General features: G+C 60.2%; 10 protein-coding genes across 10 annotated transcripts; all 10 read right to left on the minus strand.

The window, feature by feature from the left end:
• Positions 1 to 257: 257 nt before the first annotated feature.
• On the minus strand, positions 258 to 1758 carry LOC132593970 (metallothionein-1E-like). The gene is made up of 3 exons (XM_060289264.1): positions 1731 to 1758; positions 1081 to 1152; positions 258 to 370 (listed from the first exon to the last, which is right to left on the minus strand). Exons 1-3 carry the CDS (start codon positions 1756 to 1758, stop codon positions 258 to 260), a joined length of 213 nt encoding a protein of 70 aa, XP_060145247.1.
• A 3859-nt stretch (positions 1759 to 5617) lies between these two features.
• LOC132593971 (metallothionein-1E-like) lies at positions 5618 to 7118 on the minus strand. Its single transcript, XM_060289265.1, has 3 exons — positions 7091 to 7118; positions 6441 to 6512; positions 5618 to 5730 (listed from the first exon to the last, which is right to left on the minus strand). Exons 1-3 carry the CDS (start codon positions 7116 to 7118, stop codon positions 5618 to 5620), a joined length of 213 nt encoding a protein of 70 aa, XP_060145248.1.
• A 3934-nt stretch (positions 7119 to 11052) lies between these two features.
• On the minus strand, positions 11053 to 12553 carry LOC132593953 (metallothionein-1E-like). The gene is made up of 3 exons (XM_060289077.1): positions 12526 to 12553; positions 11876 to 11947; positions 11053 to 11165 (listed from the first exon to the last, which is right to left on the minus strand). Exons 1-3 carry the CDS (start codon positions 12551 to 12553, stop codon positions 11053 to 11055), a joined length of 213 nt encoding a protein of 70 aa, XP_060145060.1.
• Positions 12554 to 16468: 3915 nt separating this feature from the next.
• LOC132593954 (metallothionein-1E-like) lies at positions 16469 to 17969 on the minus strand. The gene is made up of 3 exons (XM_060289078.1): positions 17942 to 17969; positions 17292 to 17363; positions 16469 to 16581 (listed from the first exon to the last, which is right to left on the minus strand). Exons 1-3 carry the CDS (start codon positions 17967 to 17969, stop codon positions 16469 to 16471), a joined length of 213 nt encoding a protein of 70 aa, XP_060145061.1.
• A 3917-nt stretch (positions 17970 to 21886) lies between these two features.
• On the minus strand, positions 21887 to 23387 carry LOC132593952 (metallothionein-1E-like). The gene is made up of 3 exons (XM_060289066.1): positions 23360 to 23387; positions 22710 to 22781; positions 21887 to 21999 (listed from the first exon to the last, which is right to left on the minus strand). The coding sequence occupies exons 1-3, from the start codon at positions 23385 to 23387 to the stop codon at positions 21887 to 21889; spliced, it is 213 nt and encodes a 70-aa protein (XP_060145049.1).
• A 3863-nt stretch (positions 23388 to 27250) lies between these two features.
• LOC132593956 (metallothionein-1E-like) lies at positions 27251 to 28751 on the minus strand. The gene is made up of 3 exons (XM_060289089.1): positions 28724 to 28751; positions 28074 to 28145; positions 27251 to 27363 (listed from the first exon to the last, which is right to left on the minus strand). Exons 1-3 carry the CDS (start codon positions 28749 to 28751, stop codon positions 27251 to 27253), a joined length of 213 nt encoding a protein of 70 aa, XP_060145072.1.
• A 3859-nt stretch (positions 28752 to 32610) lies between these two features.
• Positions 32611 to 34111, minus strand: LOC132593972 (metallothionein-1E-like). The gene is made up of 3 exons (XM_060289280.1): positions 34084 to 34111; positions 33434 to 33505; positions 32611 to 32723 (listed from the first exon to the last, which is right to left on the minus strand). The coding sequence occupies exons 1-3, from the start codon at positions 34109 to 34111 to the stop codon at positions 32611 to 32613; spliced, it is 213 nt and encodes a 70-aa protein (XP_060145263.1).
• A 3863-nt stretch (positions 34112 to 37974) lies between these two features.
• On the minus strand, positions 37975 to 39475 carry LOC132593977 (metallothionein-1E-like). The gene is made up of 3 exons (XM_060289340.1): positions 39448 to 39475; positions 38798 to 38869; positions 37975 to 38087 (listed from the first exon to the last, which is right to left on the minus strand). The coding sequence occupies exons 1-3, from the start codon at positions 39473 to 39475 to the stop codon at positions 37975 to 37977; spliced, it is 213 nt and encodes a 70-aa protein (XP_060145323.1).
• A 3864-nt stretch (positions 39476 to 43339) lies between these two features.
• On the minus strand, positions 43340 to 44840 carry LOC132594029 (metallothionein-1E-like). Its single transcript, XM_060289561.1, has 3 exons — positions 44813 to 44840; positions 44163 to 44234; positions 43340 to 43452 (listed from the first exon to the last, which is right to left on the minus strand). Exons 1-3 carry the CDS (start codon positions 44838 to 44840, stop codon positions 43340 to 43342), a joined length of 213 nt encoding a protein of 70 aa, XP_060145544.1.
• Positions 44841 to 54043: 9203 nt separating this feature from the next.
• Positions 54044 to 55544, minus strand: LOC132594032 (metallothionein-1E-like). Its single transcript, XM_060289574.1, has 3 exons — positions 55517 to 55544; positions 54867 to 54938; positions 54044 to 54156 (listed from the first exon to the last, which is right to left on the minus strand). Exons 1-3 carry the CDS (start codon positions 55542 to 55544, stop codon positions 54044 to 54046), a joined length of 213 nt encoding a protein of 70 aa, XP_060145557.1.
• Positions 55545 to 64058: the final 8514 nt, after the last annotated feature.

The following is a 64058-nucleotide window of genomic DNA, read 5'->3' on the forward strand; positions in this document are numbered from 1 at the left end:
GGGGGTACTCTTTGGTCCAGAGCCGAGGTCTCTGCACGTCCAGTCCAGTTCCCCACGCCAGCCCTGATGGGCACGGAGTCTCTTTGTCCAAGACACACCAAGGAAGACAGAGCCAGAATAAAGTCAACAGCTTTTATTACAAGTCACAGATTTCATAGAAAAAGGAATGTAGCGTCAGGTCCGGTTGTATGAAAAACGGTAAAATGCAGGTTTGTCCTGGTTGCTCTGTGGACACCCGGGGCAGGCTCTCCGCGACATCAGGCACAGCAGCTGCACTTGTCCGAGGCCCCTTTGCAGACGCAGCCCTGGGCACACTTGGCGCAGCCCTGGGCACACTTGGCGCAGCCCACGGGGCAGCAGGAGCAGCAGCCTGGGGAGGCAAGGGCAGCGTGCAGTCGGACCACGCGTTGTCCGGAACCACCCTTCCCAGCAGCAGGCCTGGCCCCAGCCGCCCTCGGGCCCAGACCCTGAGTTTACGATGGTGTCCTCTGTCCTGAGGTAATTGCTCTCAGACACTAGGTTCAGGTTGCCCGGCCCATCTGTGCCCAGGACAGGGCACAGCGCCTTGGAGAGACAGTGAGCAGGGCCTCTGGGGACAGGAGAAAGCCAGCCCCCAGCACCACCAGTGATGTGAGCCAAGTCCTCAGGATCAAAGTGGAGGCAAAGCCCGCACAGAGCAGCTCCCGCTCGGGATAGGGAAGCTCTGGGCTGCTTCGACAGGGAGGGGCTGCACCAGGTCCGAGAAGCCACGCACGGCCACTGGTTCCTGTCCCTAAAGTGCTTCAGTCCCTGAGAGGAGTCGGAAGCGGGACTCAGGAGGCAGGAGGACTAGTTCTAGTGACAGGTCTGAGGTTGTTTGTCGGTGACCCGTCTGGGCCTCAGTCTCCCTGTTCTCTAGTGCGCGCCTGGGTCTCGGTCATGCCGAAGGTGATTCCAGCTCTGACTGTGAATCCCTTCCTGGTGAGGGGGGTGCCGGGAAGTCTGGTCCCTGTCCTGCTCCTGCCTGCCTGCTGAGCTCTGGGCCCCCTCCTCGCACTCAGCCCAGACCCCGCATTCCCAGAGAAGGCCCCGCACACTCACTCTTCTTGCAGGAGGCGCATCTGCAGGCTTTGCAGGTGCAGGTGCAGGATCCAGTGCAGCCGCAGGAGCCGCCTGCCGGGAAGGGAAAGGAGGCCAGCAGTGAGCAGGGACGGGGATGCAGGAGCCACAGCAGACGGTCAGCAATGCCTCCCTGAGCCCTCCTCCTCTGTCAGGACCCAGCCCTGGGAGCTCGTGTCCACTCGGGCGGATAGAGAAGCCCCAGCTCCTCTCTTCTGGTCCAAGGAGAGTAAGTCCCCTCCTGATGGGACTCCACAGGGAAGGTCCCGGGCTCCAGACGCAGCCCAGGCCGACTGGGGCCGGGGGCCGGGGCCCATGGCCTGAACCCTAAAGAGGCAGCGTCCCCTCCTCCCATCAAATCGTGGCAGGTCCGAGACCGCCTCCAAACGCTGGGTCCCGGTCTAGCAATCCCCTGACCTGCCGGGTGACCTCAAGAAGGACAGCCTGGAGCCTCCGTGCCCTCAGTGTCAACGGAGAGGCAAAGGGAGACTGACGTGCCCTCAGGAGCCTGGCTACCAAGAAAGCCCTGGACCCGTGACAGGAGTCCTCCTGAGCTCAAACTCAAAGCCCTCCCTTCTCGTCCTGTGCCTGGGAAGGGGGCATCCTAAGGCTCAAAGGCAGGGCTCCCTTACCAGTGGGGCAGGAGCACTTGGGGTCCATCTGGAGGAGGAGTGAGGCCCGAGGTCCAAAGCAAGGGGCGAAGCCGCTTCACGGGTCCGGTGGGGGCCGTGTGGGAGCGAGGAGCCCGGGGGCTCAGTTATAGGCCGAGGAGGCGGCCCGGGCGCAGAGGCCCCGCCCCCGCCTTGCACCCGCCCCGCGGCTCCGCGCCCGCGCCGCCCGCGCCGCCCGTGCCGCCCGCAGCGCCCTGGGCCGGGCTGTGAGCAACAGGCGGGGCCGAGCGCACGATTCCACGTCGGTGCCGGCTGGAGCGGAGGAACCGGGTGCCGTGCGGTAAGCGGTGTCCCAGCCCCCTGGCCGCCCCTTCCCAATGTGCCCGACGGGAGCAGCCACCGTGTTGGCGGCTTGTGCAGGAATCCGGCTCCCGCGTCCGCCGGTCTTCCCCGCCCCAGGCCCCAGGCCCCGCGCCGCCGGCCTCCGGGTCGCCGTTTCCTGCAGCCTGAGAACAGCCCCCGCCTCCCGCTCGTGTCCCTGGCTTGGCTGGAGCCGGGGAGCGGTGTCAGAGAGCGCAGGCGGATGTGACCCTCACCACCGTTTGGCCGACCCCATGCGTCCCCGGGCGTTGCCAGCCCCGGTCCCCACCACGGTCCTTTGGAAGCGTTTTTCCGGTACCGCCTCCTGTAACCGCAGCGCGGTGAACATTGCCTTCAGCCGCGAGGCGTCACTTGTGTTTTCCTTTCCTGGAGGGATCCTGGCTCATTTGTCCGGGGGCTTCTTTGCCTAAACTTTCCAGGGGCGCTCCTCACTGTAGCCGGTCCACCCCCACGCCAGGGTGGAGGTTCCCTCATCATGGGATGCTTCCCCAGGGGCGGCATCATTGTAGGTGATAGGCAGACCTGGCGGTAAATAACAAAGCGAGACAAGTGGATAGAGTTCCCTTTGAGTAGTCCTGACAGTTACTCACCATGGAGTCCATGCCAAGCCTTGTTAGTCACTTTTGCTCTTTGAGTTGTCACACCAACCGGGAAGGGAGACAGCAGTCAGGAGCCCGCTTCCCAAAGTCCAAAGTCCCTACAGTACAGGGAGGCTACTGAGGCAGGCACACAGGGCTGGGGAGTGGTGCCCTGCTTCTGTGTTTTTGTCGCTTCGCAGCTGAAAGAGGGTGTCAGTGAGCAAGCTCCCCTTTGGCCCAGAGCTGTGTCCTCGGCCCGTCTCTACCATGTCCAGCTCAATCCTGGGGGCGACCAAGGTGACACAGTAGGAATGTATTTATGATTTTGTGGCTACCTTCTGACTCTCTCCTTCAGTAGCGTTCGAGAGGTTTCTTTTGGTATAACGTATTTCAGAAAATCACTGAAAAGAAAATGGTAAGGAAATCCTGATGCAGGTGACAGCAGAAGTGGCAGGACCCTTCTGTGTCTGTGAGGAGGACACCGACTGTGCTCCTCACGGCTTTCTATCTGTAGTGTCGACGGCTCTTTGCGTGAAGGCAGGATAACCCTCTCGGGGGTACTGGTCCCACGCTCACAGGGTCGATGGGGACGGCCCAGAGCACAGAGCGAAACACACCGTCCTTGCTTGCGTGTCTGGAAGGAGAACAGTGTCTCCTAGGCTGATGATAACAAATAAATCAATAGATAAATAAATGAATGGGTGATGTGATCGATTGCTCACTGAGTGCCCAGTATATTCTGACCTTCTTGGCATGTATTCAGTTCTTTAATCCCGAGAGCCAGACACTATTATTTTCCCTTTAGAGCAGAGCAGACGGAGCCACAGAGAGGTTATGTCCCATGGCTGTACGTGGCACAGATGGGACTGGCCCTCCTGCAGGCTGACTGCAGCCCCGCGCCCAACCGGACACCATGTCATCCCACGAAGGGTGAGAACACTGAACACCTGGCACAGAGGCAGCAGTGGGAGAGCCCTGAGCCGGCAGCCAGAACCCTCCGCACAGCTCTGTGACCTCTCTGGGCTTCGGCCTCCCACCTCTGCAGCCAGGAGCACAGCTGGACTGTCTCCGAAGACCCTGCAGCCCTGAAAAAGGAGAGGCCGGACTCAGCCTCCAGTGATGTCATAACCGGCACCGTGTGGCCGGGAGGTGAGACAGCTGCAGTGTAGGTTTAGTCCTCTGAGTATAGGCTGTGTGCCCTTGGGTAAGTTGCTTAACCTCTCTGGAACTGGCACCATCACTCCAGACCATGCAGGTTCACCGAGTCTGTCCAAACGCTGTGGCGGTGACTCGTTCCACGGGGCTTGTTGGAGGACATCCCCACGCCCTCTGGCCCTGGATAAGCAAGGTTCCTATCCATCTCTGCCCTCACCATGAGCTTGCTTGCAAACCAGGGAGCCTTTCTCCAGGAGCTTGTCGGGAGCTCAAGGATTCTCTGTGCACAGATGTCAGTGTGGAGAGAGCGATCGTACGGGACACCTTGCGGGAAGCCCGAGCTGGGAGCCAGGCCACTATCTCGCTTATTCCCCCTCATTGACTTGCCAGGTCAGGAAGTGGCACGGTGGCTGTGAACCTGAGTGCCTGACGCCGACGCCCACGCACGCAGCACGGGCCGGCTCCCGAAATGCCCTGTGCACTCGGGGCACCTGTGGCCCATCTTGGTCCTGACTTCTGAGCCACGTGTCTCCTCTTTCTCTCGGAGTGCCCATCAAATAGGAGTTCCCTCCCCAGACCGCCAGGGGGCCCAACACCTGAAATAGACTACCCGTTCCCTCAGCACACACTTGTTGCTAATAAACCCCACCAGGCCTCCCCCCCCCCCCCGCCACGCACTGCAGCACCACCATCACTCTGCAGAGGAACACGTGAAGTCCTTCTTCTGAAACCAGGTCTCAGGGAAACAGCCGGGAAATTCCCACCAAATCCAAATCACTTTCTTTCGGGGTGTCAGGGAGCCACGGGCTGGTTTTTGAGGGAAGGGAAGATGTCAGCCTGACCTAGGGAGGTACTTGCGAAGATTCAGAGCCAAGCCCCTGCAGGGAGCTGTCACGGGTGGCGAGTGTCCTGTCCGTAGCCCTGGGCAAGCCAAGACTGAGGTTCCCTGTGGGGAGGCAGGGGGCAGAGCTGCTCCAGGCGTGTGTGGTCCACACAGTGGGGCATCTGTGAAGTGTTCCCAGGACTCGGGCACACTTTCAACGTACGTGCAGCATATGAGAGCGTCCAGTTTCCAGAATTGCTCCTCCACGTGTGAAGGTGGTTTTACGTGTTGAAGGGAAAACTGGGTGTCACATATCGTGTCCTTTGACGTGTTTTCTTCGCGATCCGTTTTCCCGACCAGGGTGAAAACTGTGGCAGAAAATACAAAGAGGTCTTTCCAGGGTGTTTTAGACGCAAGCCCCGTGCAGAAGTCACACGAGAGGGGTGTGGGATTCCACCCCCTCTGGGTACTTTTCTAGGCTCTCATCACCGAGCGCTGAGTTTGGCAGGGGCCCCCAGAGAAGGAAAATGAGAAATGGGCAACTTTCTCTGCAATCCGTCCTCCTAAGGGGAATAGAGGGAGTGTGTCCTCTGTGTGTCCAATGCCCTATGTCATCTGGCGAGGGTATCCTTTGGAGCTGAGAAACGGAAGCTCAAATTAACCTAAGCGGCTAAGACGCTCAGTGTGTGTGTTTTGGGGGTGTGGGGTGTGTGTGGGGGTACTCTTTGGTCCAGAGCCGAGGTCTCTGCACGTCCAGTCCAGTTCCCCACGCCAGCCCTGATGGGCACGGAGTCTCTTTGTCCAAGACACACCAAGGAAGACAGAGCCAGAATAAAGTCAACAGCTTTTATTACAAGTCACAGATTTCATAGAAAAAGGAATGTAGCGTCAGGTCCGGTTGTATGAAAAACGGTAAAATGCAGGTTTGTCCTGGTTGCTCTGTGGACACCCGGGGCAGGCTCTCCGCGACATCAGGCACAGCAGCTGCACTTGTCCGAGGCCCCTTTGCAGACGCAGCCCTGGGCACACTTGGCGCAGCCCTGGGCACACTTGGCGCAGCCCACGGGGCAGCAGGAGCAGCAGCCTGGGGAGGCAAGGGCAGCGTGCAGTCGGACCACGCGTTGTCCGGAACCACCCTTCCCAGCAGCAGGCCTGGCCCCAGCCGCCCTCGGGCCCAGACCCTGAGTTTACGATGGTGTCCTCTGTCCTGAGGTAATTGCTCTCAGACACTAGGTTCAGGTTGCCCGGCCCATCTGTGCCCAGGACAGGGCACAGCGCCTTGGAGAGACAGTGAGCAGGGCCTCTGGGGACAGGAGAAAGCCAGCCCCCAGCACCACCAGTGATGTGAGCCAAGTCCTCAGGATCAAAGTGGAGGCAAAGCCCGCACAGAGCAGCTCCCGCTCGGGATAGGGAAGCTCTGGGCTGCTTCGACAGGGAGGGGCTGCACCAGGTCCGAGAAGCCACGCACGGCCACTGGTTCCTGTCCCTAAAGTGCTTCAGTCCCTGAGAGGAGTCGGAAGCGGGACTCAGGAGGCAGGAGGACTAGTTCTAGTGACAGGTCTGAGGTTGTTTGTCGGTGACCCGTCTGGGCCTCAGTCTCCCTGTTCTCTAGTGCGCGCCTGGGTCTCGGTCATGCCGAAGGTGATTCCAGCTCTGACTGTGAATCCCTTCCTGGTGAGGGGGGTGCCGGGAAGTCTGGTCACTGTCCTGCTCCTGCCTGCCTGCTGAGCTCTGGGCCCCCTCCTCGCACTCAGCCCAGACCCCGCATTCCCAGAGAAGGCCCCGCACACTCACTCTTCTTGCAGGAGGCGCATCTGCAGGCTTTGCAGGTGCAGGTGCAGGATCCAGTGCAGCCGCAGGAGCCGCCTGCCGGGAAGGGAAAGGAGGCCAGCAGTGAGCAGGGACGGGGATGCAGGAGCCACAGCAGACGGTCAGCAATGCCTCCCTGAGCCCTCCTCCTCTGTCAGGACCCAGCCCTGGGAGCTCGTGTCCACTCGGGCGGATAGAGAAGCCCCAGCTCCTCTCTTCTGGTCCAAGGAGAGTAAGTCCCCTCCTGATGGGACTCCACAGGGAAGGTCCCGGGCTCCAGACGCAGCCCAGGCCGACTGGGGCCGGGGGCCGGGGCCCATGGCCTGAACCCTAAAGAGGCAGCGTCCCCTCCTCCCATCAAATCGTGGCAGGTCCGAGACCGCCTCCAAACGCTGGGTCCCGGTCTAGCAATCCCCTGACCTGCCGGGTGACCTCAAGAAGGACAGCCTGGAGCCTCCGTGCCCTCAGTGTCAACGGAGAGGCAAAGGGAGACTGACGTGCCCTCAGGAGCCTGGCTACCAAGAAAGCCCTGGACCCGTGACAGGAGTCCTCCTGAGCTCAAACTCAAAGCCCTCCCTTCTCGTCCTGTGCCTGGGAAGGGGGCATCCTAAGGCTCAAAGGCAGGGCTCCCTTACCAGTGGGGCAGGAGCACTTGGGGTCCATCTGGAGGAGGAGTGAGGCCCGAGGTCCAAAGCAAGGGGCGAAGCCGCTTCACGGGTCCGGTGGGGGCCGTGTGGGAGCGAGGAGCCCGGGGGCTCAGTTATAGGCCGAGGAGGCGGCCCGGGCGCAGAGGCCCCGCCCCCGCCTTGCACCCGCCCCGCGGCTCCGCGCCCGCGCCGCCCGCGCCGCCCGCGCCGCCCGTGCCGCCCGCAGCGCCCTGGGCCGGGCTGTGAGCAACAGGCGGGGCCGAGCGCACGATTCCACGTCGGTGCCGGCTGGAGCGGAGGAACCGGGTGCCGTGCGGTAAGCGGTGTCCCAGCCCCCTGGCCGCCCCTTCCCAATGTGCCCGACGGGAGCAGCCACCGTGTTGGCGGCTTGTGCAGGAATCCGGCTCCCGCGTCCGCCGGTCTTCCCCGCCCCAGGCCCCAAACCCCAGGCCCCGCGCCGCCGGCCTCCGGGTCGCCGTTTCCTGCAGCCTGAGAACAGCCCCCGCCTCCCGCTCGTGTCCCTGGCTTGGCTGGAGCCGGGGAGCGGTGTCAGAGAGCGCAGGCGGATGTGACCCTCACCACCGTTTGGCCGACCCCATGCGTCCCCGGGCGTTGCCAGCCCCGGTCCCCACCACGGTCCTTTGGAAGCGTTTTTCCGGTACCGCCTCCTGTAACCGCAGCGCGGTGAACATTGCCTTCAGCCGCGAGGCGTCACTTGTGTTTTCCTTTCCTGGAGGGATCCTGGCTCATTTGTCCGGGGGCTTCTTTGCCTAAACTTTCCAGGGGCGCTCCTCACTGTAGCCGGTCCACCCCCACGCCAGGGTGGAGGTTCCCTCATCATGGGATGCTTCCCCAGGGGCGGCATCATTGTAGGTGATAGGCAGACCTGGCGGTAAATAACAAAGCGAGACAAGTGGATAGAGTTCCCTTTGAGTAGTCCTGACAGTTACTCACCATGGAGTCCATGCCAAGCCTTGTTAGTCACTTTTGCTCTTTGAGTTGTCACACCAACCGGGAAGGGAGACAGCAGTCAGGAGCCCGCTTCCCAAAGTCCAAAGTCCCTACAGTACAGGGAGGCTACTGAGGCAGGCACACAGGGCTGGGGAGTGGTGCCCTGCTTCTGTGTTTTTGTCGCTTCGCAGCTGAAAGAGGGAGTCAGTGAGCAAGCTCCCCTTTGGCCCAGAGCTGTGTCCTCGGCCCGTCTCTACCATGTCCAGCTCAATCCTGGGGGCGACCAAGGTGACACAGTAGGAATGTATTTATGATTTTGTGGCTACCTTCTGACTCTCTCCTTCAGTAGCGTTCGAGAGGTTTCTTTTGGTATAACGTATTTCAGAAAATCACTGAAAAGAAAATGGTAAGGAAATCCTGATGCAGGTGACAGCAGAAGTGGCAGGACCCTTCTGTGTCTGTGAGGAGGACACCGACTGTGCTCCTCACGACTTTCTATCTGTAGTGTCGACGGCTCTTTGCGTGAAGGCAGGATAACCCTCTCGGGGGTACTGGTCCCACGCTCACAGGGTCGATGGGGACGGCCCAGAGCACAGAGCGAAACACACCGTCCTTGCTTGCGTGTCTGGAAGGAGAACAGTGTCTCCTAGGCTGATGATAACAAATAAATCAATAGATAAATAAATGAATGGGTGATGTGATCGATTGCTCACTGAGTGCCCAGTATATTCTGACCTTCTTGGCATGTATTCAGTTCTTTAATCCCGAGAGCCAGACACTATTATTTTCCCTTTAGAGCAGAGCAGACGGAGCCACAGAGAGGTTATGTCCCATGGCTGTACGTGGCACAGATGGGACTGGCCCTCCTGCAGGCTGACTGCAGCCCCGCGCCCAACCGGACACCGTGTCATCCCACGAAGGGTGAGAACACTGAACACCTGGCACAGAGGCAGCAGTGGGAGAGCCCTGAGCCGGCAGCCAGAACCCTCCGCACAGCTCTGTGACCTCTCTGGGCTTCGGCCTCCCACCTCTGCAGCCAGGAGCACAGCTGGACTGTCTCCGAAGACCCTGCAGCCCTGAAAAAGGAGAGGCCGGACTCAGCCTCCAGTGATGTCATAACCGGCACCGTGTGGCCGGGAGGTGAGACAGCTGCAGTGTAGGTTTAGTCCTCTGAGTATAGGCTGTGTGCCCTTGGGTAAGTTGCTTAACCTCTCTGGAACTGGCACCATCACTCCAGACCATGCAGGTTCACCGAGTCTGTCCAAACGCTGTGGCGGTGACTCGTTCCACGGGGCTTGTTGGAGGACATCCCCACGCCCTCTGGCCCTGGATAAGCAAGGTTCCTATCCATCTCTGCCCTCACCATGAGCTTGCTTGCAAACCAGGGAGCCTTTCTCCAGGAGCTTGTCGGGAGCTCAAGGATTCTCTGTGCACAGATGTCAGTGTGGAGAGAGCGATCGTACGGGACACCTTGCGGGAAGCCCGAGCTGGGAGCCAGGCCACTATCTCGCTTATTCCCCCTCATTGACATTAATCTTTTGTATCGAAAGGAGGAAATGAAATCTCAGAGAGTATCAGTGACTTGCCAGGTCAGGAAGTGGCACGGTGGCTGTGAACCTGAGTGCCTGACGCCGACGCCCACGCACGCAGCACGGGCCGGCTCCCGAAATGCCCTGTGCACTCGGGGCACCTGTGGCCCATCTTGGTCCTGACTTCTGAGCCACGTGTCTCCTCTTTCTCTCGGAGTGCCCATCAAATAGGAGTTCCCTCCCCAGACCGCCAGGGGGCCCAACACCTGAAATAGACTACCCGTTCCCTCAGCACACACTTGTTGCTAATAAACCCCACCAGGCCCCCCCCCCACCCCACCCCCCGCCACGCACTGCAGCACCACCATCACTCTGCAGAGGAACACGTGAAGTCCTTCTTCTGAAACCAGGTCTCAGGGAAACAGCCGGGAAATTCCCACCAAATCCAAATCACTTTCTTTCGGGGTGTCAGGGAGCCACGGGCTGGTTTTTGAGGGAAGGGAAGATGTCAGCCTGACCTAGGGAGGTACTTGCGAAGATTCAGAGCCAAGCCCCTGCAGGGAGCTGTCACGGGTGGCGAGTGTCCTGTCCGTAGCCCTGGGCAAGCCAAGACTGAGGTTCCCTGTGGGGAGGCAGGGGGCAGAGCTGCTCCAGGCGTGTGTGGTCCACACAGTGGGGCATCTGTGAAGTGTTCCCAGGACTCGGGCACACTTTCAACGTACGTGCAGCATATGAGAGCGTCCAGTTTCCAGAATTGCTCCTCCACGTGTGAAGGTGGTTTTACGTGTTGAAGGGAAAACTGGGTGTCACATATCGTGTCCTTTGACGTGTTTTCTTCGCGATCCGTTTTCCCGACCAGGGTGAAAACTGTGGCAGAAAATACAAAGAGGTCTTTCCAGGGTGTTTTAGACGCAAGCCCCGTGCAGAAGTCACACGAGAGGGGTGTGGGATTCCACCCCCTCTGGGTACTTTTCTAGGCTCTCATCACCGAGCGCTGAGTTTGGCAGGGGCCCCCAGAGAAGGAAAATGAGAAATGGGCAACTTTCTCTGCAATCCGTCCTCCTAAGGGGAATAGAGGGAGTGTGTCCTCTGTGTGTCCAATGCCCTATGTCATCTGGCGAGGGTATCCTTTGGAGCTGAGAAACGGAAGCTCAAATTAACCTAAGCGGCTAAGACGCTCAGTGTGTGTGTTTTGGGGGTGTGGGGTGTGTGTGGGGGTACTCTTTGGTCCAGAGCCGAGGTCTCTGCACGTCCAGTCCAGTTCCCCACGCCAGCCCTGATGGGCACGGAGTCTCTTTGTCCAAGACACACCAAGGAAGACAGAGCCAGAATAAAGTCAACAGCTTTTATTACAAGTCACAGATTTCATAGAAAAAGGGATGTAGCGTCAGGTCCGGTTGTATGAAAAACGGTAAAATGCAGGTTTGTCCTGGTTGCTCTGTGGACACCCGGGGCAGGCTCTCCGCGACATCAGGCACAGCAGCTGCACTTGTCCGAGGCCCCTTTGCAGACGCAGCCCTGGGCACACTTGGCGCAGCCCTGGGCACACTTGGCGCAGCCCACGGGGCAGCAGGAGCAGCAGCCTGGGGAGGCAAGGGCAGCGTGCAGTCGGACCACGCGTTGTCCGGAACCACCCTTCCCAGCAGCAGGCCTGGCCCCAGCCGCCCTCGGGCCCAGACCCTGAGTTTACGATGGTGTCCTCTGTCCTGAGGTAATTGCTCTCAGACACTAGGTTCAGGTTGCCCGGCCCATCTGTGCCCAGGACAGGGCACAGCGCCTTGGAGAGACAGTGAGCAGGGCCTCTGGGGACAGGAGAAAGCCAGCCCCCAGCACCACCAGTGATGTGAGCCAAGTCCTCAGGATCAAAGTGGAGGCAAAGCCCGCACAGAGCAGCTCCCGCTCGGGATAGGGAAGCTCTGGGCTGCTTCGACAGGGAGGGGCTGCACCAGGTCCGAGAAGCCACGCACGGCCACTGGTTCCTGTCCCTAAAGTGCTTCAGTCCCTGAGAGGAGTCGGAAGCGGGACTCAGGAGGCAGGAGGACTAGTTCTAGTGACAGGTCTGAGGTTGTTTGTCGGTGACCCGTCTGGGCCTCAGTCTCCCTGTTCTCTAGTGCGCGCCTGGGTCTCGGTCATGCCGAAGGTGATTCCAGCTCTGACTGTGAATCCCTTCCTGGTGAGGAGGGTGCCGGGAAGTCTGGTCACTGTCCTGCTCCTGCCTGCCTGCTGAGCTCTGGGCCCCCTCCTCGCACTCAGCCCAGACCCCGCATTCCCAGAGAAGGCCCCGCACACTCACTCTTCTTGCAGGAGGCGCATCTGCAGGCTTTGCAGGTGCAGGTGCAGGATCCAGCGCAGCCGCAGGAGCCGCCTGCCGGGAAGGGAAAGGAGGCCAGCAGTGAGCAGGGACGGGGATGCAGGAGCCACAGCAGACGGTCAGCAATGCCTCCCTGAGCCCTCCTCCTCTGTCAGGACCCAGCCCTGGGAGCTCGTGTCCACTCGGGCGGATAGAGAAGCCCCAGCTCCTCTCTTCTGGTCCAAGGAGAGTAAGTCCCCTCCTGATGGGACTCCACAGGGAAGGTCCCGGGCTCCAGACGCAGCCCAGGCCGACTGGGGCCGGGGGCCGGGGCCCATGGCCTGAACCCTAAAGAGGCAGCGTCCCCTCCTCCCATCAAATCGTGGCAGGTCCGAGACCGCCTCCAAACGCTGGGTCCCGGTCTAGCAATCCCCTGACCTGCCGGGTGACCTCAAGAAGGACAGCCTGGAGCCTCCGTGCCCTCAGTGTCAACGGAGAGGCAAAGGGAGACTGACGTGCCCTCAGGAGCCTGGCTACCAAGAAAGCCCTGGACCCGTGACAGGAGTCCTCCTGAGCTCAAACTCAAAGCCCTCCCTTCTCGTCCTGTGCCTGGGAAGGGGGCATCCTAAGGCTCAAAGGCAGGGCTCCCTTACCAGTGGGGCAGGAGCACTTGGGGTCCATCTGGAGGAGGAGTGAGGCCCGAGGTCCAAAGCAAGGGGCGAAGCCGCTTCACGGGTCCGGTGGGGGCCGTGTGGGAGCGAGGAGCCCGGGGGCTCAGTTATAGGCCGAGGAGGCGGCCCGGGCGCAGAGGCCCCGCCCCCGCCTTGCACCCGCCCCGCGGCTCCGCGCCCGCGCCGCCCGCGCCGCCCGTGCCGCCCGCAGCGCCCTGGGCCGGGCTGTGAGCAACAGGCGGGGCCGAGCGCACGATTCCACGTCGGTGCCGGCTGGAGCGGAGGAACCGGGTGCCGTGCGGTAAGCGGTGTCCCAGCCCCTGGCCGCCCCTTCCCAATGTGCCCGACGGGAGCAGCCACCGTGTTGGCGGCTTGTGCAGGAATCCGGCTCCCGCGTCCGCCGGTCTTCCCCGCCCCAGGCCCCAAGCCCCGCGCCGCCGGCCTCCGGGTCGCCGTTTCCTGCAGCCTGAGAACAGCCCCCGCCTCCCGCTCGTGTCCCTGGCTTGGCTGGAGCCGGGGAGCGGTGTCAGAGAGCGCAGGCGGATGTGACCCTCACCACCGTTTGGCCGACCCCATGCGTCCCCGGGCGTTGCCAGCCCCGGTCCCCACCACGGTCCTTTGGAAGCGTTTTTCCGGTACCGCCTCCTGTAACCGCAGCGCGGTGAACATTGCCTTCAGCCGCGAGGCGTCACTTGTGTTTTCCTTTCCTGGAGGGATCCTGGCTCATTTGTCCGGGGGCTTCTTTGCCTAAACTTTCCAGGGGCGCTCCTCACTGTAGCCGGTCCACCCCCACGCCAGGGTGGAGGTTCCCTCATCATGGGATGCTTCCCCAGGGGCGGCATCATTGTAGGTGATAGGCAGACCTGGCGGTAAATAACAAAGCGAGACAAGTGGATAGAGTTCCCTTTGAGTAGTCCTGACAGTTACTCACCATGGAGTCCATGCCAAGCCTTGTTAGTCACTTTTGCTCTTTGAGTTGTCACACCAACCGGGAAGGGAGACAGCAGTCAGGAGCCCGCTTCCCAAAGTCCAAAGTCCCTACAGTACAGGGAGGCTACTGAGGCAGGCACACAGGGCTGGGGAGTGGTGCCCTGCTTCTGTGTTTTTGTCGCTTCGCAGCTGAAAGAGGGTGTCAGTGAGCAAGCTCCCCTTTGGCCCAGAGCTGTGTCCTCGGCCCGTCTCTACCATGTCCAGCTCAATCCTGGGGGCGACCAAGGTGACACAGTAGGAATGTATTTATGATTTTGTGGCTACCTTCTGACTCTCTCCTTCAGTAGCGTTCGAGAGGTTTCTTTTGGTATAACGTATTTCAGAAAATCACTGAAAAGAAAATGGTAAGGAAATCCTGATGCAGGTGACAGCAGAAGTGGCAGGACCCTTCTGTGTCTGTGAGGAGGACACCGACTGTGCTCCTCACGGCTTTCTATCTGTAGTGTCGACGGCTCTTTGCGTGAAGGCAGGATAACCCTCTCGGGGGTACTGGTCCCACGCTCACAGGGTCGATGGGGACGGCCCAGAGCACAGAGCGAAACACACCGTCCTTGCTTGCGTGTCTGGAAGGAGAACAGTGTCTCCTAGGCTGATGATAACAAATAAATCAATAGATAAATAAATGAATGGGTGATGTGATCGATTGCTCACTGAGTGCCCAGTATATTCTGACCTTCTTGGCATGTATTCAGTTCTTTAATCCCGAGAGCCAGACACTATTATTTTCCCTTTAGAGCAGAGCAGACGGAGCCACAGAGAGGTTATGTCCCATGGCTGTACGTGGCACAGATGGGACTGGCCCTCCTGCAGGCTGACTGCAGCCCCGCGCCCAACCGGACACCATGTCATCCCACGAAGGGTGAGAACACTGAACACCTGGCACAGAGGCAGCAGTGGGAGAGCCCTGAGCCGGCAGCCAGAACCCTCCGCACAGCTCTGTGACCTCTCTGGGCTTCGGCCTCCCACCTCTGCAGCCAGGAGCACAGCTGGACTGTCTCCGAAGACCCTGCAGCCCTGAAAAAGGAGAGGCCGGACTCAGCCTCCAGTGATGTCATAACCGGCACCGTGTGGCCGGGAGGTGAGACAGCTGCAGTGTAGGTTTAGTCCTCTGAGTATAGGCTGTGTGCCCTTGGGTAAGTTGCTTAACCTCTCTGGAACTGGCACCATCACTCCAGACCATGCAGGTTCACCGAGTCTGTCCAAACGCTGTGGCGGTGACTCGTTCCACGGGGCTTGTTGGAGGACATCCCCACGCCCTCTGGCCCTGGATAAGCAAGGTTCCTATCCATCTCTGCCCTCACCATGAGCTTGCTTGCAAACCAGGGAGCCTTTCTCCAGGAGCTTGTCGGGAGCTCAAGGATTCTCTGTGCACAGATGTCAGTGTGGAGAGAGCGATCGTACGGGACACCTTGCGGGAAGCCCGAGCTGGGAGCCAGGCCACTATCTCGCTTATTCCCCCTCATTGACATTAATCTTTTGTATCGAAAGGAGGAAATGAAATCTCAGAGAGTATCAGTGACTTGCCAGGTCAGGAAGTGGCACGGTGGCTGTGAACCTGAGTGCCTGACGCCGACGCCCACGCACGCAGCACGGGCCGGCTCCCGAAATGCCCTGTGCACTCGGGGCACCTGTGGCCCATCTTGGTCCTGACTTCTGAGCCACGTGTCTCCTCTTTCTCTCGGAGTGCCCATCAAATAGGAGTTCCCTCCCCAGACCGCCAGGGGGCCCAACACCTGAAATAGACTACCCGTTCCCTCAGCACACACTTGTTGCTAATAAACCCCACCAGGCCTCCCCCCCCCCCCCCCCCGCCACGCACTGCAGCACCACCATCACTCTGCAGAGGAACACGTGAAGTCCTTCTTCTGAAACCAGGTCTCAGGGAAACAGCCGGGAAATTCCCACCAAATCCAAATCACTTTCTTTCGGGGTGTCAGGGAGCCACGGGCTGGTTTTTGAGGGAAGGGAAGATGTCAGCCTGACCTAGGGAGGTACTTGCGAAGATTCAGAGCCAAGCCCCTGCAGGGAGCTGTCACGGGTGGCGAGTGTCCTGTCCGTAGCCCTGGGCAAGCCAAGACTGAGGTTCCCTGTGGGGAGGCAGGGGGCAGAGCTGCTCCAGGCGTGTGTGGTCCACACAGTGGGGCATCTGTGAAGTGTTCCCAGGACTCGGGCACACTTTCAACGTACGTGCAGCATATGAGAGCGTCCAGTTTCCAGAATTGCTCCTCCACGTGTGAAGGTGGTTTTACGTGTTGAAGGGAAAACTGGGTGTCACATATCGTGTCCTTTGACGTGTTTTCTTCGCGATCCGTTTTCCCGACCAGGGTGAAAACTGTGGCAGAAAATACAAAGAGGTCTTTCCAGGGTGTTTTAGACGCAAGCCCCGTGCAGAAGTCACACGAGAGGGGTGTGGGATTCCACCCCCTCTGGGTACTTTTCTAGGCTCTCATCACCGAGCGCTGAGTTTGGCAGGGGCCCCCAGAGAAGGAAAATGAGAAATGGGCAACTTTCTCTGCAATCCGTCCTCCTAAGGGGAATAGAGGGAGTGTGTCCTCTGTGTGTCCAATGCCCTATGTCATCTGGCGAGGGTATCCTTTGGAGCTGAGAAACGGAAGCTCAAATTAACCTAAGCGGCTAAGACGCTCAGTGTGTGTGTTTTGGGGGTGTGGGGTGTGTGTGGGGGTACTCTTTGGTCCAGAGCCGAGGTCTCTGCACGTCCAGTCCAGTTCCCCACGCCAGCCCTGATGGGCACGGAGTCTCTTTGTCCAAGACACACCAAGGAAGACAGAGCCAGAATAAAGTCAACAGCTTTTATTACAAGTCACAGATTTCATAGAAAAAGGGATGTAGCGTCAGGTCCGGTTGTATGAAAAACGGTAAAATGCAGGTTTGTCCTGGTTGCTCTGTGGACACCCGGGGCAGGCTCTCCGCGACATCAGGCACAGCAGCTGCACTTGTCCGAGGCCCCTTTGCAGACGCAGCCCTGGGCACACTTGGCGCAGCCCTGGGCACACTTGGCGCAGCCCACGGGGCAGCAGGAGCAGCAGCCTGGGGAGGCAAGGGCAGCGTGCAGTCGGACCACGCGTTGTCCGGAACCACCCTTCCCAGCAGCAGGCCTGGCCCCAGCCGCCCTCGGGCCCAGACCCTGAGTTTACGATGGTGTCCTCTGTCCTGAGGTAATTGCTCTCAGACACTAGGTTCAGGTTGCCCGGCCCATCTGTGCCCAGGACAGGGCACAGCGCCTTGGAGAGACAGTGAGCAGGGCCTCTGGGGACAGGAGAAAGCCAGCCCCCAGCACCACCAGTGATGTGAGCCAAGTCCTCAGGATCAAAGTGGAGGCAAAGCCCGCACAGAGCAGCTCCCGCTCGGGATAGGGAAGCTCTGGGCTGCTTCGACAGGGAGGGGCTGCACCAGGTCCGAGAAGCCACGCACGGCCACTGGTTCCTGTCCCTAAAGTGCTTCAGTCCCTGAGAGGAGTCGGAAGCGGGACTCAGGAGGCAGGAGGACTAGTTCTAGTGACAGGTCTGAGGTTGTTTGTCGGTGACCCGTCTGGGCCTCAGTCTCCCTGTTCTCTAGTGCGCGCCTGGGTCTCGGTCATGCCGAAGGTGATTCCAGCTCTGACTGTGAATCCCTTCCTGGTGAGGAGGGTGCCGGGAAGTCTGGTCACTGTCCTGCTCCTGCCTGCCTGCTGAGCTCTGGGCCCCCTCCTCGCACTCAGCCCAGACCCCGCATTCCCAGAGAAGGCCCCGCACACTCACTCTTCTTGCAGGAGGCGCATCTGCAGGCTTTGCAGGTGCAGGTGCAGGATCCAGCGCAGCCGCAGGAGCCGCCTGCCGGGAAGGGAAAGGAGGCCAGCAGTGAGCAGGGACGGGGATGCAGGAGCCACAGCAGACGGTCAGCAATGCCTCCCTGAGCCCTCCTCCTCTGTCAGGACCCAGCCCTGGGAGCTCGTGTCCACTCGGGCGGATAGAGAAGCCCCAGCTCCTCTCTTCTGGTCCAAGGAGAGTAAGTCCCCTCCTGATGGGACTCCACAGGGAAGGTCCCGGGCTCCAGACGCAGCCCAGGCCGACTGGGGCCGGGGGCCGGGGCCCATGGCCTGAACCCTAAAGAGGCAGCGTCCCCTCCTCCCATCAAATCGTGGCAGGTCCGAGACCGCCTCCAAACGCTGGGTCCCGGTCTAGCAATCCCCTGACCTGCCGGGTGACCTCAAGAAGGACAGCCTGGAGCCTCCGTGCCCTCAGTGTCAACGGAGAGGCAAAGGGAGACTGACGTGCCCTCAGGAGCCTGGCTACCAAGAAAGCCCTGGACCCGTGACAGGAGTCCTCCTGAGCTCAAACTCAAAGCCCTCCCTTCTCGTCCTGTGCCTGGGAAGGGGGCATCCTAAGGCTCAAAGGCAGGGCTCCCTTACCAGTGGGGCAGGAGCACTTGGGGTCCATCTGGAGGAGGAGTGAGGCCCGAGGTCCAAAGCAAGGGGCGAAGCCGCTTCACGGGTCCGGTGGGGGCCGTGTGGGAGCGAGGAGCCCGGGGGCTCAGTTATAGGCCGAGGAGGCGGCCCGGGCGCAGAGGCCCCGCCCCCGCCTTGCACCCGCCCCGCGGCTCCGCGCCCGCGCCGCCCGCGCCGCCCGTGCCGCCCGCAGCGCCCTGGGCCGGGCTGTGAGCAACAGGCGGGGCCGAGCGCACGATTCCACGTCGGTGCCGGCTGGAGCGGAGGAACCGGGTGCCGTGCGGTAAGCGGTGTCCCAGCCCCCTGGCCGCCCCTTCCCAATGTGCCCGACGGGAGCAGCCACCGTGTTGGCGGCTTGTGCAGGAATCCGGCTCCCGCGTCCGCCGGTCTTCCCCGCCCCAAGCCCCAGGCCCCGCGCCGCCGGCCTCCGGGTCGCCGTTTCCTGCAGCCTGAGAACAGCCCCCGCCTCCCGCTCGTGTCCCTGGCTTGGCTGGAGCCGGGGAGCGGTGTCAGAGAGCGCAGGCGGATGTGACCCTCACCACCGTTTGGCCGACCCCATGCGTCCCCGGGCGTTGCCAGCCCCGGTCCCCACCACGGTCCTTTGGAAGCGTTTTTCCGGTACCGCCTCCTGTAACCGCAGCGCGGTGAACATTGCCTTCAGCCGCGAGGCGTCACTTGTGTTTTCCTTTCCTGGAGGGATCCTGGCTCATTTGTCCGGGGGCTTCTTTGCCTAAACTTTCCAGGGGCGCTCCTCACTGTAGCCGGTCCACCCCCACGCCAGGGTGGAGGTTCCCTCATCATGGGATGCTTCCCCAGGGGCGGCATCATTGTAGGTGATAGGCAGACCTGGCGGTAAATAACAAAGCGAGACAAGTGGATAGAGTTCCCTTTGAGTAGTCCTGACAGTTACTCACCATGGAGTCCATGCCAAGCCTTGTTAGTCACTTTTGCTCTTTGAGTTGTCACACCAACCGGGAAGGGAGACAGCAGTCAGGAGCCCGCTTCCCAAAGTCCAAAGTCCCTACAGTACAGGGAGGCTACTGAGGCAGGCACACAGGGCTGGGGAGTGGTGCCCTGCTTCTGTGTTTTTGTCGCTTCGCAGCTGAAAGAGGGTGTCAGTGAGCAAGCTCCCCTTTGGCCCAGAGCTGTGTCCTCGGCCCGTCTCTACCATGTCCAGCTCAATCCTGGGGGCGACCAAGGTGACACAGTAGGAATGTATTTATGATTTTGTGGCTACCTTCTGACTCTCTCCTTCAGTAGCGTTCGAGAGGTTTCTTTTGGTATAACGTATTTCAGAAAATCACTGAAAAGAAAATGGTAAGGAAATCCTGATGCAGGTGACAGCAGAAGTGGCAGGACCCTTCTGTGTCTGTGAGGAGGACACCGACTGTGCTCCTCACGGCTTTCTATCTGTAGTGTCGACGGCTCTTTGCGTGAAGGCAGGATAACCCTCTCGGGGGTACTGGTCCCACGCTCACAGGGTCGATGGGGACGGCCCAGAGCACAGAGCGAAACACACCGTCCTTGCTTGCGTGTCTGGAAGGAGAACAGTGTCTCCTAGGCTGATGATAACAAATAAATCAATAGATAAATAAATGAATGGGTGATGTGATCGATTGCTCACTGAGTGCCCAGTATATTCTGACCTTCTTGGCATGTATTCAGTTCTTTAATCCCGAGAGCCAGACACTATTATTTTCCCTTTAGAGCAGAGCAGACGGAGCCACAGAGAGGTTATGTCCCATGGCTGTACGTGGCACAGATGGGACTGGCCCTCCTGCAGGCTGACTGCAGCCCCGCGCCCAACCGGACACCATGTCATCCCACGAAGGGTGAGAACACTGAACACCTGGCACAGAGGCAGCAGTGGGAGAGCCCTGAGCCGGCAGCCAGAACCCTCCGCACAGCTCTGTGACCTCTCTGGGCTTCGGCCTCCCACCTCTGCAGCCAGGAGCACAGCTGGACTGTCTCCGAAGACCCTGCAGCCCTGAAAAAGGAGAGGCCGGACTCAGCCTCCAGTGATGTCATAACCGGCACCGTGTGGCCGGGAGGTGAGACAGCTGCAGTGTAGGTTTAGTCCTCTGAGTATAGGCTGTGTGCCCTTGGGTAAGTTGCTTAACCTCTCTGGAACTGGCACCATCACTCCAGACCATGCAGGTTCACCGAGTCTGTCCAAACGCTGTGGCGGTGACTCGTTCCACGGGGCTTGTTGGAGGACATCCCCACGCCCTCTGGCCCTGGATAAGCAAGGTTCCTATCCATCTCTGCCCTCACCATGAGCTTGCTTGCAAACCAGGGAGCCTTTCTCCAGGAGCTTGTCGGGAGCTCAAGGATTCTCTGTGCACAGATGTCAGTGTGGAGAGAGCGATCGTACGGGACACCTTGCGGGAAGCCCGAGCTGGGAGCCAGGCCACTATCTCGCTTATTCCCCCTCATTGACATTAATCTTTTGTATCGAAAGGAGGAAATGAAATCTCAGAGAGTATCAGTGACTTGCCAGGTCAGGAAGTGGCACGGTGGCTGTGAACCTGAGTGCCTGACGCCGACGCCCACGCACGCAGCACGGGCCGGCTCCCGAAATGCCCTGTGCACTCGGGGCACCTGTGGCCCATCTTGGTCCTGACTTCTGAGCCACGTGTCTCCTCTTTCTCTCGGAGTGCCCATCAAATAGGAGTTCCCTCCCCAGACCGCCAGGGGGCCCAACACCTGAAATAGACTACCCGTTCCCTCAGCACACACTTGTTGCTAATAAACCCCACCAGGCCCCCCCCCACCCCACCCCCCGCCACGCACTGCAGCACCACCATCACTCTGCAGAGGAACACGTGAAGTCCTTCTTCTGAAACCAGGTCTCAGGGAAACAGCCGGGAAATTCCCACCAAATCCAAATCACTTTCTTTCGGGGTGTCAGGGAGCCACGGGCTGGTTTTTGAGGGAAGGGAAGATGTCAGCCTGACCTAGGGAGGTACTTGCGAAGATTCAGAGCCAAGCCCCTGCAGGGAGCTGTCACGGGTGGCGAGTGTCCTGTCCGTAGCCCTGGGCAAGCCAAGACTGAGGTTCCCTGTGGGGAGGCAGGGGGCAGAGCTGCTCCAGGCGTGTGTGGTCCACACAGTGGGGCATCTGTGAAGTGTTCCCAGGACTCGGGCACACTTTCAACGTACGTGCAGCATATGAGAGCGTCCAGTTTCCAGAATTGCTCCTCCACGTGTGAAGGTGGTTTTACGTGTTGAAGGGAAAACTGGGTGTCACATATCGTGTCCTTTGACGTGTTTTCTTCGCGATCCGTTTTCCCGACCAGGGTGAAAACTGTGGCAGAAAATACAAAGAGGTCTTTCCAGGGTGTTTTAGACGCAAGCCCCGTGCAGAAGTCACACGAGAGGGGTGTGGGATTCCACCCCCTCTGGGTACTTTTCTAGGCTCTCATCACCGAGCGCTGAGTTTGGCAGGGGCCCCCAGAGAAGGAAAATGAGAAATGGGCAACTTTCTCTGCAATCCGTCCTCCTAAGGGGAATAGAGGGAGTGTGTCCTCTGTGTGTCCAATGCCCTATGTCATCTGGCGAGGGTATCCTTTGGAGCTGAGAAACGGAAGCTCAAATTAACCTAAGCGGCTAAGACGCTCAGTGTGTGTGTTTTGGGGGTGTGGGGTGTGTGTGGGGGTACTCTTTGGTCCAGAGCCGAGGTCTCTGCACGTCCAGTCCAGTTCCCCACGCCAGCCCTGATGGGCACGGAGTCTCTTTGTCCAAGACACACCAAGGAAGACAGAGCCAGAATAAAGTCAACAGCTTTTATTACAAGTCACAGATTTCATAGAAAAAGGGATGTAGCGTCAGGTCCGGTTGTATGAAAAACGGTAAAATGCAGGTTTGTCCTGGTTGCTCTGTGGACACCCGGGGCAGGCTCTCCGCGACATCAGGCACAGCAGCTGCACTTGTCCGAGGCCCCTTTGCAGACGCAGCCCTGGGCACACTTGGCGCAGCCCTGGGCACACTTGGCGCAGCCCACGGGGCAGCAGGAGCAGCAGCCTGGGGAGGCAAGGGCAGCGTGCAGTCGGACCACGCGTTGTCCGGAACCACCCTTCCCAGCAGCAGGCCTGGCCCCAGCCGCCCTCGGGCCCAGACCCTGAGTTTACGATGGTGTCCTCTGTCCTGAGGTAATTGCTCTCAGACACTAGGTTCAGGTTGCCCGGCCCATCTGTGCCCAGGACAGGGCACAGCGCCTTGGAGAGACAGTGAGCAGGGCCTCTGGGGACAGGAGAAAGCCAGCCCCCAGCACCACCAGTGATGTGAGCCAAGTCCTCAGGATCAAAGTGGAGGCAAAGCCCGCACAGAGCAGCTCCCGCTCGGGATAGGGAAGCTCTGGGCTGCTTCGACAGGGAGGGGCTGCACCAGGTCCGAGAAGCCACGCACGGCCACTGGTTCCTGTCCCTAAAGTGCTTCAGTCCCTGAGAGGAGTCGGAAGCGGGACTCAGGAGGCAGGAGGACTAGTTCTAGTGACAGGTCTGAGGTTGTTTGTCGGTGACCCGTCTGGGCCTCAGTCTCCCTGTTCTCTAGTGCGCGCCTGGGTCTCGGTCATGCCGAAGGTGATTCCAGCTCTGACTGTGAATCCCTTCCTGGTGAGGAGGGTGCCGGGAAGTCTGGTCACTGTCCTGCTCCTGCCTGCCTGCTGAGCTCTGGGCCCCCTCCTCGCACTCAGCCCAGACCCCGCATTCCCAGAGAAGGCCCCGCACACTCACTCTTCTTGCAGGAGGCGCATCTGCAGGCTTTGCAGGTGCAGGTGCAGGATCCAGCGCAGCCGCAGGAGCCGCCTGCCGGGAAGGGAAAGGAGGCCAGCAGTGAGCAGGGACGGGGATGCAGGAGCCACAGCAGACGGTCAGCAATGCCTCCCTGAGCCCTCCTCCTCTGTCAGGACCCAGCCCTGGGAGCTCGTGTCCACTCGGGCGGATAGAGAAGCCCCAGCTCCTCTCTTCTGGTCCAAGGAGAGTAAGTCCCCTCCTGATGGGACTCCACAGGGAAGGTCCCGGGCTCCAGACGCAGCCCAGGCCGACTGGGGCCGGGGGCCGGGGCCCATGGCCTGAACCCTAAAGAGGCAGCGTCCCCTCCTCCCATCAAATCGTGGCAGGTCCGAGACCGCCTCCAAACGCTGGGTCCCGGTCTAGCAATCCCCTGACCTGCCGGGTGACCTCAAGAAGGACAGCCTGGAGCCTCCGTGCCCTCAGTGTCAACGGAGAGGCAAAGGGAGACTGACGTGCCCTCAGGAGCCTGGCTACCAAGAAAGCCCTGGACCCGTGACAGGAGTCCTCCTGAGCTCAAACTCAAAGCCCTCCCTTCTCGTCCTGTGCCTGGGAAGGGGGCATCCTAAGGCTCAAAGGCAGGGCTCCCTTACCAGTGGGGCAGGAGCACTTGGGGTCCATCTGGAGGAGGAGTGAGGCCCGAGGTCCAAAGCAAGGGGCGAAGCCGCTTCACGGGTCCGGTGGGGGCCGTGTGGGAGCGAGGAGCCCGGGGGCTCAGTTATAGGCCGAGGAGGCGGCCCGGGCGCAGAGGCCCCGCCCCCGCCTTGCACCCGCCCCGCGGCTCCGCGCCCGCGCCGCCCGCGCCGCCCGTGCCGCCCGCAGCGCCCTGGGCCGGGCTGTGAGCAACAGGCGGGGCCGAGCGCACGATTCCACGTCGGTGCCGGCTGGAGCGGAGGAACCGGGTGCCGTGCGGTAAGCGGTGTCCCAGCCCCCTGGCCGCCCCTTCCCAATGTGCCCGACGGGAGCAGCCACCGTGTTGGCGGCTTGTGCAGGAATCCGGCTCCCGCGTCCGCCGGTCTTCCCCGCCCCAAGCCCCAGGCCCCGCGCCGCCGGCCTCCGGGTCGCCGTTTCCTGCAGCCTGAGAACAGCCCCCGCCTCCCGCTCGTGTCCCTGGCTTGGCTGGAGCCGGGGAGCGGTGTCAGAGAGCGCAGGCGGATGTGACCCTCACCACCGTTTGGCCGACCCCATGCGTCCCCGGGCGTTGCCAGCCCCGGTCCCCACCACGGTCCTTTGGAAGCGTTTTTCCGGTACCGCCTCCTGTAACCGCAGCGCGGTGAACATTGCCTTCAGCCGCGAGGCGTCACTTGTGTTTTCCTTTCCTGGAGGGATCCTGGCTCATTTGTCCGGGGGCTTCTTTGCCTAAACTTTCCAGGGGCGCTCCTCACTGTAGCCGGTCCACCCCCACGCCAGGGTGGAGGTTCCCTCATCATGGGATGCTTCCCCAGGGGCGGCATCATTGTAGGTGATAGGCAGACCTGGCGGTAAATAACAAAGCGAGACAAGTGGATAGAGTTCCCTTTGAGTAGTCCTGACAGTTACTCACCATGGAGTCCATGCCAAGCCTTGTTAGTCACTTTTGCTCTTTGAGTTGTCACACCAACCGGGAAGGGAGACAGCAGTCAGGAGCCCGCTTCCCAAAGTCCAAAGTCCCTACAGTACAGGGAGGCTACTGAGGCAGGCACACAGGGCTGGGGAGTGGTGCCCTGCTTCTGTGTTTTTGTCGCTTCGCAGCTGAAAGAGGGTGTCAGTGAGCAAGCTCCCCTTTGGCCCAGAGCTGTGTCCTCGGCCCGTCTCTACCATGTCCAGCTCAATCCTGGGGGCGACCAAGGTGACACAGTAGGAATGTATTTATGATTTTGTGGCTACCTTCTGACTCTCTCCTTCAGTAGCGTTCGAGAGGTTTCTTTTGGTATAACGTATTTCAGAAAATCACTGAAAAGAAAATGGTAAGGAAATCCTGATGCAGGTGACAGCAGAAGTGGCAGGACCCTTCTGTGTCTGTGAGGAGGACACCGACTGTGCTCCTCACGGCTTTCTATCTGTAGTGTCGACGGCTCTTTGCGTGAAGGCAGGATAACCCTCTCGGGGGTACTGGTCCCACGCTCACAGGGTCGATGGGGACGGCCCAGAGCACAGAGCGAAACACACCGTCCTTGCTTGCGTGTCTGGAAGGAGAACAGTGTCTCCTAGGCTGATGATAACAAATAAATCAATAGATAAATAAATGAATGGGTGATGTGATCGATTGCTCACTGAGTGCCCAGTATATTCTGACCTTCTTGGCATGTATTCAGTTCTTTAATCCCGAGAGCCAGACACTATTATTTTCCCTTTAGAGCAGAGCAGACGGAGCCACAGAGAGGTTATGTCCCATGGCTGTACGTGGCACAGATGGGACTGGCCCTCCTGCAGGCTGACTGCAGCCCCGCGCCCAACCGGACACCATGTCATCCCACGAAGGGTGAGAACACTGAACACCTGGCACAGAGGCAGCAGTGGGAGAGCCCTGAGCCGGCAGCCAGAACCCTCCGCACAGCTCTGTGACCTCTCTGGGCTTCGGCCTCCCACCTCTGCAGCCAGGAGCACAGCTGGACTGTCTCCGAAGACCCTGCAGCCCTGAAAAAGGAGAGGCCGGACTCAGCCTCCAGTGATGTCATAACCGGCACCGTGTGGCCGGGAGGTGAGACAGCTGCAGTGTAGGTTTAGTCCTCTGAGTATAGGCTGTGTGCCCTTGGGTAAGTTGCTTAACCTCTCTGGAACTGGCACCATCACTCCAGACCATGCAGGTTCACCGAGTCTGTCCAAACGCTGTGGCGGTGACTCGTTCCACGGGGCTTGTTGGAGGACATCCCCACGCCCTCTGGCCCTGGATAAGCAAGGTTCCTATCCATCTCTGCCCTCACCATGAGCTTGCTTGCAAACCAGGGAGCCTTTCTCCAGGAGCTTGTCGGGAGCTCAAGGATTCTCTGTGCACAGATGTCAGTGTGGAGAGAGCGATCGTACGGGACACCTTGCGGGAAGCCCGAGCTGGGAGCCAGGCCACTATCTCGCTTATTCCCCCTCATTGACTTGCCAGGTCAGGAAGTGGCACGGTGGCTGTGAACCTGAGTGCCTGACGCCGACGCCCACGCACGCAGCACGGGCCGGCTCCCGAAATGCCCTGTGCACTCGGGGCACCTGTGGCCCATCTTGGTCCTGACTTCTGAGCCACGTGTCTCCTCTTTCTCTCGGAGTGCCCATCAAATAGGAGTTCCCTCCCCAGACCGCCAGGGGGCCCAACACCTGAAATAGACTACCCGTTCCCTCAGCACACACTTGTTGCTAATAAACCCCACCAGGCCTCCCCCCCCCCCCCCCCCGCCACGCACTGCAGCACCACCATCACTCTGCAGAGGAACACGTGAAGTCCTTCTTCTGAAACCAGGTCTCAGGGAAACAGCCGGGAAATTCCCACCAAATCCAAATCACTTTCTTTCGGGGTGTCAGGGAGCCACGGGCTGGTTTTTGAGGGAAGGGAAGATGTCAGCCTGACCTAGGGAGGTACTTGCGAAGATTCAGAGCCAAGCCCCTGCAGGGAGCTGTCACGGGTGGCGAGTGTCCTGTCCGTAGCCCTGGGCAAGCCAAGACTGAGGTTCCCTGTGGGGAGGCAGGGGGCAGAGCTGCTCCAGGCGTGTGTGGTCCACACAGTGGGGCATCTGTGAAGTGTTCCCAGGACTCGGGCACACTTTCAACGTACGTGCAGCATATGAGAGCGTCCAGTTTCCAGAATTGCTCCTCCACGTGTGAAGGTGGTTTTACGTGTTGAAGGGAAAACTGGGTGTCACATATCGTGTCCTTTGACGTGTTTTCTTCGCGATCCGTTTTCCCGACCAGGGTGAAAACTGTGGCAGAAAATACAAAGAGGTCTTTCCAGGGTGTTTTAGACGCAAGCCCCGTGCAGAAGTCACACGAGAGGGGTGTGGGATTCCACCCCCTCTGGGTACTTTTCTAGGCTCTCATCACCGAGCGCTGAGTTTGGCAGGGGCCCCCAGAGAAGGAAAATGAGAAATGGGCAACTTTCTCTGCAATCCGTCCTCCTAAGGGGAATAGAGGGAGTGTGTCCTCTGTGTGTCCAATGCCCTATGTCATCTGGCGAGGGTATCCTTTGGAGCTGAGAAACGGAAGCTCAAATTAACCTAAGCGGCTAAGACGCTCAGTGTGTGTGTTTTGGGGGTGTGGGGTGTGTGTGGGGGTACTCTTTGGTCCAGAGCCGAGGTCTCTGCACGTCCAGTCCAGTTCCCCACGCCAGCCCTGATGGGCACGGAGTCTCTTTGTCCAAGACACACCAAGGAAGACAGAGCCAGAATAAAGTCAACAGCTTTTATTACAAGTCACAGATTTCATAGAAAAAGGGATGTAGCGTCAGGTCCGGTTGTATGAAAAACGGTAAAATGCAGGTTTGTCCTGGTTGCTCTGTGGACACCCGGGGCAGGCTCTCCGCGACATCAGGCACAGCAGCTGCACTTGTCCGAGGCCCCTTTGCAGACGCAGCCCTGGGCACACTTGGCGCAGCCCTGGGCACACTTGGCGCAGCCCACGGGGCAGCAGGAGCAGCAGCCTGGGGAGGCAAGGGCAGCGTGCAGTCGGACCACGCGTTGTCCGGAACCACCCTTCCCAGCAGCAGGCCTGGCCCCAGCCGCCCTCGGGCCCAGACCCTGAGTTTACGATGGTGTCCTCTGTCCTGAGGTAATTGCTCTCAGACACTAGGTTCAGGTTGCCCGGCCCATCTGTGCCCAGGACAGGGCACAGCGCCTTGGAGAGACAGTGAGCAGGGCCTCTGGGGACAGGAGAAAGCCAGCCCCCAGCACCACCAGTGATGTGAGCCAAGTCCTCAGGATCAAAGTGGAGGCAAAGCCCGCACAGAGCAGCTCCCGCTCGGGATAGGGAAGCTCTGGGCTGCTTCGACAGGGAGGGGCTGCACCAGGTCCGAGAAGCCACGCACGGCCACTGGTTCCTGTCCCTAAAGTGCTTCAGTCCCTGAGAGGAGTCGGAAGCGGGACTCAGGAGGCAGGAGGACTAGTTCTAGTGACAGGTCTGAGGTTGTTTGTCGGTGACCCGTCTGGGCCTCAGTCTCCCTGTTCTCTAGTGCGCGCCTGGGTCTCGGTCATGCCGAAGGTGATTCCAGCTCTGACTGTGAATCCCTTCCTGGTGAGGAGGGTGCCGGGAAGTCTGGTCACTGTCCTGCTCCTGCCTGCCTGCTGAGCTCTGGGCCCCCTCCTCGCACTCAGCCCAGACCCCGCATTCCCAGAGAAGGCCCCGCACACTCACTCTTCTTGCAGGAGGCGCATCTGCAGGCTTTGCAGGTGCAGGTGCAGGATCCAGCGCAGCCGCAGGAGCCGCCTGCCGGGAAGGGAAAGGAGGCCAGCAGTGAGCAGGGACGGGGATGCAGGAGCCACAGCAGACGGTCAGCAATGCCTCCCTGAGCCCTCCTCCTCTGTCAGGACCCAGCCCTGGGAGCTCGTGTCCACTCGGGCGGATAGAGAAGCCCCAGCTCCTCTCTTCTGGTCCAAGGAGAGTAAGTCCCCTCCTGATGGGACTCCACAGGGAAGGTCCCGGGCTCCAGACGCAGCCCAGGCCGACTGGGGCCGGGGGCCGGGGCCCATGGCCTGAACCCTAAAGAGGCAGCGTCCCCTCCTCCCATCAAATCGTGGCAGGTCCGAGACCGCCTCCAAACGCTGGGTCCCGGTCTAGCAATCCCCTGACCTGCCGGGTGACCTCAAGAAGGACAGCCTGGAGCCTCCGTGCCCTCAGTGTCAACGGAGAGGCAAAGGGAGACTGACGTGCCCTCAGGAGCCTGGCTACCAAGAAAGCCCTGGACCCGTGACAGGAGTCCTCCTGAGCTCAAACTCAAAGCCCTCCCTTCTCGTCCTGTGCCTGGGAAGGGGGCATCCTAAGGCTCAAAGGCAGGGCTCCCTTACCAGTGGGGCAGGAGCACTTGGGGTCCATCTGGAGGAGGAGTGAGGCCCGAGGTCCAAAGCAAGGGGCGAAGCCGCTTCACGGGTCCGGTGGGGGCCGTGTGGGAGCGAGGAGCCCGGGGGCTCAGTTATAGGCCGAGGAGGCGGCCCGGGCGCAGAGGCCCCGCCCCCGCCTTGCACCCGCCCCGCGGCTCCGCGCCCGCGCCGCCCGCGCCGCCCGTGCCGCCCGCAGCGCCCTGGGCCGGGCTGTGAGCAACAGGCGGGGCCGAGCGCACGATTCCACGTCGGTGCCGGCTGGAGCGGAGGAACCGGGTGCCGTGCGGTAAGCGGTGTCCCAGCCCCCTGGCCGCCCCTTCCCAATGTGCCCGACGGGAGCAGCCACCGTGTTGGCGGCTTGTGCAGGAATCCGGCTCCCGCGTCCGCCGGTCTTCCCCGCCCCAAGCCCCAGGCCCCGCGCCGCCGGCCTCCGGGTCGCCGTTTCCTGCAGCCTGAGAACAGCCCCCGCCTCCCGCTCGTGTCCCTGGCTTGGCTGGAGCCGGGGAGCGGTGTCAGAGAGCGCAGGCGGATGTGACCCTCACCACCGTTTGGCCGACCCCATGCGTCCCCGGGCGTTGCCAGCCCCGGTCCCCACCACGGTCCTTTGGAAGCGTTTTTCCGGTACCGCCTCCTGTAACCGCAGCGCGGTGAACATTGCCTTCAGCCGCGAGGCGTCACTTGTGTTTTCCTTTCCTGGAGGGATCCTGGCTCATTTGTCCGGGGGCTTCTTTGCCTAAACTTTCCAGGGGCGCTCCTCACTGTAGCCGGTCCACCCCCACGCCAGGGTGGAGGTTCCCTCATCATGGGATGCTTCCCCAGGGGCGGCATCATTGTAGGTGATAGGCAGACCTGGCGGTAAATAACAAAGCGAGACAAGTGGATAGAGTTCCCTTTGAGTAGTCCTGACAGTTACTCACCATGGAGTCCATGCCAAGCCTTGTTAGTCACTTTTGCTCTTTGAGTTGTCACACCAACCGGGAAGGGAGACAGCAGTCAGGAGCCCGCTTCCCAAAGTCCAAAGTCCCTACAGTACAGGGAGGCTACTGAGGCAGGCACACAGGGCTGGGGAGTGGTGCCCTGCTTCTGTGTTTTTGTCGCTTCGCAGCTGAAAGAGGGTGTCAGTGAGCAAGCTCCCCTTTGGCCCAGAGCTGTGTCCTCGGCCCGTCTCTACCATGTCCAGCTCAATCCTGGGGGCGACCAAGGTGACACAGTAGGAATGTATTTATGATTTTGTGGCTACCTTCTGACTCTCTCCTTCAGTAGCGTTCGAGAGGTTTCTTTTGGTATAACGTATTTCAGAAAATCACTGAAAAGAAAATGGTAAGGAAATCCTGATGCAGGTGACAGCAGAAGTGGCAGGACCCTTCTGTGTCTGTGAGGAGGACACCGACTGTGCTCCTCACGGCTTTCTATCTGTAGTGTCGACGGCTCTTTGCGTGAAGGCAGGATAACCCTCTCGGGGGTACTGGTCCCACGCTCACAGGGTCGATGGGGACGGCCCAGAGCACAGAGCGAAACACACCGTCCTTGCTTGCGTGTCTGGAAGGAGAACAGTGTCTCCTAGGCTGATGATAACAAATAAATCAATAGATAAATAAATGAATGGGTGATGTGATCGATTGCTCACTGAGTGCCCAGTATATTCTGACCTTCTTGGCATGTATTCAGTTCTTTAATCCCGAGAGCCAGACACTATTATTTTCCCTTTAGAGCAGAGCAGACGGAGCCACAGAGAGGTTATGTCCCATGGCTGTACGTGGCACAGATGGGACTGGCCCTCCTGCAGGCTGACTGCAGCCCCGCGCCCAACCGGACACCATGTCATCCCACGAAGGGTGAGAACACTGAACACCTGGCACAGAGGCAGCAGTGGGAGAGCCCTGAGCCGGCAGCCAGAACCCTCCGCACAGCTCTGTGACCTCTCTGGGCTTCGGCCTCCCACCTCTGCAGCCAGGAGCACAGCTGGACTGTCTCCGAAGACCCTGCAGCCCTGAAAAAGGAGAGGCCGGACTCAGCCTCCAGTGATGTCATAACCGGCACCGTGTGGCCGGGAGGTGAGACAGCTGCAGTGTAGGTTTAGTCCTCTGAGTATAGGCTGTGTGCCCTTGGGTAAGTTGCTTAACCTCTCTGGAACTGGCACCATCACTCCAGACCATGCAGGTTCACCGAGTCTGTCCAAACGCTGTGGCGGTGACTCGTTCCACGGGGCTTGTTGGAGGACATCCCCACGCCCTCTGGCCCTGGATAAGCAAGGTTCCTATCCATCTCTGCCCTCACCATGAGCTTGCTTGCAAACCAGGGAGCCTTTCTCCAGGAGCTTGTCGGGAGCTCAAGGATTCTCTGTGCACAGATGTCAGTGTGGAGAGAGCGATCGTACGGGACACCTTGCGGGAAGCCCGAGCTGGGAGCCAGGCCACTATCTCGCTTATTCCCCCTCATTGACTTGCCAGGTCAGGAAGTGGCACGGTGGCTGTGAACCTGAGTGCCTGACGCCGACGCCCACGCACGCAGCACGGGCCGGCTCCCGAAATGCCCTGTGCACTCGGGGCACCTGTGGCCCATCTTGGTCCTGACTTCTGAGCCACGTGTCTCCTCTTTCTCTCGGAGTGCCCATCAAATAGGAGTTCCCTCCCCAGACCGCCAGGGGGCCCAACACCTGAAATAGACTACCCGTTCCCTCAGCACACACTTGTTGCTAATAAACCCCACCAGGCCCCCCCCACCCCCCCGCCACGCACTGCAGCACCACCATCACTCTGCAGAGGAACACGTGAAGTCCTTCTTCTGAAACCAGGTCTCAGGGAAACAGCCGGGAAATTCCCACCAAATCCAAATCACTTTCTTTCGGGGTGTCAGGGAGCCACGGGCTGGTTTTTGAGGGAAGGGAAGATGTCAGCCTGACCTAGGGAGGTACTTGCGAAGATTCAGAGCCAAGCCCCTGCAGGGAGCTGTCACGGGTGGCGAGTGTCCTGTCCGTAGCCCTGGGCAAGCCAAGACTGAGGTTCCCTGTGGGGAGGCAGGGGGCAGAGCTGCTCCAGGCGTGTGTGGTCCACACAGTGGGGCATCTGTGAAGTGTTCCCAGGACTCGGGCACACTTTCAACGTACGTGCAGCATATGAGAGCGTCCAGTTTCCAGAATTGCTCCTCCACGTGTGAAGGTGGTTTTACGTGTTGAAGGGAAAACTGGGTGTCACATATCGTGTCCTTTGACGTGTTTTCTTCGCGATCCGTTTTCCCGACCAGGGTGAAAACTGTGGCAGAAAATACAAAGAGGTCTTTCCAGGGTGTTTTAGACGCAAGCCCCGTGCAGAAGTCACACGAGAGGGGTGTGGGATTCCACCCCCTCTGGGTACTTTTCTAGGCTCTCATCACCGAGCGCTGAGTTTGGCAGGGGCCCCCAGAGAAGGAAAATGAGAAATGGGCAACTTTCTCTGCAATCCGTCCTCCTAAGGGGAATAGAGGGAGTGTGTCCTCTGTGTGTCCAATGCCCTATGTCATCTGGCGAGGGTATCCTTTGGAGCTGAGAAACGGAAGCTCAAATTAACCTAAGCGGCTAAGACGCTCAGTGTGTGTGTTTTGGGGGTGTGGGGTGTGTGTGGGGGTACTCTTTGGTCCAGAGCCGAGGTCTCTGCACGTCCAGTCCAGTTCCCCACGCCAGCCCTGATGGGCACGGAGTCTCTTTGTCCAAGACACACCAAGGAAGACAGAGCCAGAATAAAGTCAACAGCTTTTATTACAAGTCACAGATTTCATAGAAAAAGGGATGTAGCGTCAGGTCCGGTTGTATGAAAAACGGTAAAATGCAGGTTTGTCCTGGTTGCTCTGTGGACACCCGGGGCAGGCTCTCCGCGACATCAGGCACAGCAGCTGCACTTGTCCGAGGCCCCTTTGCAGACGCAGCCCTGGGCACACTTGGCGCAGCCCTGGGCACACTTGGCGCAGCCCACGGGGCAGCAGGAGCAGCAGCCTGGGGAGGCAAGGGCAGCGTGCAGTCGGACCACGCGTTGTCCGGAACCACCCTTCCCAGCAGCAGGCCTGGCCCCAGCCGCCCTCGGGCCCAGACCCTGAGTTTACGATGGTGTCCTCTGTCCTGAGGTAATTGCTCTCAGACACTAGGTTCAGGTTGCCCGGCCCATCTGTGCCCAGGACAGGGCACAGCGCCTTGGAGAGACAGTGAGCAGGGCCTCTGGGGACAGGAGAAAGCCAGCCCCCAGCACCACCAGTGATGTGAGCCAAGTCCTCAGGATCAAAGTGGAGGCAAAGCCCGCACAGAGCAGCTCCCGCTCGGGATAGGGAAGCTCTGGGCTGCTTCGACAGGGAGGGGCTGCACCAGGTCCGAGAAGCCACGCACGGCCACTGGTTCCTGTCCCTAAAGTGCTTCAGTCCCTGAGAGGAGTCGGAAGCGGGACTCAGGAGGCAGGAGGACTAGTTCTAGTGACAGGTCTGAGGTTGTTTGTCGGTGACCCGTCTGGGCCTCAGTCTCCCTGTTCTCTAGTGCGCGCCTGGGTCTCGGTCATGCCGAAGGTGATTCCAGCTCTGACTGTGAATCCCTTCCTGGTGAGGAGGGTGCCGGGAAGTCTGGTCACTGTCCTGCTCCTGCCTGCCTGCTGAGCTCTGGGCCCCCTCCTCGCACTCAGCCCAGACCCCGCATTCCCAGAGAAGGCCCCGCACACTCACTCTTCTTGCAGGAGGCGCATCTGCAGGCTTTGCAGGTGCAGGTGCAGGATCCAGCGCAGCCGCAGGAGCCGCCTGCCGGGAAGGGAAAGGAGGCCAGCAGTGAGCAGGGACGGGGATGCAGGAGCCACAGCAGACGGTCAGCAATGCCTCCCTGAGCCCTCCTCCTCTGTCAGGACCCAGCCCTGGGAGCTCGTGTCCACTCGGGCGGATAGAGAAGCCCCAGCTCCTCTCTTCTGGTCCAAGGAGAGTAAGTCCCCTCCTGATGGGACTCCACAGGGAAGGTCCCGGGCTCCAGACGCAGCCCAGGCCGACTGGGGCCGGGGGCCGGGGCCCATGGCCTGAACCCTAAAGAGGCAGCGTCCCCTCCTCCCATCAAATCGTGGCAGGTCCGAGACCGCCTCCAAACGCTGGGTCCCGGTCTAGCAATCCCCTGACCTGCCGGGTGACCTCAAGAAGGACAGCCTGGAGCCTCCGTGCCCTCAGTGTCAACGGAGAGGCAAAGGGAGACTGACGTGCCCTCAGGAGCCTGGCTACCAAGAAAGCCCTGGACCCGTGACAGGAGTCCTCCTGAGCTCAAACTCAAAGCCCTCCCTTCTCGTCCTGTGCCTGGGAAGGGGGCATCCTAAGGCTCAAAGGCAGGGCTCCCTTACCAGTGGGGCAGGAGCACTTGGGGTCCATCTGGAGGAGGAGTGAGGCCCGAGGTCCAAAGCAAGGGGCGAAGCCGCTTCACGGGTCCGGTGGGGGCCGTGTGGGAGCGAGGAGCCCGGGGGCTCAGTTATAGGCCGAGGAGGCGGCCCGGGCGCAGAGGCCCCGCCCCCGCCTTGCACCCGCCCCGCGGCTCCGCGCCCGCGCCGCCCGCGCCGCCCGTGCCGCCCGCAGCGCCCTGGGCCGGGCTGTGAGCAACAGGCGGGGCCGAGCGCACGATTCCACGTCGGTGCCGGCTGGAGCGGAGGAACCGGGTGCCGTGCGGTAAGCGGTGTCCCAGCCCCCTGGCCGCCCCTTCCCAATGTGCCCGACGGGAGCAGCCACCGTGTTGGCGGCTTGTGCAGGAATCCGGCTCCCGCGTCCGCCGGTCTTCCCCGCCCCAAGCCCCAGGCCCCGCGCCGCCGGCCTCCGGGTCGCCGTTTCCTGCAGCCTGAGAACAGCCCCCGCCTCCCGCTCGTGTCCCTGGCTTGGCTGGAGCCGGGGAGCGGTGTCAGAGAGCGCAGGCGGATGTGACCCTCACCACCGTTTGGCCGACCCCATGCGTCCCCGGGCGTTGCCAGCCCCGGTCCCCACCACGGTCCTTTGGAAGCGTTTTTCCGGTACCGCCTCCTGTAACCGCAGCGCGGTGAACATTGCCTTCAGCCGCGAGGCGTCACTTGTGTTTTCCTTTCCTGGAGGGATCCTGGCTCATTTGTCCGGGGGCTTCTTTGCCTAAACTTTCCAGGGGCGCTCCTCACTGTAGCCGGTCCACCCCCACGCCAGGGTGGAGGTTCCCTCATCATGGGATGCTTCCCCAGGGGCGGCATCATTGTAGGTGATAGGCAGACCTGGCGGTAAATAACAAAGCGAGACAAGTGGATAGAGTTCCCTTTGAGTAGTCCTGACAGTTACTCACCATGGAGTCCATGCCAAGCCTTGTTAGTCACTTTTGCTCTTTGAGTTGTCACACCAACCGGGAAGGGAGACAGCAGTCAGGAGCCCGCTTCCCAAAGTCCAAAGTCCCTACAGTACAGGGAGGCTACTGAGGCAGGCACACAGGGCTGGGGAGTGGTGCCCTGCTTCTGTGTTTTTGTCGCTTCGCAGCTGAAAGAGGGTGTCAGTGAGCAAGCTCCCCTTTGGCCCAGAGCTGTGTCCTCGGCCCGTCTCTACCATGTCCAGCTCAATCCTGGGGGCGACCAAGGTGACACAGTAGGAATGTATTTATGATTTTGTGGCTACCTTCTGACTCTCTCCTTCAGTAGCGTTCGAGAGGTTTCTTTTGGTATAACGTATTTCAGAAAATCACTGAAAAGAAAATGGTAAGGAAATCCTGATGCAGGTGACAGCAGAAGTGGCAGGACCCTTCTGTGTCTGTGAGGAGGACACCGACTGTGCTCCTCACGGCTTTCTATCTGTAGTGTCGACGGCTCTTTGCGTGAAGGCAGGATAACCCTCTCGGGGGTACTGGTCCCACGCTCACAGGGTCGATGGGGACGGCCCAGAGCACAGAGCGAAACACACCGTCCTTGCTTGCGTGTCTGGAAGGAGAACAGTGTCTCCTAGGCTGATGATAACAAATAAATCAATAGATAAATAAATGAATGGGTGATGTGATCGATTGCTCACTGAGTGCCCAGTATATTCTGACCTTCTTGGCATGTATTCAGTTCTTTAATCCCGAGAGCCAGACACTATTATTTTCCCTTTAGAGCAGAGCAGACGGAGCCACAGAGAGGTTATGTCCCATGGCTGTACGTGGCACAGATGGGACTGGCCCTCCTGCAGGCTGACTGCAGCCCCGCGCCCAACCGGACACCATGTCATCCCACGAAGGGTGAGAACACTGAACACCTGGCACAGAGGCAGCAGTGGGAGAGCCCTGAGCCGGCAGCCAGAACCCTCCGCACAGCTCTGTGACCTCTCTGGGCTTCGGCCTCCCACCTCTGCAGCCAGGAGCACAGCTGGACTGTCTCCGAAGACCCTGCAGCCCTGAAAAAGGAGAGGCCGGACTCAGCCTCCAGTGATGTCATAACCGGCACCGTGTGGCCGGGAGGTGAGACAGCTGCAGTGTAGGTTTAGTCCTCTGAGTATAGGCTGTGTGCCCTTGGGTAAGTTGCTTAACCTCTCTGGAACTGGCACCATCACTCCAGACCATGCAGGTTCACCGAGTCTGTCCAAACGCTGTGGCGGTGACTCGTTCCACGGGGCTTGTTGGAGGACATCCCCACGCCCTCTGGCCCTGGATAAGCAAGGTTCCTATCCATCTCTGCCCTCACCATGAGCTTGCTTGCAAACCAGGGAGCCTTTCTCCAGGAGCTTGTCGGGAGCTCAAGGATTCTCTGTGCACAGATGTCAGTGTGGAGAGAGCGATCGTACGGGACACCTTGCGGGAAGCCCGAGCTGGGAGCCAGGCCACTATCTCGCTTATTCCCCCTCATTGACTTGCCAGGTCAGGAAGTGGCACGGTGGCTGTGAACCTGAGTGCCTGACGCCGACGCCCACGCACGCAGCACGGGCCGGCTCCCGAAATGCCCTGTGCACTCGGGGCACCTGTGGCCCATCTTGGTCCTGACTTCTGAGCCACGTGTCTCCTCTTTCTCTCGGAGTGCCCATCAAATAGGAGTTCCCTCCCCAGACCGCCAGGGGGCCCAACACCTGAAATAGACTACCCGTTCCCTCAGCACACACTTGTTGCTAATAAACCCCACCAGGCCTCCCCCCCCCCCCCCCCCGCCACGCACTGCAGCACCACCATCACTCTGCAGAGGAACACGTGAAGTCCTTCTTCTGAAACCAGGTCTCAGGGAAACAGCCGGGAAATTCCCACCAAATCCAAATCACTTTCTTTCGGGGTGTCAGGGAGCCACGGGCTGGTTTTTGAGGGAAGGGAAGATGTCAGCCTGACCTAGGGAGGTACTTGCGAAGATTCAGAGCCAAGCCCCTGCAGGGAGCTGTCACGGGTGGCGAGTGTCCTGTCCGTAGCCCTGGGCAAGCCAAGACTGAGGTTCCCTGTGGGGAGGCAGGGGGCAGAGCTGCTCCAGGCGTGTGTGGTCCACACAGTGGGGCATCTGTGAAGTGTTCCCAGGACTCGGGCACACTTTCAACGTACGTGCAGCATATGAGAGCGTCCAGTTTCCAGAATTGCTCCTCCACGTGTGAAGGTGGTTTTACGTGTTGAAGGGAAAACTGGGTGTCACATATCGTGTCCTTTGACGTGTTTTCTTCGCGATCCGTTTTCCCGACCAGGGTGAAAACTGTGGCAGAAAATACAAAGAGGTCTTTCCAGGGTGTTTTAGACGCAAGCCCCGTGCAGAAGTCACACGAGAGGGGTGTGGGATTCCACCCCCTCTGGGTACTTTTCTAGGCTCTCATCACCGAGCGCTGAGTTTGGCAGGGGCCCCCAGAGAAGGAAAATGAGAAATGGGCAACTTTCTCTGCAATCCGTCCTCCTAAGGGGAATAGAGGGAGTGTGTCCTCTGTGTGTCCAATGCCCTATGTCATCTGGCGAGGGTATCCTTTGGAGCTGAGAAACGGAAGCTCAAATTAACCTAAGCGGCTAAGACGCTCAGTGTGTGTGTTTTGGGGGTGTGGGGTGTGTGTGGGGGTACTCTTTGGTCCAGAGCCGAGGTCTCTGCACGTCCAGTCCAGTTCCCCACGCCAGCCCTGATGGGCACGGAGTCTCTTTGTCCAAGACACACCAAGGAAGACAGAGCCAGAATAAAGTCAACAGCTTTTATTACAAGTCACAGATTTCATAGAAAAAGGGATGTAGCGTCAGGTCCGGTTGTATGAAAAACGGTAAAATGCAGGTTTGTCCTGGTTGCTCTGTGGACACCCGGGGCAGGCTCTCCGCGACATCAGGCACAGCAGCTGCACTTGTCCGAGGCCCCTTTGCAGACGCAGCCCTGGGCACACTTGGCGCAGCCCTGGGCACACTTGGCGCAGCCCACGGGGCAGCAGGAGCAGCAGCCTGGGGAGGCAAGGGCAGCGTGCAGTCGGACCACGCGTTGTCCGGAACCACCCTTCCCAGCAGCAGGCCTGGCCCCAGCCGCCCTCGGGCCCAGACCCTGAGTTTACGATGGTGTCCTCTGTCCTGAGGTAATTGCTCTCAGACACTAGGTTCAGGTTGCCCGGCCCATCTGTGCCCAGGACAGGGCACAGCGCCTTGGAGAGACAGTGAGCAGGGCCTCTGGGGACAGGAGAAAGCCAGCCCCCAGCACCACCAGTGATGTGAGCCAAGTCCTCAGGATCAAAGTGGAGGCAAAGCCCGCACAGAGCAGCTCCCGCTCGGGATAGGGAAGCTCTGGGCTGCTTCGACAGGGAGGGGCTGCACCAGGTCCGAGAAGCCACGCACGGCCACTGGTTCCTGTCCCTAAAGTGCTTCAGTCCCTGAGAGGAGTCGGAAGCGGGACTCAGGAGGCAGGAGGACTAGTTCTAGTGACAGGTCTGAGGTTGTTTGTCGGTGACCCGTCTGGGCCTCAGTCTCCCTGTTCTCTAGTGCGCGCCTGGGTCTCGGTCATGCCGAAGGTGATTCCAGCTCTGACTGTGAATCCCTTCCTGGTGAGGAGGGTGCCGGGAAGTCTGGTCACTGTCCTGCTCCTGCCTGCCTGCTGAGCTCTGGGCCCCCTCCTCGCACTCAGCCCAGACCCCGCATTCCCAGAGAAGGCCCCGCACACTCACTCTTCTTGCAGGAGGCGCATCTGCAGGCTTTGCAGGTGCAGGTGCAGGATCCAGCGCAGCCGCAGGAGCCGCCTGCCGGGAAGGGAAAGGAGGCCAGCAGTGAGCAGGGACGGGGATGCAGGAGCCACAGCAGACGGTCAGCAATGCCTCCCTGAGCCCTCCTCCTCTGTCAGGACCCAGCCCTGGGAGCTCGTGTCCACTCGGGCGGATAGAGAAGCCCCAGCTCCTCTCTTCTGGTCCAAGGAGAGTAAGTCCCCTCCTGATGGGACTCCACAGGGAAGGTCCCGGGCTCCAGACGCAGCCCAGGCCGACTGGGGCCGGGGGCCGGGGCCCATGGCCTGAACCCTAAAGAGGCAGCGTCCCCTCCTCCCATCAAATCGTGGCAGGTCCGAGACCGCCTCCAAACGCTGGGTCCCGGTCTAGCAATCCCCTGACCTGCCGGGTGACCTCAAGAAGGACAGCCTGGAGCCTCCGTGCCCTCAGTGTCAACGGAGAGGCAAAGGGAGACTGACGTGCCCTCAGGAGCCTGGCTACCAAGAAAGCCCTGGACCCGTGACAGGAGTCCTCCTGAGCTCAAACTCAAAGCCCTCCCTTCTCGTCCTGTGCCTGGGAAGGGGGCATCCTAAGGCTCAAAGGCAGGGCTCCCTTACCAGTGGGGCAGGAGCACTTGGGGTCCATCTGGAGGAGGAGTGAGGCCCGAGGTCCAAAGCAAGGGGCGAAGCCGCTTCACGGGTCCGGTGGGGGCCGTGTGGGAGCGAGGAGCCCGGGGGCTCAGTTATAGGCCGAGGAGGCGGCCCGGGCGCAGAGGCCCCGCCCCCGCCTTGCACCCGCCCCGCGGCTCCGCGCCCGCGCCGCCCGCGCCGCCCGTGCCGCCCGCAGCGCCCTGGGCCGGGCTGTGAGCAACAGGCGGGGCCGAGCGCACGATTCCACGTCGGTGCCGGCTGGAGCGGAGGAACCGGGTGCCGTGCGGTAAGCGGTGTCCCAGCCCCCTGGCCGCCCCTTCCCAATGTGCCCGACGGGAGCAGCCACCGTGTTGGCGGCTTGTGCAGGAATCCGGCTCCCGCGTCCGCCGGTCTTCCCCGCCCCAAGCCCCAGGCCCCGCGCCGCCGGCCTCCGGGTCGCCGTTTCCTGCAGCCTGAGAACAGCCCCCGCCTCCCGCTCGTGTCCCTGGCTTGGCTGGAGCCGGGGAGCGGTGTCAGAGAGCGCAGGCGGATGTGACCCTCACCACCGTTTGGCCGACCCCATGCGTCCCCGGGCGTTGCCAGCCCCGGTCCCCACCACGGTCCTTTGGAAGCGTTTTTCCGGTACCGCCTCCTGTAACCGCAGCGCGGTGAACATTGCCTTCAGCCGCGAGGCGTCACTTGTGTTTTCCTTTCCTGGAGGGATCCTGGCTCATTTGTCCGGGGGCTTCTTTGCCTAAACTTTCCAGGGGCGCTCCTCACTGTAGCCGGTCCACCCCCACGCCAGGGTGGAGGTTCCCTCATCATGGGATGCTTCCCCAGGGGCGGCATCATTGTAGGTGATAGGCAGACCTGGCGGTAAATAACAAAGCGAGACAAGTGGATAGAGTTCCCTTTGAGTAGTCCTGACAGTTACTCACCATGGAGTCCATGCCAAGCCTTGTTAGTCACTTTTGCTCTTTGAGTTGTCACACCAACCGGGAAGGGAGACAGCAGTCAGGAGCCCGCTTCCCAAAGTCCAAAGTCCCTACAGTACAGGGAGGCTACTGAGGCAGGCACACAGGGCTGGGGAGTGGTGCCCTGCTTCTGTGTTTTTGTCGCTTCGCAGCTGAAAGAGGGTGTCAGTGAGCAAGCTCCCCTTTGGCCCAGAGCTGTGTCCTCGGCCCGTCTCTACCATGTCCAGCTCAATCCTGGGGGCGACCAAGGTGACACAGTAGGAATGTATTTATGATTTTGTGGCTACCTTCTGACTCTCTCCTTCAGTAGCGTTCGAGAGGTTTCTTTTGGTATAACGTATTTCAGAAAATCACTGAAAAGAAAATGGTAAGGAAATCCTGATGCAGGTGACAGCAGAAGTGGCAGGACCCTTCTGTGTCTGTGAGGAGGACACCGACTGTGCTCCTCACGGCTTTCTATCTGTAGTGTCGACGGCTCTTTGCGTGAAGGCAGGATAACCCTCTCGGGGGTACTGGTCCCACGCTCACAGGGTCGATGGGGACGGCCCAGAGCACAGAGCGAAACACACCGTCCTTGCTTGCGTGTCTGGAAGGAGAACAGTGTCTCCTAGGCTGATGATAACAAATAAATCAATAGATAAATAAATGAATGGGTGATGTGATCGATTGCTCACTGAGTGCCCAGTATATTCTGACCTTCTTGGCATGTATTCAGTTCTTTAATCCCGAGAGCCAGACACTATTATTTTCCCTTTAGAGCAGAGCAGACGGAGCCACAGAGAGGTTATGTCCCATGGCTGTACGTGGCACAGATGGGACTGGCCCTCCTGCAGGCTGACTGCAGCCCCGCGCCCAACCGGACACCATGTCATCCCACGAAGGGTGAGAACACTGAACACCTGGCACAGAGGCAGCAGTGGGAGAGCCCTGAGCCGGCAGCCAGAACCCTCCGCACAGCTCTGTGACCTCTCTGGGCTTCGGCCTCCCACCTCTGCAGCCAGGAGCACAGCTGGACTGTCTCCGAAGACCCTGCAGCCCTGAAAAAGGAGAGGCCGGACTCAGCCTCCAGTGATGTCATAACCGGCACCGTGTGGCCGGGAGGTGAGACAGCTGCAGTGTAGGTTTAGTCCTCTGAGTATAGGCTGTGTGCCCTTGGGTAAGTTGCTTAACCTCTCTGGAACTGGCACCATCACTCCAGACCATGCAGGTTCACCGAGTCTGTCCAAACGCTGTGGCGGTGACTCGTTCCACGGGGCTTGTTGGAGGACATCCCCACGCCCTCTGGCCCTGGATAAGCAAGGTTCCTATCCATCTCTGCCCTCACCATGAGCTTGCTTGCAAACCAGGGAGCCTTTCTCCAGGAGCTTGTCGGGAGCTCAAGGATTCTCTGTGCACAGATGTCAGTGTGGAGAGAGCGATCGTACGGGACACCTTGCGGGAAGCCCGAGCTGGGAGCCAGGCCACTATCTCGCTTATTCCCCCTCATTGACTTGCCAGGTCAGGAAGTGGCACGGTGGCTGTGAACCTGAGTGCCTGACGCCGACGCCCACGCACGCAGCACGGGCCGGCTCCCGAAATGCCCTGTGCACTCGGGGCACCTGTGGCCCATCTTGGTCCTGACTTCTGAGCCACGTGTCTCCTCTTTCTCTCGGAGTGCCCATCAAATAGGAGTTCCCTCCCCAGACCGCCAGGGGGCCCAACACCTGAAATAGACTACCCGTTCCCTCAGCACACACTTGTTGCTAATAAACCCCACCAGGCCCCCCCCCCACCCCACCCCCGCCACGCACTGCAGCACCACCATCACTCTGCAGAGGAACACGTGAAGTCCTTCTTCTGAAACCAGGTCTCAGGGAAACAGCCGGGAAATTCCCACCAAATCCAAATCACTTTCTTTCGGGGTGTCAGGGAGCCACGGGCTGGTTTTTGAGGGAAGGGAAGATGTCAGCCTGACCTAGGGAGGTACTTGCGAAGATTCAGAGCCAAGCCCCTGCAGGGAGCTGTCACGGGTGGCGAGTGTCCTGTCCGTAGCCCTGGGCAAGCCAAGACTGAGGTTCCCTGTGGGGAGGCAGGGGGCAGAGCTGCTCCAGGCGTGTGTGGTCCACACAGTGGGGCATCTGTGAAGTGTTCCCAGGACTCGGGCACACTTTCAACGTACGTGCAGCATATGAGAGCGTCCAGTTTCCAGAATTGCTCCTCCACGTGTGAAGGTGGTTTTACGTGTTGAAGGGAAAACTGGGTGTCACATATCGTGTCCTTTGACGTGTTTTCTTCGCGATCCGTTTTCCCGACCAGGGTGAAAACTGTGGCAGAAAATACAAAGAGGTCTTTCCAGGGTGTTTTAGACGCAAGCCCCGTGCAGAAGTCACACGAGAGGGGTGTGGGATTCCACCCCCTCTGGGTACTTTTCTAGGCTCTCATCACCGAGCGCTGAGTTTGGCAGGGGCCCCCAGAGAAGGAAAATGAGAAATGGGCAACTTTCTCTGCAATCCGTCCTCCTAAGGGGAATAGAGGGAGTGTGTCCTCTGTGTGTCCAATGCCCTATGTCATCTGGCGAGGGTATCCTTTGGAGCTGAGAAACGGAAGCTCAAATTAACCTAAGCGGCTAAGACGCTCAGTGTGTGTGTTTTGGGGGTGTGGGGTGTGTGTGGGGGTACTCTTTGGTCCAGAGCCGAGGTCTCTGCACGTCCAGTCCAGTTCCCCACGCCAGCCCTGATGGGCACGGAGTCTCTTTGTCCAAGACACACCAAGGAAGACAGAGCCAGAATAAAGTCAACAGCTTTTATTACAAGTCACAGATTTCATAGAAAAAGGGATGTAGCGTCAGGTCCGGTTGTATGAAAAACGGTAAAATGCAGGTTTGTCCTGGTTGCTCTGTGGACACCCGGGGCAGGCTCTCCGCGACATCAGGCACAGCAGCTGCACTTGTCCGAGGCCCCTTTGCAGACGCAGCCCTGGGCACACTTGGCGCAGCCCTGGGCACACTTGGCGCAGCCCACGGGGCAGCAGGAGCAGCAGCCTGGGGAGGCAAGGGCAGCGTGCAGTCGGACCACGCGTTGTCCGGAACCACCCTTCCCAGCAGCAGGCCTGGCCCCAGCCGCCCTCGGGCCCAGACCCTGAGTTTACGATGGTGTCCTCTGTCCTGAGGTAATTGCTCTCAGACACTAGGTTCAGGTTGCCCGGCCCATCTGTGCCCAGGACAGGGCACAGCGCCTTGGAGAGACAGTGAGCAGGGCCTCTGGGGACAGGAGAAAGCCAGCCCCCAGCACCACCAGTGATGTGAGCCAAGTCCTCAGGATCAAAGTGGAGGCAAAGCCCGCACAGAGCAGCTCCCGCTCGGGATAGGGAAGCTCTGGGCTGCTTCGACAGGGAGGGGCTGCACCAGGTCCGAGAAGCCACGCACGGCCACTGGTTCCTGTCCCTAAAGTGCTTCAGTCCCTGAGAGGAGTCGGAAGCGGGACTCAGGAGGCAGGAGGACTAGTTCTAGTGACAGGTCTGAGGTTGTTTGTCGGTGACCCGTCTGGGCCTCAGTCTCCCTGTTCTCTAGTGCGCGCCTGGGTCTCGGTCATGCCGAAGGTGATTCCAGCTCTGACTGTGAATCCCTTCCTGGTGAGGGGGGTGCCGGGAAGTCTGGTCCCTGTCCTGCTCCTGCCTGCCTGCTGAGCTCTGGGCCCCCTCCTCGCACTCAGCCCAGACCCCGCATTCCCAGAGAAGGCCCCGCACACTCACTCTTCTTGCAGGAGGCGCATCTGCAGGCTTTGCAGGTGCAGGTGCAGGATCCAGCGCAGCCGCAGGAGCCGCCTGCCGGGAAGGGAAAGGAGGCCAGCAGTGAGCAGGGACGGGGATGCAGGAGCCACAGCAGACGGTCAGCAATGCCTCCCTGAGCCCTCCTCCTCTGTCAGGACCCAGCCCTGGGAGCTCGTGTCCACTCGGGCGGATAGAGAAGCCCCAGCTCCTCTCTTCTGGTCCAAGGAGAGTAAGTCCCCTCCTGATGGGACTCCACAGGGAAGGTCCCGGGCTCCAGACGCAGCCCAGGCCGACTGGGGCCGGGGGCCGGGGCCCATGGCCTGAACCCTAAAGAGGCAGCGTCCCCTCCTCCCATCAAATCGTGGCAGGTCCGAGACCGCCTCCAAACGCTGGGTCCCGGTCTAGCAATCCCCTGACCTGCCGGGTGACCTCAAGAAGGACAGCCTGGAGCCTCCGTGCCCTCAGTGTCAACGGAGAGGCAAAGGGAGACTGACGTGCCCTCAGGAGCCTGGCTACCAAGAAAGCCCTGGACCCGTGACAGGAGTCCTCCTGAGCTCAAACTCAAAGCCCTCCCTTCTCGTCCTGTGCCTGGGAAGGGGGCATCCTAAGGCTCAAAGGCAGGGCTCCCTTACCAGTGGGGCAGGAGCACTTGGGGTCCATCTGGAGGAGGAGTGAGGCCCGAGGTCCAAAGCAAGGGGCGAAGCCGCTTCACGGGTCCGGTGGGGGCCGTGTGGGAGCGAGGAGCCCGGGGGCTCAGTTATAGGCCGAGGAGGCGGCCCGGGCGCAGAGGCCCCGCCCCCGACTTGCGCCCGCGCCGCCCGTGCCGCCCGCAGCGCCCTGGGCCGGGCTGTGAGCAACAGGCGGGGCCGAGCGCACGATTCCACGTCGGTGCCGGCTGGAGCGGAGGAACCGGGTGCCGTGCGGTAAGCGGTGTCCCAGCCCCCTGGCCGCCCCTTCCCAATGTGCCCGACGGGAGCAGCCACCGTGTTGGCGGCTTGTGCAGGAATCCGGCTCCCGCGTCCGCCGGTCTTCCCCGCCCCAGGCCCCAGGCCCCGCGCCGCCGGCCTCCGGGTCGCCGTTTCCTGCAGCCTGAGAACAGCCCCCGCCTCCCGCTCGTGTCCCTGGCTTGGCTGGAGCCGGGGAGCGGTGTCAGAGAGCGCAGGCGGATGTGACCCTCACCACCGTTTGGCCGACCCCATGCGTCCCCGGGCGTTGCCAGCCCCGGTCCCCACCACGGTCCTTTGGAAGCGTTTTTCCGGTACCGCCTCCTGTAACCGCAGCGCGGTGAACATTGCCTTCAGCCGCGAGGCGTCACTTGTGTTTTCCTTTCCTGGAGGGATCCTGGCTCATTTGTCCGGGGGCTTCTTTGCCTAAACTTTCCAGGGGCGCTCCTCACTGTAGCCGGTCCACCCCCACGCCAGGGTGGAGGTTCCCTCATCATGGGATGCTTCCCCAGGGGCGGCATCATTGTAGGTGATAGGCAGACCTGGCGGTAAATAACAAAGCGAGACAAGTGGATAGAGTTCCCTTTGAGTAGTCCTGACAGTTACTCACCATGGAGTCCATGCCAAGCCTTGTTAGTCACTTTTGCTCTTTGAGTTGTCACACCAACCGGGAAGGGAGACAGCAGTCAGGAGCCCGCTTCCCAAAGTCCAAAGTCCCTACAGTACAGGGAGGCTACTGAGGCAGGCACACAGGGCTGGGGAGTGGTGCCCTGCTTCTGTGTTTTTGTCGCTTCGCAGCTGAAAGAGGGAGTCAGTGAGCAAGCTCCCCTTTGGCCCAGAGCTGTGTCCTCGGCCCGTCTCTACCATGTCCAGCTCAATCCTGGGGGCGACCAAGGTGACACAGTAGGAATGTATTTATGATTTTGTGGCTACCTTCTGACTCTCTCCTTCAGTAGCGTTCGAGAGGTTTCTTTTGGTATAACGTATTTCAGAAAATCACTGAAAAGAAAATGGTAAGGAAATCCTGATGCAGGTGACAGCAGAAGTGGCAGGACCCTTCTGTGTCTGTGAGGAGGACACCGACTGTGCTCCTCACGGCTTTCTATCTGTAGTGTCGACGGCTCTTTGCGTGAAGGCAGGATAACCCTCTCGGGGGTACTGGTCCCACGCTCACAGGGTCGATGGGGACGGCCCAGAGCACAGAGCGAAACACACCGTCCTTGCTTGCGTGTCTGGAAGGAGAACAGTGTCTCCTAGGCTGATGATAACAAATAAATCAATAGATAAATAAATGAATGGGTGATGTGATCGATTGCTCACTGAGTGCCCAGTATATTCTGACCTTCTTGGCATGTATTCAGTTCTTTAATCCCGAGAGCCAGACACTATTATTTTCCCTTTAGAGCAGAGCAGACGGAGCCACAGAGAGGTTATGTCCCATGGCTGTACGTGGCACAGATGGGACTGGCCCTCCTGCAGGCTGACTGCAGCCCCGCGCCCAACCGGACACCATGTCATCCCACGAAGGGTGAGAACACTGAACACCTGGCACAGAGGCAGCAGTGGGAGAGCCCTGAGCCGGCAGCCAGAACCCTCCGCACAGCTCTGTGACCTCTCTGGGCTTCGGCCTCCCACCTCTGCAGCCAGGAGCACAGCTGGACTGTCTCCGAAGACCCTGCAGCCCTGAAAAAGGAGAGGCCGGACTCAGCCTCCAGTGATGTCATAACCGGCACCGTGTGGCCGGGAGGTGAGACAGCTGCAGTGTAGGTTTAGTCCTCTGAGTATAGGCTGTGTGCCCTTGGGTAAGTTGCTTAACCTCTCTGGAACTGGCACCATCACTCCAGACCATGCAGGTTCACCGAGTCTGTCCAAACGCTGTGGCGGTGACTCGTTCCACGGGGCTTGTTGGAGGACATCCCCACGCCCTCTGGCCCTGGATAAGCAAGGTTCCTATCCATCTCTGCCCTCACCATGAGCTTGCTTGCAAACCAGGGAGCCTTTCTCCAGGAGCTTGTCGGGAGCTCAAGGATTCTCTGTGCACAGATGTCAGTGTGGAGAGAGCGATCGTACGGGACACCTTGCGGGAAGCCCGAGCTGGGAGCCAGGCCACTATCTCGCTTATTCCCCCTCATTGACTTGCCAGGTCAGGAAGTGGCACGGTGGCTGTGAACCTGAGTGCCTGACGCCGACGCCCACGCACGCAGCACGGGCCGGCTCCCGAAATGCCCTGTGCACTCGGGGCACCTGTGGCCCATCTTGGTCCTGACTTCTGAGCCACGTGTCTCCTCTTTCTCTCGGAGTGCCCATCAAATAGGAGTTCCCTCCCCAGACCGCCAGGGGGCCCAACACCTGAAATAGACTACCCGTTCCCTCAGCACACACTTGTTGCTAATAAACCCCACCAGGCCCCCCCCACCCCCCCCCCGCCACGCACTGCAGCACCACCATCACTCTGCAGAGGAACACGTGAAGTCCTTCTTCTGAAACCAGGTCTCAGGGAAACAGCCGGGAAATTCCCACCAAATCCAAATCACTTTCTTTCGGGGTGTCAGGGAGCCACGGGCTGGTTTTTGAGGGAAGGGAAGATGTCAGCCTGACCTAGGGAGGTACTTGCGAAGATTCAGAGCCAAGCCCCTGCAGGGAGCTGTCACGGGTGGCGAGTGTCCTGTCCGTAGCCCTGGGCAAGCCAAGACTGAGGTTCCCTGTGGGGAGGCAGGGGGCAGAGCTGCTCCAGGCGTGTGTGGTCCACACAGTGGGGCATCTGTGAAGTGTTCCCAGGACTCGGGCACACTTTCAACGTACGTGCAGCATATGAGAGCGTCCAGTTTCCAGAATTGCTCCTCCACGTGTGAAGGTGGTTTTACGTGTTGAAGGGAAAACTGGGTGTCACATATCGTGTCCTTTGACGTGTTTTCTTCGCGATCCGTTTTCCCGACCAGGGTGAAAACTGTGGCAGAAAATACAAAGAGGTCCTTCCAGGGTGTTTTAGACGCAAGCCCCGTGCAGAAGTCACACGAGAGGGGTGTGGGATTCCACCCCCTCTGGGTACTTTTCTAGGCTCTCATCACCGAGCGCTGAGTTTGGCAGGGGCCCCCAGAGAAGGAAAATGAGAAATGGGCAACTTTCTCTGCAATCCGTCCTCCTAAGGGGAATAGAGGGAGTGTGTCCTCTGTGTGTCCAATGCCCTATGTCATCTGGCGAGGGTATCCTTTGGAGCTGAGAAACGGAAGCTCAAATTAACCTAAGCGGCTAAGACGCTCAGTGTGTGTGTTTTGGGGGTGTGGGGTGTGTGTGGGGGTACTCTTTGGTCCAGAGCCGAGGTCTCTGCACGTCCAGTCCAGTTCCCCACGCCAGCCCTGATGGGCACGGAGTCTCTTTGTCCAAGACACACCAAGGAAGACAGAGCCAGAATAAAGTCAACAGCTTTTATTACAAGTCACAGATTTCATAGAAAAAGGAATGTAGCGTCAGGTCCGGTTGTATGAAAAACGGTAAAATGCAGGTTTGTCCTGGTTGCTCTGTGGACACCCGGGGCAGGCTCTCCGCGACATCAGGCACAGCAGCTGTACTTGTCCGAGGCCCCTTTGCAGACGCAGCCCTGGGCACACTTGGCGCAGCCCTGGGCACACTTGGCGCAGCCCACGGGGCAGCAGGAGCAGCAGCCTGGGGAGGCAAGGGCAGCGTGCAGTCGGACCACGCGTTGTCCGGAACCACCCTTCCCAGCAGCAGGCCTGGCCCCAGCCGCCGTCGGGCCCAGACCCTGAGTTTACGATGGTGTCCTCTGTCCTGAGGTAATTGCTCTCAGACACTAGGTTCAGGTTGCCCGGCCCATCTGTGCCCAGGACAGGGCACAGCGCCTTGGAGAGACAGTGAGCAGGGCCTCTGGGGACAGGAGAAAGCCAGCCCCCAGCACCACCAGTGATGTGAGCCAAGTCCTCAGGATCAAAGTGGAGGCAAAGCCCGCACAGAGCAGCTCCCGCTCGGGATAGGGAAGCTCTGGGCTGCTTCGACAGGGAGGGGCTGCACCAGGTCCGAGAAGCCACGCACGGCCACTGGTTCCTGTCCCTAAAGTGCTTCAGTCCCTGAGAGGAGTCGGAAGCGGGACTCAGGAGGCAGGAGGACTAGTTCTAGTGACAGGTCTGAGGTTGTTTGTCGGTGACCCGTCTGGGCCTCAGTCTCCCTGTTCTCTAGTGCGCGCCTGGGTCTCGGTCATGCCGAAGGTGATTCCAGCTCTGACTGTGAATCCCTTCCTGGTGAGGAGGGTGCCGGGAAGTCTGGTCACTGTCCTGCTCCTGCCTGCCTGCTGAGCTCTGGGCCCCCTCCTCGCACTCAGCCCAGACCCCGCATTCCCAGAGAAGGCCCCGCACACTCACTCTTCTTGCAGGAGGCGCATCTGCAGGCTTTGCAGGTGCAGGTGCAGGATCCAGCGCAGCCGCAGGAGCCGCCTGCCGGGAAGGGAAAGGAGGCCAGCAGTGAGCAGGGACGGGGATGCAGGAGCCACAGCAGACGGTCAGCAATGCCTCCCTGAGCCCTCCTCCTCTGTCAGGACCCAGCCCTGGGAGCTCGTGTCCACTCGGGCGGATAGAGAAGCCCCAGCTCCTCTCTTCTGGTCCAAGGAGAGTAAGTCCCCTCCTGATGGGACTCCACAGGGAAGGTCCCGGGCTCCAGACGCAGCCCAGGCCGACTGGGGCCGGGGGCCGGGGCCCATGGCCTGAACCCTAAAGAGGCAGCGTCCCCTCCTCCCATCAAATCGTGGCAGGTCCGAGACCGCCTCCAAACGCTGGGTCCCGGTCTAGCAATCCCCTGACCTGCCGGGTGACCTCAAGAAGGACAGCCTGGAGCCTCCGTGCCCTCAGTGTCAACGGAGAGGCAAAGGGAGACTGACGTGCCCTCAGGAGCCTGGCTACCAAGAAAGCCCTGGACCCGTGACAGGAGTCCTCCTGAGCTCAAACTCAAAGCCCTCCCTTCTCGTCCTGTGCCTGGGAAGGGGGCATCCTAAGGCTCAAAGGCAGGGCTCCCTTACCAGTGGGGCAGGAGCACTTGGGGTCCATCTGGAGGAGGAGTGAGGCCCGAGGTCCAAAGCAAGGGGCGAAGCCGCTTCACGGGTCCGGTGGGGGCCGTGTGGGAGCGAGGAGCCCGGAGGCTCAGTTATAGGCCGAGGAGGCGGCCCGGGCGCAGAGGCCCCGCCCCCGCCTTGCACCCGCCCCGCGGCTCCGCGCCCGCGCCGCCCGCGCCGCCCGTGCCGCCCGCAGCGCCCTGGGCCGGGCTGTGAGCAACAGGCGGGGCCGAGCGCACGATTCCACGTCGGTGCCGGCTGGAGCGGAGGAACCGGGTGCCGTGCGGTAAGCGGTGTCCCAGCCCCCTGGCCGCCCCTTCCCAATGTGCCCGACGGGAGCAGCCACCGTGTTGGCGGCTTGTGCAGGAATCCGGCTCCCGCGTCCGCCGGTCTTCCCCGCCCCAGGCCCCAGGCCCCGCGCCGCCGGCCTCCGGGTCGCCGTTTCCTGCAGCCTGAGAACAGCCCCCGCCTCCCGCTCGTGTCCCTGGCTTGGCTGGAGCCGGGGAGCGGTGTCAGAGAGCGCAGGCGGATGTGACCCTCACCACCGTTTGGCCGACCCCATGCGTCCCCGGGCGTTGCCAGCCCCGGTCCCCACCACGGTCCTTTGGAAGCGTTTTTCCGGTACCGCCTCCTGTAACCGCAGCGCGGTGAACATTGCCTTCAGCCGCGAGGCGTCACTTGTGTTTTCCTTTCCTGGAGGGATCCTGGCTCATTTGTCCGGGGGCTTCTTTGCCTAAACTTTCCAGGGGCGCTCCTCACTGTAGCCGGTCCACCCCCACGCCAGGGTGGAGGTTCCCTCATCATGGGATGCTTCCCCAGGGGCGGCATCATTGTAGGTGATAGGCAGACCTGGCGGTAAATAACAAAGCGAGACAAGTGGATAGAGTTCCCTTTGAGTAGTCCTGACAGTTACTCACCATGGAGTCCATGCCAAGCCTTGTTAGTCACTTTTGCTCTTTGAGTTGTCACACCAACCGGGAAGGGAGACAGCAGTCAGGAGCCCGCTTCCCAAAGTCCAAAGTCCCTACAGTACAGGGAGGCTACTGAGGCAGGCACACAGGGCTGGGGAGTGGTGCCCTGCCTGCTTCTGTGTTTTTGTCGCTTCGCAGCTGAAAGAGGGAGTCAGTGAGCAAGCTCCCCTTTGGCCCAGAGCTGTGTCCTCGGCCCGTCTCTACCATGTCCAGCTCAATCCTGGGGGCGACCAAGGTGACACAGTAGGAATGTATTTATGATTTTGTGGCTACCTTCTGACTCTCTCCTTCAGTAGCGTTCGAGAGGTTTCTTTTGGTATAACGTATTTCAGAAAATCACTGAAAAGAAAATGGTAAGGAAATCCTGATGCAGGTGACAGCAGAAGTGGCAGGACCCTTCTGTGTCTGTGAGGAGGACACCGACTGTGCTCCTCACGGCTTTCTATCTGTAGTGTCGACGGCTCTTTGCGTGAAGGCAGGATAACCCTCTCGGGGGTACTGGTCCCACGCTCACAGGGTCGATGGGGACGGCCCAGAGCACAGAGCGAAACACACCGTCCTTGCTTGCGTGTCTGGAAGGAGAACAGTGTCTCCTAGGCTGATGATAACAAATAAATCAATAGATAAATAAATGAATGGGTGATGTGATCGATTGCTCACTGAGTGCCCAGTATATTCTGACCTTCTTGGCATGTATTCAGTTCTTTAATCCCGAGAGCCAGACACTATTATTTTCCCTTTAGAGCAGAGCAGACGGAGCCACAGAGAGGTTATGTCCCATGGCTGTACGTGGCACAGATGGGACTGGCCCTCCTGCAGGCTGACTGCAGCCCCGCGCCCAACCGGACACCGTGTCATCCCACGAAGGGTGAGAACACTGAACACCTGGCACAGAGGCAGCAGTGGGAGAGCCCTGAGCCGGCAGCCAGAACCCTCCGCACAGCTCTGTGACCTCTCTGGGCTTCGGCCTCCCACCTCTGCAGCCAGGAGCACAGCTGGACTGTCTCCGAAGACCCTGCAGCCCTGAAAAAGGAGAGGCCGGACTCAGCCTCCAGTGATGTCATAACCGGCACCGTGTGGCCGGGAGGTGAGACAGCTGCAGTGTAGGTTTAGTCCTCTGAGTATAGGCTGTGTGCCCTTGGGTAAGTTGCTTAACCTCTCTGGAACTGGCACCATCACTCCAGACCATGCAGGTTCACCGAGTCTGTCCAAACGCTGTGGCGGTGACTCGTTCCACGGGGCTTGTTGGAGGACATCCCCACGCCCTCTGGCCCTGGATAAGCAAGGTTCCTATCCATCTCTGCCCTCACCATGAGCTTGCTTGCAAACCAGGGAGCCTTTCTCCAGGAGCTTGTCGGGAGCTCAAGGATTCTCTGTGCACAGATGTCAGTGTGGAGAGAGCGATCGTACGGGACACCTTGCGGGAAGCCCGAGCTGGGAGCCAGGCCACTATCTCGCTTATTCCCCCTCATTGACTTGCCAGGTCAGGAAGTGGCACGGTGGCTGTGAACCTGAGTGCCTGACGCCGACGCCCACGCACGCAGCACGGGCCGGCTCCCGAAATGCCCTGTGCACTCGGGGCACCTGTGGCCCATCTTGGTCCTGACTTCTGAGCCACGTGTCTCCTCTTTCTCTCGGAGTGCCCATCAAATAGGAGTTCCCTCCCCAGACCGCCAGGGGGCCCAACACCTGAAATAGACTACCCGTTCCCTCAGCACACACTTGTTGCTAATAAACCCCACCAGGCCCCCCCCCCACCCCACCCCCGCCACGCACTGCAGCACCACCATCACTCTGCAGAGGAACACGTGAAGTCCTTCTTCTGAAACCAGGTCTCAGGGAAACAGCCGGGAAATTCCCACCAAATCCAAATCACTTTCTTTCGGGGTGTCAGGGAGCCACGGGCTGGTTTTTGAGGGAAGGGAAGATGTCAGCCTGACCTAGGGAGGTACTTGCGAAGATTCAGAGCCAAGCCCCTGCAGGGAGCTGTCACGGGTGGCGAGTGTCCTGTCCGTAGCCCTGGGCAAGCCAAGACTGAGGTTCCCTGTGGGGAGGCAGGGGGCAGAGCTGCTCCAGGCGTGTGTGGTCCACACAGTGGGGCATCTGTGAAGTGTTCCCAGGACTCGGGCACACTTTCAACGTACGTGCAGCATATGAGAGCGTCCAGTTTCCAGAATTGCTCCTCCACGTGTGAAGGTGGTTTTACGTGTTGAAGGGAAAACTGGGTGTCACATATCGTGTCCTTTGACGTGTTTTCTTCGCGATCCGTTTTTCCGACCAGGGTGAAAACTGTGGCAGAAAATACAAAGAGGTCTTTCCAGGGTGTTTTAGACGCAAGCCCCGTGCAGAAGTCACACGAGAGGGGTGTGGGATTCCACCCCCTCTGGGTACTTTTCTAGGCTCTCATCACCGAGCGCTGAGTTTGGCAGGGGCCCCCAGAGAAGGAAAATGAGAAATGGGCAACTTTCTCTGCAATCCGTCCTCCTAAGGGGAATAGAGGGAGTGTGTCCTCTGTGTGTCCAATGCCCTATGTCATCTGGCGAGGGTATCCTTTGGAGCTGAGAAACGGAAGCTCAAATTAACCTAAGCGGCTAAGACGCTCAGTGTGTGTGTTTTGGGGGTGTGGGGTGTGTGTGGGGGTACTCTTTGGTCCAGAGCCGAGGTCTCTGCACGTCCAGTCCAGTTCCCCACGCCAGCCCTGATGGGCACGGAGTCTCTTTGTCCAAGACACACCAAGGAAGACAGAGCCAGAATAAAGTCAACAGCTTTTATTACAAGTCACAGATTTCATAGAAAAAGGGATGTAGCGTCAGGTCCGGTTGTATGAAAAACGGTAAAATGCAGGTTTGTCCTGGTTGCTCTGTGGACACCCGGGGCAGGCTCTCCGCGACATCAGGCACAGCAGCTGCACTTGTCCGAGGCCCCTTTGCAGACGCAGCCCTGGGCACACTTGGCGCAGCCCTGGGCACACTTGGCGCAGCCCACGGGGCAGCAGGAGCAGCAGCCTGGGGAGGCAAGGGCAGCGTGCAGTCGGACCACGCGTTGTCCGGAACCACCCTTCCCAGCAGCAGGCCTGGCCCCAGCCGCCCTCGGGCCCAGACCCTGAGTTTACGATGGTGTCCTCTGTCCTGAGGTAATTGCTCTCAGACACTAGGTTCAGGTTGCCCGGCCCATCTGTGCCCAGGACAGGGCACAGCGCCTTGGAGAGACAGTGAGCAGGGCCTCTGGGGACAGGAGAAAGCCAGCCCCCAGCACCACCAGTGATGTGAGCCAAGTCCTCAGGATCAAAGTGGAGGCAAAGCCCGCACAGAGCAGCTCCCGCTCGGGATAGGGAAGCTCTGGGCTGCTTCGACAGGGAGGGGCTGCACCAGGTCCGAGAAGCCACGCACGGCCACTGGTTCCTGTCCCTAAAGTGCTTCAGTCCCTGAGAGGAGTCGGAAGCGGGACTCAGGAGGCAGGAGGACTAGTTCTAGTGACAGGTCTGAGGTTGTTTGTCGGTGACCCGTCTGGGCCTCAGTCTCCCTGTTCTCTAGTGCGCGCCTGGGTCTCGGTCATGCCGAAGGTGATTCCAGCTCTGACTGTGAATCCCTTCCTGGTGAGGGGGGTGCCGGGAAGTCTGGTCCCTGTCCTGCTCCTGCCTGCCTGCTGAGCTCTGGGCCCCCTCCTCGCACTCAGCCCAGACCCCGCATTCCCAGAGAAGGCCCCGCACACTCACTCTTCTTGCAGGAGGCGCATCTGCAGGCTTTGCAGGTGCAGGTGCAGGATCCAGCGCAGCCGCAGGAGCCGCCTGCCGGGAAGGGAAAGGAGGCCAGCAGTGAGCAGGGACGGGGATGCAGGAGCCACAGCAGACGGTCAGCAATGCCTCCCTGAGCCCTCCTCCTCTGTCAGGACCCAGCCCTGGGAGCTCGTGTCCACTCGGGCGGATAGAGAAGCCCCAGCTCCTCTCTTCTGGTCCAAGGAGAGTAAGTCCCCTCCTGATGGGACTCCACAGGGAAGGTCCCGGGCTCCAGACGCAGCCCAGGCCGACTGGGGCCGGGGGCCGGGGCCCATGGCCTGAACCCTAAAGAGGCAGCGTCCCCTCCTCCCATCAAATCGTGGCAGGTCCGAGACCGCCTCCAAACGCTGGGTCCCGGTCTAGCAATCCCCTGACCTGCCGGGTGACCTCAAGAAGGACAGCCTGGAGCCTCCGTGCCCTCAGTGTCAACGGAGAGGCAAAGGGAGACTGACGTGCCCTCAGGAGCCTGGCTACCAAGAAAGCCCTGGACCCGTGACAGGAGTCCTCCTGAGCTCAAACTCAAAGCCCTCCCTTCTCGTCCTGTGCCTGGGAAGGGGGCATCCTAAGGCTCAAAGGCAGGGCTCCCTTACCAGTGGGGCAGGAGCACTTGGGGTCCATCTGGAGGAGGAGTGAGGCCCGAGGTCCAAAGCAAGGGGCGAAGCCGCTTCACGGGTCCGGTGGGGGCCGTGTGGGAGCGAGGAGCCCGGGGGCTCAGTTATAGGCCGAGGAGGCGGCCCGGGCGCAGAGGCCCCGCCCCCGACTTGCGCCCGCGCCGCCCGTGCCGCCCGCAGCGCCCTGGGCCGGGCTGTGAGCAACAGGCGGGGCCGAGCGCACGATTCCACGTCGGTGCCGGCTGGAGCGGAGGAACCGGGTGCCGTGCGGTAAGCGGTGTCCCAGCCCCCTGGCCGCCCCTTCCCAATGTGCCCGACGGGAGCAGCCACCGTGTTGGCGGCTTGTGCAGGAATCCGGCTCCCGCGTCCGCCGGTCTTCCCCGCCCCAGGCCCCAGGCCCCGCGCCGCCGGCCTCCGGGTCGCCGTTTCCTGCAGCCTGAGAACAGCCCCCGCCTCCCGCTCGTGTCCCTGGCTTGGCTGGAGCCGGGGAGCGGTGTCAGAGAGCGCAGGCGGATGTGACCCTCACCACCGTTTGGCCGACCCCATGCGTCCCCGGGCGTTGCCAGCCCCGGTCCCCACCACGGTCCTTTGGAAGCGTTTTTCCGGTACCGCCTCCTGTAACCGCAGCGCGGTGAACATTGCCTTCAGCCGCGAGGCGTCACTTGTGTTTTCCTTTCCTGGAGGGATCCTGGCTCATTTGTCCGGGGGCTTCTTTGCCTAAACTTTCCAGGGGCGCTCCTCACTGTAGCCGGTCCACCCCCACGCCAGGGTGGAGGTTCCCTCATCATGGGATGCTTCCCCAGGGGCGGCATCATTGTAGGTGATAGGCAGACCTGGCGGTAAATAACAAAGCGAGACAAGTGGATAGAGTTCCCTTTGAGTAGTCCTGACAGTTACTCACCATGGAGTCCATGCCAAGCCTTGTTAGTCACTTTTGCTCTTTGAGTTGTCACACCAACCGGGAAGGGAGACAGCAGTCAGGAGCCCGCTTCCCAAAGTCCAAAGTCCCTACAGTACAGGGAGGCTACTGAGGCAGGCACACAGGGCTGGGGAGTGGTGCCCTGCTTCTGTGTTTTTGTCGCTTCGCAGCTGAAAGAGGGAGTCAGTGAGCAAGCTCCCCTTTGGCCCAGAGCTGTGTCCTCGGCCCGTCTCTACCATGTCCAGCTCAATCCTGGGGGCGACCAAGGTGACACAGTAGGAATGTATTTATGATTTTGTGGCTACCTTCTGACTCTCTCCTTCAGTAGCGTTCGAGAGGTTTCTTTTGGTATAACGTATTTCAGAAAATCACTGAAAAGAAAATGGTAAGGAAATCCTGATGCAGGTGACAGCAGAAGTGGCAGGACCCTTCTGTGTCTGTGAGGAGGACACCGACTGTGCTCCTCACGGCTTTCTATCTGTAGTGTCGACGGCTCTTTGCGTGAAGGCAGGATAACCCTCTCGGGGGTACTGGTCCCACGCTCACAGGGTCGATGGGGACGGCCCAGAGCACAGAGCGAAACACACCGTCCTTGCTTGCGTGTCTGGAAGGAGAACAGTGTCTCCTAGGCTGATGATAACAAATAAATCAATAGATAAATAAATGAATGGGTGATGTGATCGATTGCTCACTGAGTGCCCAGTATATTCTGACCTTCTTGGCATGTATTCAGTTCTTTAATCCCGAGAGCCAGACACTATTATTTTCCCTTTAGAGCAGAGCAGACGGAGCCACAGAGAGGTTATGTCCCATGGCTGTACGTGGCACAGATGGGACTGGCCCTCCTGCAGGCTGACTGCAGCCCCGCGCCCAACCGGACACCATGTCATCCCACGAAGGGTGAGAACACTGAACACCTGGCACAGAGGCAGCAGTGGGAGAGCCCTGAGCCGGCAGCCAGAACCCTCCGCACAGCTCTGTGACCTCTCTGGGCTTCGGCCTCCCACCTCTGCAGCCAGGAGCACAGCTGGACTGTCTCCGAAGACCCTGCAGCCCTGAAAAAGGAGAGGCCGGACTCAGCCTCCAGTGATGTCATAACCGGCACCGTGTGGCCGGGAGGTGAGACAGCTGCAGTGTAGGTTTAGTCCTCTGAGTATAGGCTGTGTGCCCTTGGGTAAGTTGCTTAACCTCTCTGGAACTGGCACCATCACTCCAGACCATGCAGGTTCACCGAGTCTGTCCAAACGCTGTGGCGGTGACTCGTTCCACGGGGCTTGTTGGAGGACATCCCCACGCCCTCTGGCCCTGGATAAGCAAGGTTCCTATCCATCTCTGCCCTCACCATGAGCTTGCTTGCAAACCAGGGAGCCTTTCTCCAGGAGCTTGTCGGGAGCTCAAGGATTCTCTGTGCACAGATGTCAGTGTGGAGAGAGCGATCGTACGGGACACCTTGCGGGAAGCCCGAGCTGGGAGCCAGGCCACTATCTCGCTTATTCCCCCTCATTGACTTGCCAGGTCAGGAAGTGGCACGGTGGCTGTGAACCTGAGTGCCTGACGCCGACGCCCACGCACGCAGCACGGGCCGGCTCCCGAAATGCCCTGTGCACTCGGGGCACCTGTGGCCCATCTTGGTCCTGACTTCTGAGCCACGTGTCTCCTCTTTCTCTCGGAGTGCCCATCAAATAGGAGTTCCCTCCCCAGACCGCCAGGGGGCCCAACACCTGAAATAGACTACCCGTTCCCTCAGCACACACTTGTTGCTAATAAACCCCACCAGGCCCCCCCCACCCCCCCCCCCGCCACGCACTGCAGCACCACCATCACTCTGCAGAGGAACACGTGAAGTCCTTCTTCTGAAACCAGGTCTCAGGGAAACAGCCGGGAAATTCCCACCAAATCCAAATCACTTTCTTTCGGGGTGTCAGGGAGCCACGGGCTGGTTTTTGAGGGAAGGGAAGATGTCAGCCTGACCTAGGGAGGTACTTGCGAAGATTCAGAGCCAAGCCCCTGCAGGGAGCTGTCACGGGTGGCGAGTGTCCTGTCCGTAGCCCTGGGCAAGCCAAGACTGAGGTTCCCTGTGGGGAGGCAGGGGGCAGAGCTGCTCCAGGCGTGTGTGGTCCACACAGTGGGGCATCTGTGAAGTGTTCCCAGGACTCGGGCACACTTTCAACGTACGTGCAGCATATGAGAGCGTCCAGTTTCCAGAATTGCTCCTCCACGTGTGAAGGTGGTTTTACGTGTTGAAGGGAAAACTGGGTGTCACATATCGTGTCCTTTGACGTGTTTTCTTCGCGATCCGTTTTCCCGACCAGGGTGAAAACTGTGGCAGAAAATACAAAGAGGTCCTTCCAGGGTGTTTTAGACGCAAGCCCCGTGCAGAAGTCACACGAGAGGGGTGTGGGATTCCACCCCCTCTGGGTACTTTTCTAGGCTCTCATCACCGAGCGCTGAGTTTGGCAGGGGCCCCCAGAGAAGGAAAATGAGAAATGGGCAACTTTCTCTGCAATCCGTCCTCCTAAGGGGAATAGAGGGAGTGTGTCCTCTGTGTGTCCAATGCCCTATGTCATCTGGCGAGGGTATCCTTTGGAGCTGAGAAACGGAAGCTCAAATTAACCTAAGCGGCTAAGACGCTCAGTGTGTGTGTTTTGGGGGTGTGGGGTGTGTGTGGGGGTACTCTTTGGTCCAGAGCCGAGGTCTCTGCACGTCCAGTCCAGTTCCCCACGCCAGCCCTGATGGGCACGGAGTCTCTTTGTCCAAGACACACCAAGGAAGACAGAGCCAGAATAAAGTCAACAGCTTTTATTACAAGTCACAGATTTCATAGAAAAAGGAATGTAGCGTCAGGTCCGGTTGTATGAAAAACGGTAAAATGCAGGTTTGTCCTGGTTGCTCTGTGGACACCCGGGGCAGGCTCTCCGCGACATCAGGCACAGCAGCTGCACTTGTCCGAGGCCCCTTTGCAGACGCAGCCCTGGGCACACTTGGCGCAGCCCTGGGCACACTTGGCGCAGCCCACGGGGCAGCAGGAGCAGCAGCCTGGGGAGGCAAGGGCAGCGTGCAGTCGGACCACGCGTTGTCCGGAACCACCCTTCCCAGCAGCAGGCCTGGCCCCAGCCGCCCTCGGGCCCAGACCCTGAGTTTACGATGGTGTCCTCTGTCCTGAGGTAATTGCTCTCAGACACTAGGTTCAGGTTGCCCGGCCCATCTGTGCCCAGGACAGGGCACAGCGCCTTGGAGAGACAGTGAGCAGGGCCTCTGGGGACAGGAGAAAGCCAGCCCCCAGCACCACCAGTGATGTGAGCCAAGTCCTCAGGATCAAAGTGGAGGCAAAGCCCGCACAGAGCAGCTCCCGCTCGGGATAGGGAAGCTCTGGGCTGCTTCGACAGGGAGGGGCTGCACCAGGTCCGAGAAGCCACGCACGGCCACTGGTTCCTGTCCCTAAAGTGCTTCAGTCCCTGAGAGGAGTCGGAAGCGGGACTCAGGAGGCAGGAGGACTAGTTCTAGTGACAGGTCTGAGGTTGTTTGTCGGTGACCCGTCTGGGCCTCAGTCTCCCTGTTCTCTAGTGCGCGCCTGGGTCTCGGTCATGCCGAAGGTGATTCCAGCTCTGACTGTGAATCCCTTCCTGGTGAGGGGGGTGCCGGGAAGTCTGGTCCCTGTCCTGCTCCTGCCTGCCTGCTGAGCTCTGGGCCCCCTCCTCGCACTCAGCCCAGACCCCGCATTCCCAGAGAAGGCCCCGCACACTCACTCTTCTTGCAGGAGGCGCATCTGCAGGCTTTGCAGGTGCAGGTGCAGGATCCAGCGCAGCCGCAGGAGCCGCCTGCCGGGAAGGGAAAGGAGGCCAGCAGTGAGCAGGGACGGGGATGCAGGAGCCACAGCAGACGGTCAGCAATGCCTCCCTGAGCCCTCCTCCTCTGTCAGGACCCAGCCCTGGGAGCTCGTGTCCACTCGGGCGGATAGAGAAGCCCCAGCTCCTCTCTTCTGGTCCAAGGAGAGTAAGTCCCCTCCTGATGGGACTCCACAGGGAAGGTCCCGGGCTCCAGACGCAGCCCAGGCCGACTGGGGCCGGGGGCCGGGGCCCATGGCCTGAACCCTAAAGAGGCAGCGTCCCCTCCTCCCATCAAATCGTGGCAGGTCCGAGACCGCCTCCAAACGCTGGGTCCCGGTCTAGCAATCCCCTGACCTGCCGGGTGACCTCAAGAAGGACAGCCTGGAGCCTCCGTGCCCTCAGTGTCAACGGAGAGGCAAAGGGAGACTGACGTGCCCTCAGGAGCCTGGCTACCAAGAAAGCCCTGGACCCGTGGCAGGAGTCCTCCTGAGCTCAAACTCAAAGCCCTCCCTTCTCGTCCTGTGCCTGGGAAGGGGGCATCCTAAGGCTCAAAGGCAGGGCTCCCTTACCAGTGGGGCAGGAGCACTTGGGGTCCATCTGGAGGAGGAGTGAGGCCCGAGGTCCAAAGCAAGGGGCGAAGCCGCTTCACGGGTCCGGTGGGGGCCGTGTGGGAGCGAGGAGCCCGGGGGCTCAGTTATAGGCCGAGGAGGCGGCCCGGGCGCAGAGGCCCCGCCCCCGCCTTGCACCCGCCCCGCGGCTCCGCGCCCGCGGCGCCCGCGCCGCCCGTGCCGCCCGCAGCGCCCTGGGCCGGGCTGTGAGCAACAGGCGGGGCCGAGCGCACGATTCCACGTCGGTGCCGGCTGGAGCGGAGGAACCGGGTGCCGTGCGGTAAGCGGTGTCCCAGCCCCCTGGCCGCCCCTTCCCAATGTGCCCGACGGGAGCAGCCACCGTGTTGGCGGCTTGTGCAGGAATCCGGCTCCCGCGTCCGCCGGTCTTCCCCGCCCCAGGCCCCAAACCCCAGGCCCCGCGCCGCCGGCCTCCGGGTCGCCGTTTCCTGCAGCCTGAGAACAGCCCCCGCCTCCCGCTCGTGTCCCTGGCTTGGCTGGAGCCGGGGAGCGGTGTCAGAGAGCGCAGGCGGATGTGACCCTCACCACCGTTTGGCCGACCCCATGCGTCCCCGGGCGTTGCCAGCCCCGGTCCCCACCACGGTCCTTTGGAAGCGTTTTTCCGGTACCGCCTCCTGTAACCGCAGCGCGGTGAACATTGCCTTCAGCCGCGAGGCGTCACTTGTGTTTTCCTTTCCTGGAGGGATCCTGGCTCATTTGTCCGGGGGCTTCTTTGCCTAAACTTTCCAGGGGCGCTCCTCACTGTAGCCGGTCCACCCCCACGCCAGGGTGGAGGTTCCCTCATCATGGGATGCTTCCCCAGGGGCGGCATCATTGTAGGTGATAGGCAGACCTGGCGGTAAATAACAAAGCGAGACAAGTGGATAGAGTTCCCTTTGAGTAGTCCTGACAGTTACTCACCATGGAGTCCATGCCAAGCCTTGTTAGTCACTTTTGCTCTTTGAGTTGTCACACCAACCGGGAAGGGAGACAGCAGTCAGGAGCCCGCTTCCCAAAGTCCAAAGTCCCTACAGTACAGGGAGGCTACTGAGGCAGGCACACAGGGCTGGGGAGTGGTGCCCTGCCTGCTTCTGTGTTTTTGTCGCTTCGCAGCTGAAAGAGGGAGTCAGTGAGCAAGCTCCCCTTTGGCCCAGAGCTGTGTCCTCGGCCCGTCTCTACCATGTCCAGCTCAATCCTGGGGGCGACCAAGGTGACACAGTAGGAATGTATTTATGATTTTGTGGCTACCTTCTGACTCTCTCCTTCAGTAGCGTTCGAGAGGTTTCTTTTGGTATAACGTATTTCAGAAAATCACTGAAAAGAAAATGGTAAGGAAATCCTGATGCAGGTGACAGCAGAAGTGGCAGGACCCTTCTGTGTCTGTGAGGAGGACACCGACTGTGCTCCTCACGGCTTTCTATCTGTAGTGTCGACGGCTCTTTGCGTGAAGGCAGGATAACCCTCTCGGGGGTACTGGTCCCACGCTCACAGGGTCGATGGGGACGGCCCAGAGCACAGAGCGAAACACACCGTCCTTGCTTGCGTGTCTGGAAGGAGAACAGTGTCTCCTAGGCTGATGATAACAAATAAATCAATAGATAAATAAATGAATGGGTGATGTGATCGATTGCTCACTGAGTGCCCAGTATATTCTGACCTTCTTGGCATGTATTCAGTTCTTTAATCCCGAGAGCCAGACACTATTATTTTCCCTTTAGAGCAGAGCAGACGGAGCCACAGAGAGGTTATGTCCCATGGCTGTACGTGGCACAGATGGGACTGGCCCTCCTGCAGGCTGACTGCAGCCCCGCGCCCAACCGGACACCGTGTCATCCCACGAAGGGTGAGAACACTGAACACCTGGCACAGAGGCAGCAGTGGGAGAGCCCTGAGCCGGCAGCCAGAACCCTCCGCACAGCTCTGTGACCTCTCTGGGCTTCGGCCTCCCACCTCTGCAGCCAGGAGCACAGCTGGACTGTCTCCGAAGACCCTGCAGCCCTGAAAAAGGAGAGGCCGGACTCAGCCTCCAGTGATGTCATAACCGGCACCGTGTGGCCGGGAGGTGAGACAGCTGCAGTGTAGGTTTAGTCCTCTGAGTATAGGCTGTGTGCCCTTGGGTAAGTTGCTTAACCTCTCTGGAACTGGCACCATCACTCCAGACCATGCAGGTTCACCGAGTCTGTCCAAACGCTGTGGCGGTGACTCGTTCCACGGGGCTTGTTGGAGGACATCCCCACGCCCTCTGGCCCTGGATAAGCAAGGTTCCTATCCATCTCTGCCCTCACCATGAGCTTGCTTGCAAACCAGGGAGCCTTTCTCCAGGAGCTTGTCGGGAGCTCAAGGATTCTCTGTGCACAGATGTCAGTGTGGAGAGAGCGATCGTACGGGACACCTTGCGGGAAGCCCGAGCTGGGAGCCAGGCCACTATCTCGCTTATTCCCCCTCATTGACATTAATCTTTTGTATCGAAAGGAGGAAATGAAATCTCAGAGAGTATCAGTGACTTGCCAGGTCAGGAAGTGGCACGGTGGCTGTGAACCTGAGTGCCTGACGCCGACGCCCACGCACGCAGCACGGGCCGGCTCCCGAAATGCCCTGTGCACTCGGGGCACCTGTGGCCCATCTTGGTCCTGACTTCTGAGCCACGTGTCTCCTCTTTCTCTCGGAGTGCCCATCAAATAGGAGTTCCCTCCCCAGACCGCCAGGGGGCCCAACACCTGAAATAGACTACCCGTTCCCTCAGCACACACTTGTTGCTAATAAACCCCACCAGGCCCCCCCCCACCCCACGCCCCGCCACGCACTGCAGCACCACCATCACTCTGCAGAGGAACACGTGAAGTCCTTCTTCTGAAACCAGGTCTCAGGGAAACAGCCGGGAAATTCCCACCAAATCCAAATCACTTTCTTTCGGGGTGTCAGGGAGCCACGGGCTGGTTTTTGAGGGAAGGGAAGATGTCAGCCTGACCTAGGGAGGTACTTGCGAAGATTCAGAGCCAAGCCCCTGCAGGGAGCTGTCACGGGTGGCGAGTGTCCTGTCCGTAGCCCTGGGCAAGCCAAGACTGAGGTTCCCTGTGGGGAGGCAGGGGGCAGAGCTGCTCCAGGCGTGTGTGGTCCACACAGTGGGGCATCTGTGAAGTGTTCCCAGGACTCGGGCACACTTTCAACGT

The sequence above is a fragment of the Globicephala melas genome, chromosome 19, assembly GCF_963455315.2.
Source record: "Globicephala melas chromosome 19, mGloMel1.2, whole genome shotgun sequence".
NCBI lineage: Eukaryota > Metazoa > Chordata > Mammalia > Artiodactyla > Delphinidae > Globicephala > Globicephala melas.

Excerpts from the sequence above, each read along its gene's own strand:
- LOC132593971 (XM_060289265.1), bottom strand. The coding sequence starts at position 7,118 with ATGGACCCCAAGTGCTCCTGCCCCACTG. Across the intron at positions 6,513-7,090 it reads CAAGTGCTCCTGCCCCACTG|GCGGCTCCTGCGGCTGCACT; the intron begins GTAAGGGAGCCC and ends CCTTCCCGGCAG. Across the intron at positions 5,731-6,440 it reads ATGCGCCTCCTGCAAGAAGA|GCTGCTGCTCCTGCTGCCCC; the intron begins GTGAGTGTGCGG and ends TTGCCTCCCCAG.
- LOC132593970 (XM_060289264.1), bottom strand. The coding sequence starts at position 1,758 with ATGGACCCCAAGTGCTCCTGCCCCACTG. Across the intron at positions 1,153-1,730 it reads CAAGTGCTCCTGCCCCACTG|GCGGCTCCTGCGGCTGCACT; the intron begins GTAAGGGAGCCC and ends CCTTCCCGGCAG. Across the intron at positions 371-1,080 it reads ATGCGCCTCCTGCAAGAAGA|GCTGCTGCTCCTGCTGCCCC; the intron begins GTGAGTGTGCGG and ends TTGCCTCCCCAG.
- LOC132593953 (XM_060289077.1), bottom strand. The coding sequence starts at position 12,553 with ATGGACCCCAAGTGCTCCTGCCCCACTG. Across the intron at positions 11,948-12,525 it reads CAAGTGCTCCTGCCCCACTG|GCGGCTCCTGCGGCTGCGCT; the intron begins GTAAGGGAGCCC and ends CCTTCCCGGCAG. Across the intron at positions 11,166-11,875 it reads ATGCGCCTCCTGCAAGAAGA|GCTGCTGCTCCTGCTGCCCC; the intron begins GTGAGTGTGCGG and ends TTGCCTCCCCAG.
- LOC132593954 (XM_060289078.1), bottom strand. The coding sequence starts at position 17,969 with ATGGACCCCAAGTGCTCCTGCCCCACTG. Across the intron at positions 17,364-17,941 it reads CAAGTGCTCCTGCCCCACTG|GCGGCTCCTGCGGCTGCGCT; the intron begins GTAAGGGAGCCC and ends CCTTCCCGGCAG. Across the intron at positions 16,582-17,291 it reads ATGCGCCTCCTGCAAGAAGA|GCTGCTGCTCCTGCTGCCCC; the intron begins GTGAGTGTGCGG and ends TTGCCTCCCCAG.
- LOC132594029 (XM_060289561.1), bottom strand. The coding sequence starts at position 44,840 with ATGGACCCCAAGTGCTCCTGCCCCACTG. Across the intron at positions 44,235-44,812 it reads CAAGTGCTCCTGCCCCACTG|GCGGCTCCTGCGGCTGCGCT; the intron begins GTAAGGGAGCCC and ends CCTTCCCGGCAG. Across the intron at positions 43,453-44,162 it reads ATGCGCCTCCTGCAAGAAGA|GCTGCTGCTCCTGCTGCCCC; the intron begins GTGAGTGTGCGG and ends TTGCCTCCCCAG.
- LOC132593972 (XM_060289280.1), bottom strand. The coding sequence starts at position 34,111 with ATGGACCCCAAGTGCTCCTGCCCCACTG. Across the intron at positions 33,506-34,083 it reads CAAGTGCTCCTGCCCCACTG|GCGGCTCCTGCGGCTGCGCT; the intron begins GTAAGGGAGCCC and ends CCTTCCCGGCAG. Across the intron at positions 32,724-33,433 it reads ATGCGCCTCCTGCAAGAAGA|GCTGCTGCTCCTGCTGCCCC; the intron begins GTGAGTGTGCGG and ends TTGCCTCCCCAG.
- LOC132593977 (XM_060289340.1), bottom strand. The coding sequence starts at position 39,475 with ATGGACCCCAAGTGCTCCTGCCCCACTG. Across the intron at positions 38,870-39,447 it reads CAAGTGCTCCTGCCCCACTG|GCGGCTCCTGCGGCTGCGCT; the intron begins GTAAGGGAGCCC and ends CCTTCCCGGCAG. Across the intron at positions 38,088-38,797 it reads ATGCGCCTCCTGCAAGAAGA|GCTGCTGCTCCTGCTGCCCC; the intron begins GTGAGTGTGCGG and ends TTGCCTCCCCAG.
- LOC132594032 (XM_060289574.1), bottom strand. The coding sequence starts at position 55,544 with ATGGACCCCAAGTGCTCCTGCCCCACTG. Across the intron at positions 54,939-55,516 it reads CAAGTGCTCCTGCCCCACTG|GCGGCTCCTGCGGCTGCGCT; the intron begins GTAAGGGAGCCC and ends CCTTCCCGGCAG. Across the intron at positions 54,157-54,866 it reads ATGCGCCTCCTGCAAGAAGA|GCTGCTGCTCCTGCTGCCCC; the intron begins GTGAGTGTGCGG and ends TTGCCTCCCCAG.
- LOC132593956 (XM_060289089.1), bottom strand. The coding sequence starts at position 28,751 with ATGGACCCCAAGTGCTCCTGCCCCACTG. Across the intron at positions 28,146-28,723 it reads CAAGTGCTCCTGCCCCACTG|GCGGCTCCTGCGGCTGCGCT; the intron begins GTAAGGGAGCCC and ends CCTTCCCGGCAG. Across the intron at positions 27,364-28,073 it reads ATGCGCCTCCTGCAAGAAGA|GCTGCTGCTCCTGCTGCCCC; the intron begins GTGAGTGTGCGG and ends TTGCCTCCCCAG.
- LOC132593952 (XM_060289066.1), bottom strand. The coding sequence starts at position 23,387 with ATGGACCCCAAGTGCTCCTGCCCCACTG. Across the intron at positions 22,782-23,359 it reads CAAGTGCTCCTGCCCCACTG|GCGGCTCCTGCGGCTGCGCT; the intron begins GTAAGGGAGCCC and ends CCTTCCCGGCAG. Across the intron at positions 22,000-22,709 it reads ATGCGCCTCCTGCAAGAAGA|GCTGCTGCTCCTGCTGCCCC; the intron begins GTGAGTGTGCGG and ends TTGCCTCCCCAG.